The sequence below is a fragment of the Pezoporus wallicus genome, unplaced genomic scaffold (assembly GCF_028554395.1).
Source record: "Pezoporus wallicus isolate ANWC-B61680 ecotype Strahan unplaced genomic scaffold, APGP_CSIRO_Pwel_v1 contig_7073, whole genome shotgun sequence".
NCBI lineage: Eukaryota > Metazoa > Chordata > Aves > Psittaciformes > Psittacidae > Pezoporus > Pezoporus wallicus.
The window spans coordinates 366,655-438,743 of NW_026641326.1; the positions used below are offsets into that span (position 1 = coordinate 366,655).

Genomic DNA, 72,089 nt, shown 5'->3' on the forward strand with positions numbered 1-72,089 from the left:
GGACATAGCATTTTTAGTCACCCGATGAACCTCTTTAGTGGTGCTTTGTGTCATGCTGCTTCTGAACAACAATATCCAGAAGAACATAATTGTTTAAGTAGAACTACATTGTGTCTTGCATATTTTAGGAAATATTATCAAAATATTCCTTGGATTTCAACGTAGTTGGTGCATCTAACAGTGCAAATATTATCAACAAACAATCAGCTGTGCTATTTTTTCCTTGCTTCCATGTTCTCCGAGATCAGGATTAGTCAGACACACACCCCACCACACACACCTTTTGCTCATAATATGGGAGAGGATAAACAAATTTTCCTGTTCTTTCAACTCCGAGTTCTTTTCCCAACTTGGAATATTCCAGTCATTAAGTGATGTAAACCAGATAAAATAGAAAGAAGAAAATGTTCTTTTTTGCACCTGCAAAAAAAGGCTACAGCTGTCAAAAGCTAGTTTATTACTCAAGAAGCTCCAATTCCAGGTGTCTAACTAGTAATTTCTCCAATTTAGTAATTTGACATTCTTCAGTTGAGTTATTCACTGCCAATATTCTGTTATTTTTATGTAAGGGTTCATTAATAAGAAAACATAATGTTGTGCTAGGCATTCAAAACAAATTCAGGCTGTCATCATCCCAGAATACGTGTGTTCAAGTTTAGTTTTAAGAGGAGAAAAATGTTAATTTGAAAATTAAAAAAAAACATGCATCTGTGTTGTAAAAATACACACAGGTTCTCACCACTAAGGAACAACTGACAAAAGGACAAGAACCTGAACAGATTAACTCACAGCTGCTTTAGAAGAAAGCACAACAAAAGCACTCCACAGCCTGAACGTTGCTATGCACAGGACAGAATTGTCTTACAGACAGAAGAAAGAATCGGAGAAGATCATGTTTTGTTGCATGATAAAGTATGATTTGTACCAGTTGCACATAACAGAGATTTGTCCCTTGTAACTATTTATACCAGCCCGGAAATAAACTCTCTTCTCTACACACCATTATTCTCAGATATGACAGAAAGGGCACAGCTCTAAAATCAAAATTCTTTATTAACTCAAATACTTATTCTAAATTCTAACCCTCTACATGATTAGAAATTAGTCTACTAAATTAATGTGACTGCAGTGAAAGGGAACTTTCCAACTCAATTACTTGGTACAAGTCTAGAGCATAGTTTCTGAAGCCAATGACTTTTTTTGGTAGTTCCTATCCCCACTGGCAGGAGCAGGACATCAACCCTCACTGCTCATAGAGGCTGCCAGGAGGGCAGGACTGGGGAGTACTCACCTCCACCTCTGAGCAATGGCACTGTAACTCCTCAAAACGAGCTTTGGAGCTGTTCTCAATGCTATTCTCAATATTTGGCACTAGGAAATCCTGTTCCATGGACCAAAACTTTGCAGTGTAACAGAAGCCCAGCAAGGGAGCTCCACACTGCAGTCTTCGCTGTGGGTTCACACTAGATGTCCTTCATGCTACAAGCTCTGGGGGCTGGCTAAAACACTGCACTCATTTTCAAACTGTTTTCTGTAATAAAAGACATTTGTTTTAATTTCTGCACTGAAGTGTTGAAGGTGATGTTGAAGACACCACCTGGTACTCAGTTACCAGTGCTAAGCTGGTCCTTAGCTCCTGGAAAAGGATTAATTCCCCTGTAGGGCAAGGACTGGAAGCTAAATTAAACAAGCAAGTTAGCTTTTCACCAGTTCTGATTTTACAGCACAGGAACAGGCACATCAAAAAAGGACCAGGCAGGCACACGCCTGGGAGGGAGCAGGATGAAACATCCAGCTAACTTTCTGTAAGGCCCTAAAGAGAGGTGCCAGAAACAGTAACTCAGGAGCTGTGACCATGCTGCAGCTAAGGGTGTACACCCACGAGTTCCCTTACATCTCCCTTTCTGCTGAAAGCCACTGAACTTTACAATTCCTATACACAAGTACCAACCTACCTGGAAATGACAACTCAGATGTGCAGAACAGACAAAAGGGATCAGTAAATATTGCAGCCCTGTATTTGGACTGAGATATTAATTCCAATGAACATTCAAGACAAATTAAATACTTTAAAACCTTAGTGAGTACCTACATTAAGTTATGTCTGCTAAAGCCATCAAGTCTGCAAAACTTGCTTAGAAGAATCATAGCAGGGGAAGCTCTTGACACACTGATGTAATTTTTCATGTTTTGGAAAAAATAGGAAATTCCAGCAATCATTGAATCCAGTTTAAAAGCCTTTCTGAAAGATGTGCATTAGTCAAATATAAACCATTAAGTAAATACATGGAAAAACATAATGCCCTTGAAGAAATAAACAAGTGATATATACCATTTCAGACTAAACAAAATAGCTGTTCTCTCTTAGCCTTGCACTATGTTTGAAATCATTGGAAAGCAATTCTAAAGAAAAGATTGGATTATTGACTAAAATGGAAGAAAGTGTTCTTTCTCCCTACAACTCATGCCTGAATCAATGCAGAGTATCTTAAAGCCTGACCTACCATCTTGCTTTAATCCATTCCTGCTGATAGTGGAAAAATGCTGTACAAAAGCCCACTGTATCTGGTCACCAGGAAATCACTGCTCTATACAAGGATCCCTCATTTGGATCACAAATCAGGCTGCCCCTCCCAGACAGCACTTGATGAGGCAGATGGGGAGATATCTGAGGATCCATGTACTCCCCCCTGACCCTGGCAGTGAGGTGGATCCCCGTTGAAATAAGCTTGGCATGCACCAAGAGCCAATGCTCAAACAACACTGAATGTGGTACATTTCATCCCAACCTGACTCCAAATTCCAGTTGGCTCTCCTGCATTGTTGAGAAATCAGCTAAATGGTGGAGGCAATCAAAATGCCTTTGCTAGCTAGATACTTCACCTCCTGTTTGGGGAGGGAAAACAGCAGAGTAGAACTAGCTGACATCAGGAAAATTGAGAAGCTGTAATTCATATAGAATTGGCCCAGAAATAATCAGATTCCTAACCCCTTTATTTGTTCCTGGACCGGATCCATTCTGACCAGATAAACTCCTCCTCAGTACAATACACAGCTTTGCACATTGATGTAATGAAGTGATGGGTCACACTGGTGTTATCGTATCCAGGATTTATGAGGAGACATCATTGCCTGAGATCAGGAATTGGAGGGGGCAGAGATATTTCAGTTCAGCTCTGCAAACATGTCTGTAAGACATGTTTAAATGGGTGGGATGAAATCAGTCGAATTAAGGTGCTGTGCATGGGTGTATCTCCAGTGATCTCAGAGCAATTCCAGTGCACATCAGTACAGGATCTGACCGGTTAGGAATTAATGCATAAACTGGGTACGTCTATTATCAAAAGCAGGCACACCTCCTACAGGTAATTCAGAATATTTCCCCTCCTTTCCTCAATATAAAATGCTCAGTTCAACTACAAAAGCTGCCTTCCCTGCTGATCACCTCTTGTCTCTGTTCAGCATGTTACCTGCATTCTTCATTCAGCAGCAGCTGTGCAGAGTTGGTCAAACATTCCAAGTTGTTTGTCAAAGTTTGGCTAAGGCTTTTCATCTTCCTGCTTTCCTGTGAGGTGCCCAAACATAAGTCATCTCTGTTGGCTTTTGGAACAGATTAATTCAGAGCACAGCTTCAGAACTGGCAGGTAATCAGTTAGCTGGAGTTTAAAGTGAAGTATTTTTCCCTAACAAGGGCAACCAAAAGGTGGCAAAGGTATTTCTGAATTAGCACATTTTAATATAGGTAATACATTTCCTAGAGCCACATCTCTAATGCCACCTCACGGGCATTCCTTCGCTAGGGGTGATCTGAAAAGCCACTGTAGGTGACAGAAAACTAATCAAAATGGAGGGTATGATTTATCACTTCTCAAATGCATGGGGGAATATTAAATTGTATCCTTAAGATTTCCATCCCTGAAGCACACGGCACCCTGGATCTATGGATACAGGAGAAAACCTCCCACTAACATCACTCCCGCTTATTCTCAACCTGTTAGATGTTACTGTAAGGGGTTGGCACCAAAGAGAAGCTATAGGCATCAAGAGCCAGGCCAGGGGTGCAGGGGCTCTTTGCAGCCCTCCTCAGCCAACTGGTAGAGTAATACAGGAGAAAGGGCTGGTCTGACCACACACAGGTTTTGCCACACAGTGCAGGGGGAAAGAGAGCATACCTGCAACATCTTGGATCCCCGATCTATAGCCAGATAACAGGTAATAGGAGTCTTCCATAAAGATGAATTCCATGGAATTCTTTAACATTAATATCTGTCAAATAATTAGTTCTATACTGTGCTCCTAGGAAATAGGCTATTCATGTCAGCATAAAGAAGTACGAATGCCATTTGCAGATAGGAATGCCCGTTAACCCCCATCCTGAAAATGCTCATCTCTACAAGACAGGAGAGAGGGCAGCATGGGACCTGATCTCACTGCCAGTCAGTGGCAACCTGGGTCCTATTTTTCTTCAAGAGTTCTCACGCCAAATTTATGCCCAATTATGCCCAAGTAGATGCACTGGTGGTTGAGTGAAAATTAGATGGGTATGATCAGGATTGGTTTCCAGAGAAACAAAATGGTGTAGGCACAGTTATTTATCACAACTATTTTGTTTTTCTGGGAGGGGGGAAAAAAAGGAAAGATTTGAGTTATAGCTATTTGATGGGTAACATTGCAGTAGACAGATTAGTCCCTGTAATCCACTGGCACCATCAGCAGAGAAGTAAATCAAACATGTTTTTATTCATCTTGTATATCTATTAATACAATCCATTGCAATGGTTATTCAATATTTATGTTGTCTGCTTGAATTAATGCATATTTCATTATCTTTTCAAAAGTAGGATAGTTGAAATAGTGCAGCATTGCTTTTTATTTGACAGAGCTTTAATCTTTTGCTCATCGTGCTTTTACCTGAACTGTTGTTTGAAAAAAATGAATAAATGAGGTTTTTGCAAGATAAGGATTTCCCATATTAGAATTCAGCTGGTCATGGTATCATGATAGATCTGACACTTCTAATAAATAATAAGAGTGTGAAGATCTGTTTTTTTCACTGCCTGTATTACTTTGAATGAATAGCATCCACCATACTGAACAACATTTAAAAGTGCTCATACTGTAGCCAAAATAGTCAAATTCCACCCTTTCAGAAGATAATCAACTGCAGAGGTAAGGAAAGACTTTCCAGTCTACTTACAAGAGTAAACATTGTTTGTGGCTCATCTCAGCCAGTCATATCTACCATGGTACTCTCAATTTGGTACAAAACATCACAGAGAAAAATAGATCAGATTTCTCTAAATCATTAGAATATGCCTGCTGCTGCACTCCAGCCTTTTGTCGTTTGACTCACACTGAGTTTCCCAACCCAGCATCTTGTTCCATTTGGTAGGGAAGAACCAGCTGAAAGTTAGACTGGAGGAGAAAATCTGCAAACACAGACCTTGAGAGACAATCATCTGCCCCCTTGTAGGTGCCCACAACCTCCAGGGTGTGGGTGAAAAGAGGTTTGCAACTATGGTGACTGAAAAACCTTGCTCCTGAAACAGCCTTGTCATATACTTAAGTCTGGATCCAGGTCTAGGAAGACAAAAGAGACATCAAGAAGACATCAGGAAGGTTCAGGAAGATATCATCATGATCCACAATGCGTGCTTCAGAATCAGTATGGATTTTGCACCACTCTTATTTCATGTAAGAGGTTTCAAATGAAGCACTTAGAATGAACTTAACTGAAAATAGAAACAGAAGACAGCTCTTATTGCTGTTGTGCCATAATCCATGCTACCCCAAACCATCCTCTGAGGCAAGAAACTGAAAAAACCCATCAAGGAAACAGCTCCATAAAACAGAAAAATAAAGTATAAACAGAAAAATAAAACCAGATGCCAACGTGTACCCAAAGGAACTATTAAAAGTAAAATGTCTGTCAGTATAGGATGCTCCATTGCACACATCTGGTGCTCTCAGCAATACAGAACATTTCTTTAATTGCTACACCTGAGACCAAGAAATAAACCTAGGGACTGATCTCAGTGTATATTGAGACAAGTGGAGATGAGTAGCAGCATGAGGATTTCATTTGTCAATAATCAAGCAGTTATACATTACTGCATTAAACAGATATGGTCAGGATACAGCCATGTGTCTATAATTTTATGTCTGTTTTGTAATTCCTTCTGGTGCCAGAATTTGAGAGATAACTGTGATAAGCCTCCCATTTGGTATATATCATCCAATATTTTTTTGCACAATCCAAGATGTCAGTACAACTACGTTCAGTAGAAAAGGCAATGGACTAGAAGTCAAGGGAGCTGGTCTGACTCCAGACTGCCTGCCCTGATTTTGGCTGGGATGGAGTTACTTTTCTTTCTTAGTAGCTGGTACAGTGCTGTGTTTCAGATTTAGTATGAGAATAATGTTGATAACACACCAATGTTTTAGCTGTTGCTAAGTAGTGCTTACCCTAAGCCAAGGACTTTTCAGTTTTCCCATGCTCTGCCAATGAGGATGGGCACAAGAAACCAGGAGGGAGCACAGCCAGGAAAGTATCCCTCTGAACTGGCCAAAGGAGCTGGCCAGGAGCCACTGATCACTGTTTGGGAATGGGTTGGGCATCAGTCAGTGGGTGGTGAGCAATGGCATTGCGCATCTCTTGTCTTTCTTGCATTTTTTCCTCTCTCTTTTTCCTTTTACTGTATTTTACTGACTTTGAATTATTAAACAGTTTCTCTCATCCTGCAGGTTTTGCCTCTTTCCAATTCTATTCCCTATCGCACTGGGAGGTGATAGGAGTGAGTGAGTGGCTGTATAGCCAGCTTTAATTGCTGGCTGGTGTTAAACCATGACAATGCCACTTCTTCTCATGGGGTTGTTGCACATAACTGAACTTTTCTGTTCCTTTTTTATTTAATCAGGATGTAAGTACCAGCTACATGTTTAAACAGCACCTTGCATAATGGATCCTTATTCTCTCCTGGGGCCTTAGAAATGTGCAACTTGTCCACTGAAATTCATAACAGACCTTTCTACACAGCCAATACAGTGAAGCCAATGTACTGATTGAGAGAAAAGGTTTCAAAACCAGGCACAAGGCAACAAAGGAGATAACTACCACTACTCTGAGAAGCTGCTTGATATTTCTAAACTGGAAAATGAATTATTGGTCCTCTTCTATCGCTCAGCATCTCTATTACCTTCACCTCTCAATAAGATCATAGAATCATAGAATAGTTAGGGTTGAAAAGGAACTTAAGATCATCTAGTTCCAACCCCCCTGCCATGGGCAGGGGCACCTCACACTAAACCATATCACCCAAGGCCTCGTCCAACCTGGTCTTGAACACTGCCAGGGATGGAACATTCACAACCTCCCTGGGCAACCTGTTCCAGTGCCTCACCACCCTAACAGGAAAGAATTTCCTCCTCATATCCAATCATCTAAACTTCTCTTGTTTAAGTTTTAACCCGTTACCCCTTATCCTATCACTCCAGTCCATAATGAAGAGTTCCTCCCCAGCATCCCTATAGCCCCCCTTCAGATACTGGAAGGCTGCTATGAGGTCTCCACGCAGCCTTCTCTTCTCCAGGCTGAACAGCCCCAACTTTCTCAGCCTGTCTTCATACAGGAGGTGCTCCAGTCCCCTGATCATCCTCGTGGCCTCCTCTGGACTTGTTCCCACAGTTCCATGTCCTTTTTATGTTGAGGACACCAGAACTGCACACAATGCTCCAGGTGAGGTCTCACAAGAGCAGAGTAGAGGGGCAGGATCACCTCCTTCAACCTGCTGGTCACGCTCCTTTTGATGCAGCCCAGGATACGGTTGGCTTTCTGGGCTGCAAGTGCACACTGAAGCCGGCTCATGTTCATTTTCTTATCAACCAACACCCCCAAGTCCTTCTCCACAGGGCTGCTCTGAATCTCTTCTCTGCCCAACCTGTAGCTGTGCCTGGGATTGTTCCGACCCAGGTGTAGGACCTTGCACTTGGCATGGTTAAACTTCATGAGGTTGGCATCAGTCACCTCACAAGCGTGTCAAGGTCCCTCTGGATGGCATTCCTTCCCTCCAGGGTATCAACCGAACCACACAGCTTGGTGTCATCGGCAAACTTGCTGAGGGCACACTCAATCCCACTGTCCATGTCAGCAACAAAGATGTTGAACAAGACCGGTCCCAACACTGATCCCTGAGGGACACCACTCGTTACTGGTCTCCAGCTGGACATTGAGCCATTGACCACAACTCTTTGTGTGCAGCCATCCAGCCAGTTCTTTATCCACCGAGTGGTCCATCCATCAAATTGATGTCTCTCCAATTTAGACACAAGGATGTCGTGTGGGACAGTGTTGAATGCTTTGCACAAGTCCAGGTAGATGACATCAACTGCTCTACCCCTGTCCATCAGTTCTGTAGCCCCATCATAGAAGGCCATCAAATTGGTCAGACAGGATTTCCCCTTAGTGAAGCCATGCTGGCTGTCACCAAGCACCTTGTTGATTTTCATGTGCCTTCCAGGAGAATCTGCTCCAATATTCTGCCAGGCACAGAGGTGAGACTGACTGGTCTGATGGCAAGAGGTTCCTCAACTTTACCTTTTTTTAAGTGGTGTGAGTCCATACGAAAAGTACTTTAATATTACTGTTAAAATGTTCACATCCTCATTAGAAAAGATATGATTGGCTCTGAACCCAAGCTGAATATTCTGAAACAGATTTTAATAATTTCTCTGAGTAACACCAAGGTTCATCTTCTCATGACTCAATTTGCTATAGCTTGTCCTTTTGTGAACAACAGCACGTCATCTCCCATTGCCAGCTATTATTACCTATACATTTTTCAGCTGTATTTTGTGTTAACCTGGTGACCTACTACTCCATTTACCCCAATTTTGAGTTCTCATCTCTGTCATTACCCAAATCAAGAATGACATCTCTTGAACTATGGTGACTGCCTTAGAGTTCCCTCATCCTCTGCAAAATGAAAAATGTAGTCATTCATTGCCTTACAGCACATTTAAGGTCTGGAAAAGATATTAGGTTCCCAAGTCTCATCTTTCAGGTTGGTACTCAGGTACATGCTCAAAGGTAATCACATTCTTAGGGCATACCAATACTAAGCACATGATTCAGACATCTCCTTAAAAGAGTCACTAGGTTTGAGCAAACCTGAGGCAGTTCAAATAGTCTCTTTTCCACCCAATTTGCCCTGCTTTGACGTGAATTATTAAGAAGAAATACTTGAACTAAAAAGGAGACTGGACATTTATTTAAGTGGCAGATATATTCCCAGCTATGATGGCCCATTGCTCTGATTAATAGCAGTGCAGCCAGAGAAGAGAACTGTGGGAAGTGTTCAGCAATCAAAGCCATCACTCCTGTCTGTTGTGATCTGACTGCAGTTTTTGGCAAGTGTGGGCATCAGTTTCCTGATTTCATTTTTTATAGAGCACAAGCAGAACAGAGGACCAACAGCTCAGTTCCTGAAGACCAGTGGCTCATTTTATCTGCATCTGCTGGATGCCTATCCCTCTGGAGCAATGCTCTGCAGACCTTACCAGGTTTGTGTAAGCAATATCAAAAAATCTTACCTAAAGTTATAAAATCAGGGCCAAGCCCACATCTTGCTGAGCACTCCCTTTTGACATTCACAGAAACTGAAGACATTTTGAATGCTGATTTGGTTTGCAAGGAGTGTAATGCTTTTTTAATACAGCTTCAATTTTCACCCTGAAAAAGACCCAAACATTAATCATCTTAAAACGTGTTCTTCTGCTGACTGAGAATAAACAAATAAATAGATCAGGTTGGACGAGGCCTTGGGTGATATGGTTTAGTGTGAGGTATCCCTGATCATGGCAGGGGGGTTGGAACTAGATGATCTAAAGGTCCTTTCCAACCCTAACTATTCTATGATTTGATTCTATGTTTTGATTCTATAATATCAGAATAGGCTAAAAAAACTAAACAACCCACCCACAACTCCCAAAACCCCAAACAGCTGCTATTCTGGTCCCGAAATATTTTCTTGTGATGCCATTCTTACACAACAATATCGTTTCATGCTGTATTATAGATGCATAGATAAAACATTGAGTATATATATATTATGCAATTAAACCAAAAGTTAATAAAGAATGCATATACATTGATGTTACCAAACAACAACTAAGTGAAATATTTCCTCTTTCCTTCTGAATTGTTTGACTTCCGGACAACATTTCTTTTTCTCCCTAATGAAAGAGTCCCCTATACAAAGTTTTGTGACAAGTTCAATGACACAGTAATTATTTCTTTCCTGTTTAGAAATATCTTGAGTAGCATGCAGTTGAATTTCAGGCTGCAAATGCCTCTTCGTTGTGCAACAGCTTTTTTCCACAGTGTTACGTTAAACTTAAAGGCTTTGTTTTCAATTTCATTTAAAATTGATTTCCTGAAGCTGAAAAACCCTGGAGTTTTCTCTTGGCCTTCCTTTTGTTACCACTTCCCATGTAATGATCCAGTAATGATTCACAATTTTGTGTTTCCAGCTTCAGACTTCTTTATGTAATTGCCTAATTTCTTATGAGAAAGGCAGATAAAGAAATACTTGAAGAGGCTCGTACGTAACTGACAAGGACCACAAAACTGCAGTTATTTTTAATTTATATCTAAACTGTTTTGTTGTACTAGCAGAAAGAATGTGTTTGTATAGTCTTTTAGTGCAGTTTGGGCCAGTCATCACCCAGTATCCAGCACGAACTTGCATAGACCTCAAGTTGTTTTTCTGCTTACTATTACTACAATGTATTGTATTCTTCTGGAGAACCTGCAATGGAGTAATAAATTGCATGACTTTGTGTACTCCCCCCTTTTTGATTTGACTCTAGCCAGTCTTACCAAGAAGGTCTTACAGATTACATGGTTTCTTGGCTTCACTGTGCAAGATGAGCCAGAGTTCACTCTTCTCCAGATTTCAGCCACTTTGGGGTTTCACTTGAGAGATGGGGTTTTAGTTTTTTTGTTTTGGTTGGGGTTTTTTGTTTGTTTGGGGGTTTTTTTGGTTTGTGGTTTGTTTTTTTTTTTATGCAGTCCTGAAAAATATTTGAAGAAAAAAAGCTCTGAAAACATGAACTTGCAATACTTTTTCACCCCACCATCTAGCTCTGAGAGGTAATATGGGTTAGCTGATACACACTTCTCCCCGCACCATACTGCTAACACTATGAATGTTACAGCTGGTGGTGCTTATGCTAAGGCAGTTAATGAGGAAAGCCAATTGTAAAAATCAGAATAAAACCCTGCACTTGTCAACTGGGAAAAGACAAACATTAGAAAAGGTACAGGCAAAAAAAGGTATTCAAAAAAGGAGAATGAAACTATCATAGCTAGAAATATCCACAAATAGTATCATACACTGACCTTGTGCAATGATGCCTTGTTTACATGGTTTGTACTGTATTGTTAGTTACCTCCCAAATGAAGACAGGCTGAGAAAGTTGGGGCTGTTCAGCCTGGAGAAGAGAAGGCTGCGTGGAGACCTCATAGCAGCCTGCCAGTATCTGAAGGGGGCCTATAGGGATGCTGGGGAGGGACTCTTCATTAGGGACTGTAGTGATAGGACAAGGGGTAACGGGTTAAAACTTAAACAGGGGAAGTTTAGATTGGATATAAGGAAGAAGTTCTTTACTGTAAGGGTGGTGAGGCACTGGAATGGGTTGCCCAGGGAGGTTGTGAATGCTCCATCCCTGGCAGTGTTCAAGACCAGGTTGGACAGAGCCTTGGGTGAGATGGTTTAGTGTGAGGTGCCCCTGCCCATGGCAGGGGGGTTGGAACGAGATGATCTTAAGGTCCTTTCCAACCCTAACTATTCTATGATTTCCTGAACAAAGGCTGAAGTAAAGATTTATGAGAATATTGAAAAATAAGGTGAGGAGGTTGAGAGAGGAAAGACCACAAGTACAGAATGAGTTCTGTTGAGTTTAGCTGGGTGGCTACAGACCTCTCGGGTTTGTTCTTTGGCTAAAACTTCAGACCTTGTGAAAGGAATTAAATTTCAAAAAAACCCACCAACATTTTGGTCACAGCAGCTGGGTAAATCTGGATGAGGTATCACACAAGTGGTAAGACTTGGGATTTTAGATTCAGCCCAGTCTTTGCTTTGCAAACAGTGATAACCACACAAAAATGAAGGATGTACTGGAGAGAATGGTCCTACCTATTACCTACACACACCTTTGCAGAGGTGAAGTGATGTGCACCTTTTCCAGCAGAACCCAATGGGTTACATGGCTCTGGGAGCATCCCCTTTGCTTCCTCACAGAAAGAAGAGGTACTGGAGCTATGGTTAAAATCCACCCTAACACCACAGAGATAGGGTTTGTTCTCATACATGTAGTGCCACGCTATTTATTTATTTGATTAAAACTAATTCTCAAGCACTTGACATTCCTCTCTGAGAGTCACTGGTTTGGCAAAAGTTAAGTGAGAGATAAAAACCCAGAAGCTGTTCCCCTCCCAGAAGCTATTCTAATCTGGAAACAAAAGAGGATGCTGAGCAAGTTAAAACATATGAATTAATAGGTGCTAATGTGAATTAGTACATATACAGAGAAGAGCAGAATAAAAGGAGGGGTGATAAGCATGAATCACTCTAAGAAAGGAGTTTACACACACTCCTTAGTTTTCTACTTAATCCTAAATTACCAGTGTTTTGCAAATACAGGCATGCCTACCCATATAATGCAGGGGTCTGCTGAAGATCCCCAAGCCAGACATAAGAGCCAATTAGTATATCTACACAGTGCAATGCTGCACCACAGAGACAAAGCAGTTCAGGTCCCAGAAACAGCATCACCTTATAGGAACATCTTGCTTGGATACAGCAGTGGGCCCAGAGCCACAACACCTAAGCCAGAATTTACATCAGCTACCTTTACATGAAGCAGCACAGTATGGGATGGAGACCAGGTAATGGCTGTATGAAGAGCACAAACACAATACGTCTCAAAACATAGAAAAACATCATCACATTAGGCCACCTTGATGTTTCCAAAGCTGATTTACAAAGCAAAGCTCTTGGAGATCACATTTGTAATATCTGGATGGACTATTTTGTGCTGGCTCACAGCTTGGGATCGTCTCAAATGCTACCCTAGGGAATAGTAACCCCATGGAAGATGTGCTACTGGTCAACAGTTGGACCTTAGATTCACATGTCTTACAAAAAACGTACAGCAGAAGCAAATTCAGAGTGTGTGGTTACAAATGGGCAGTGAGAGAGTATATAACACTGTAGATGTCAACAAAAGTCCAGATCAGACTAACTCCAAACATGCTGCCTCCCAGCCCAACAGCTTCACCATTCACCAGGACCGCACCAGTAACAGTCACCAAATGCAAGTGAGGAGACCACAGACTCAGCAGAGCCAGTACCTGCCTTTCTGTTCAGTAACAGTTTCTACTGCTCTCCTTGGGAATGTGGCAGAAGGAGGCTCAGGTAACATCAGGAGTTTCTGCCATGCTGTCCAGTAGTTCGGTCCCTGTGTATCTCATGAATAGCCTTGGCTTTAGTGGATGGTAGAGTGAAGATACCGGCATGTGCCTCCCCAAAGGAGGGTCCCTGGGGCTGATCATACTGCAGCCTTCAGGAATCCCTAAAGGACACGAAGTCCCTGAGAAAAAGGAACAGAGCTCACAGCCTTTTCCACTTAAAAATAAATCAGTTAAATCAGAGGAAGTGGGGCAGGTGGCTCGTTTCCCAAGCACGGCTGATTGCAGGGCGAGCCCAAGCACTGATTCACCAGCAGACCCAGGCCATTGTCCCAGCCCGCCTGCGCACAGGAAGGAGTTTCTGGTCCCAGCATCCCGCCAGCCACCGCCCCAGCACATTATTGCACCCTGTTATGGAGCAAGGCACCCAAAACCTCGGCAGGACTTACAGATGCAAGCACAAAGCCAAGATTTTTCCCCACCTTGTTTTCCTCTCCTGATGTTTGACCACCTGCCTGCTACACTAGAAAAGCATTGTGTGCTGCTACTTTAAATAGGCTCCAAATACACACAGGAAGCAAAATATAAATAATTGTAACGTGCACTTAGTACTCATGAGAAATCATTGATATTTTCCTCTTCTGTGGTTCTGGTTAAAAGAGCAAGCATCAAATCAGGCAGACAGACCACTTCACATCCCTGGAATGTGCTCATCTAGAAAGCCATGCCAGGGGAGGGGACACTGTGAGCAGGAAAGCAGTGATTTACAAGTAAATCCCTCCTCCCAGTCTGAGAAACATTTTATGACCTTGTAGGTGTTTCTTCAAAAGACCTTTCCCCTTCCATCAGTCTTGCTCTCCCTGTTCTCTGTGGCAGCGGCTAATGAATTGGGATGACAACATGGGTTGATGAGACTGAACCTCCCAGCCTGGCTTGCCTCTCTGTTTGACACTGCGATGAAACTACTGCCCCACTTCTGGCATCCCAATATGAGGCCAAGGAACAATCTGCATTGCCGTAAATCCAGGCTTTCCCAGCAAGATCAAGGAGGGCAGCTGCAGGAGGCCTCTATGGAGGCAGGGGAAGCTGTGACAAATGTGAAAATTAACAGGATTCATGTTTATATTTGGTATGTCTACACATATGGGCACAGGCATCCCACCAGATGTGAACTGCTTGCAGATGGGAAGTCCCCTTTTACTTGCATCACTGAGTCGGAGTTAAGCTGCCACAGCTCCCAGCCTGGGCTGCTTCACATCCAGATGGAGGTGAAAAAGCAAGTGTTTGCACCTGTTCTTGTGGACATATAGCCAGAGATTTTGTTGACCGTGTCAAAAATGAAGCCTCTAACGTGGATTCAATGAAAAATATGACGGGCAAAACTGCCCCCACACGCTTGTAGAACTCAGTAGAATGAGATGTGTTCATCCTGTCAGTTCAGGATGTCACACGTCATTTTCTAGTAGCTGGTCTAAATGTGGGATGAGCACTTCTTGCTCTTGCCTAATAGCATTACCTCCCCTGCCTGGAAAAGGCTCATCCTTGTGTACTGAGCACCATGCACCAAAACATCAGGGGAATGCTCGCTCAGATGCACTATTACTCCTTCTTTGGAGGGAAGCCATCGGTAGCAGTTTAACCGCTTTTTTACCACAGACCAAACAGTTTCCAAATGAGCCCTCCAGTGAAAAAGTGACATTTGTCAAATTGGTTCATAAACTGAGAAGAAAGATTGCAATTCCCCTTAGCTTTCTGGTACTCAATGTAACTATGCCAATTAAAGACACCAGCAGAATAGGGTTCCTTTTCAACTCTTTCTGGCTGACAACTGAGACTAGAATAATTTAAGCAACTACTCAAAGCTTGGAGCTTATGAGTGAAAACTGAGCACACTAGAACAGAAAAAATGTGGGTTTCCCCTTACTGTTTTTTCATAATATTCCCCAGAAAAATTCCTAAACTGATGACAGCACAATCTACTTTTTTAGTTATGGCCTTACATTTACTATCTGCTGTAAATGCAAAAGGGGAGGGAAAGGTTCAGATTTGTTTAATAGCCGTCAAAATTAAATACATCACTGGGCAGCCACATGCAGAAATAGTCCCAGGCTTTCATCAGTTTCTCTCTTGTGGAGGATTAATAATCTCTCATATAGGAGTTACTGTCTTTTTAGCTCTGTATTATTAAGAAAAAAAGAAACATTGAACTTCTGTACTGTGTGCTTTGACAGCTCGGGCAGTGTGCAGAGCTTTTTATCTGGTTTTAAATAGTGGATATTCACCCTACATTCAGGGAAGAAATAATAAATCCTTACCTGGAAATCACCTTCTCTGCAATTACCTGATAAGATGTCAAATGAAGCAAGGCTTCATTACCTCTTTGAAGAAGATTTTCATGTGAAAATAGCTCTCCTCACAGGGGGTTGCCAACTTTGTTATTGATGGCTATTTCCTCACATTCTTTTCTTTTGACTGTTGCACAATTACTACTCCAGTGGAGCAAGTCTTGCCCAAGGGAGAAGAGCTGCTGGATAAAAGGAGGTGGCTGGGACAGCAGTGGTGTGCAGTCAGGCTATCCGTTACCCACCAGGTCTACCCAAGAACAATAACAGGAGAACTCGCAGAGTGCAATCAAGTGCATTCTTCTCCAGGGTGATTAAAGAAATATTCAATTTGATGCAACTGAGGTACAAAAGCTTTCTGTATCCTTCTTCTGCCAAGCATGGAAGAATGCCAGCTTTAAATTATTTACAAGAACTCTCGTATGCCAAAGGCATATCATTTACTTGGAATCCAGGCAGCTTCATGCAATCACTGCTTACGCATAACTACAAAAGTAAGCGGAGGGAGAGAATCTAAATGGAGTCAGCTTATCAGACATCAAGTTTATTCTACTTCTCCCAGAAAAAACACCTATGGATGTTTGCTAGGAATCTCTTTTTCTCTACTAATATGACAGATCTGAAAAGTAATAACAATAATAAAGTCTTAATTCTGACTTTGTAACTGCACCCATTTTAAAATCTGCAAATATGATAAAATCCATATAAAGGCACTTGTAACTAAACAAGACAAGGTAAAAGTAGCAATAGTTAAGAAATTCAAGCAAGTTGTGTGTTTGCTTTCCTTTACTTGCTTCTCTCAGGCTTCTGCTCCCCAAAATCTCTAGCAATGGTATAAATCACATCTCTCTTCAAAGCATTGCTAAACATCCAAGAGGAGAAAATAATATTGCATATCACTTAACATCAGCTGTGCCCTAACATATTCAAAATCAATTATGTTTCACATCATGCAGTCTCAACTTTTAGCAGTTATTTGTGGTGCTAATTTGAGTTGCCCTAGATAATTAGAGGATGTGTATCTCCACCATTATAACAAAAATTACTTTTGTCGGACTTGCACAGAGGTAATAACGGCATTACAATCACAATGATTTTAATAAAGGCCAGATTGTGTCTAGCTCTAATACTCCAAATCTTTAATGACTTTATCCCACAATATCCACAGAAGATAATTAAGCACCTTTATCCCCATTTTCTATCAGTGCGGAACTGAAGTTCAGCAGTGACACAGTTTAGACGCTCCAAGACATAAGCATCCTGCTTACCTCTACTTTTGACACAAATACTGGGATGATAAAAACAGAACAACATGGATGGGGACATAGAAAAGAGCTCAGACTCCTCCTGGAGGCCTGGGCTCCTGACACCATTATATCTGCGAGCTGGCCTCTCTCTTAATGGGCTACAGTGTTTCTAGAGCCAACCTAGCTTTATCAGGGAAGATTCACAGATACAAACCTTAAGTAAGCTGTAAAACATGGCGATGGGGAAAAATAAAGAGACTACTGGAGACTGGCCTGCAGCAAGGGAAGGAAGTTGCCTGAGGAGGGTTATTGTTTCAGAATTGTTTGATGAAATAATAAACAAAATACTGCACTAGTAATTTCTGTAGATCCATGATGCCTTGCAACGCAGAGGAGTACGAGTACTCCCTGCCCAGAAAGGACTTCCTGCATAGTTTCAATCTGAAGAAACATGCACTCATTTATCAATGACAAAAAGTTAGAAGGCAATTTCTTAACCTTAGTGCTTTCTCTTGAGCAGAAATCATCCCATCAACATTTAAGATGTGTAAGGGAGACTCAAATGATTTTAACACTCAGGCTTCTTTAAACTGAATTGAAACTGCTCTGAACCAATATTGCAAAGGACAAAGTTCAAGGCTTTATTCATATAATACAAGGATGTAATGCAATAACCGTCTGTTTGAGACACGTAAGTAACAGATCAGGGACAAAGCTGCAGACAGGATGTCAGCAGTACACACAGGGAATTAGCCATGCAACTCCTTCACATTAATTACAGATACGCACATCCGAATCACCATGCAGCATGAGGAAAATGTACCAAGCAATAACTGTGATTCATACTTTACCATTAACAATGCAGCAAAAGGTTAAAGGGGATGGCGCTCTTCCGGCACCATTAGACAACCACAGTTGCGTGTTCTTCCTATGTCCAATCTGAAATGAAACATCAGCCATGGAACAACATGGTAGGAAGTAATTCTTATAACATCCTGAAAGTGCCTTTTTTTATAAAGTTGCTATATAAAAATAAGTATTCTCATATGAATTGTCAGGCACCAATATAGTATTTTTCTACAGAACTCTAACAAAAAGCAAATATTGTTATACCTTGCAAGATCCTGTTATACCTTGAAAGATACAAAAGCACATTCTGTATCATATCTGTCAGAGACAAAGAGCTATTTATATGATCAGAAAGACCTTGAAAAGTTCAATTTCTAAATCTTGTCTTTGTGCATAGTAGGTTATTGGCATGGGGCATAATCTGCAACTCTACTCTCAGTCAAGTATGTCTTGGAGCTCACCATACATGTTTTGGGTAGACAAGTACATCTTAGTTTTGTGCCAAACATTCTTTTTCTATGTTTTTGTCCAAAAAAATAAACATTGTTTCAGCAACAATAATGCAGAAAAAAGAAAAAATTTTCACTTCCCTTATATATCAAAAAATACATAGAGAGGGAAAATTACTCATCCAGACTGATTGCACACTTAAATATTTTTGTGCAATTGTTGTTGACATCAGCAGGGCTGGTTTGCACACCAAAGGCTGAACTTGAACACTGAAAACCCAAGCAACTGGATTCAGTCAGAGAACAAAGAGCTATTTCCAAGAGTCAACAACTCTTGTAAAGCTCCTTATGTGTATGAGGTCTGCATGATACTGGTTCTCTCAAAGCGAGATGTTCGTGAAGTAACAAAAATAATCATTCAAAGCATCAAAAAGGAGCACACATATTTGAAATTACACACATATGATTGAAATGTCACTGACAACATAGAAATGTAATTGGTTTGGTTGGGTCTGCTGTAAGTGCTGTATTTTCTTTTTTGACTTGCCAGTTTTGTGCAAGACTGTCAGAAAGACAAAAATGCATCTTATTGTGACAGAACGCACCTAAGGCATTACTGCATTATTCTAAGAGCTTCTTGACATTTGGCTTTGTCCTCATGACATCTGTAGCTAATACAAAATTGAAGCCCTTATCAAGGGCTTTAAGGTAAAGTTTACCAGCATTAACTGCAAGGCAGCCTTTCTCAAATGTTTTCCATACACTTTCTGTACTAGATTTGGAAAATGAAGCTCTTCATGTAGTTTCTAACTAATGGAAAAGATCCATCAAAGCTCTTCTGGTAACCAGGTGTACCCTGTTTTTCCAGGAGTAGCGCTCCACTGGCAGAGAACAATGACTGATGTTCTTTACCTCAAATGAACTGGACCCTGTAGGCTAGGAGAAAAGTGAGCCAAGAATCTGCTCTTCAGCTGAGTTGTTTTACAGGTGAAATCTCCAATTATGGCTCATGTTCAGCCATGGAGGCTTGAAGGAGGCCGTGCTTGGAATAAGAACTCTGACTATTTTTTTCTGCAGAAGGATACAGGTCAAATACACGCTTTGTAGGCTTTGCCCAACTTGCAGCACAAGAGGGTCCTTCTCTCATACAGGTCCCATCTCTCTATATCCAAAAGTGCTACAGCTACCTCTTGCCAGTACTGGTGATTCACAGCTAGTGATGATGGAAATGAGGGAAAGCTTTCTGCTCCCTTTTCTTGCCCTCATAACCAAAAACCAGAAAACAGTAAGGGTGTCATTCACTCATGTTTCTATAGCATAGTATTTGATAAATAAATCTCAGTATATAAATTCAGATAAAATACTTTTTAAAAATGACTCTTGGAATTAAACACAAAGCTGATATCTTCAGAATTGAAAGATGCTGGTTTACCTTTTATGCTTTATCAGTTTTTGCTAAGCTGACAACACATCTCCAAGTTACCAAATGAACTATAAAGTTTTTGGTCACTGCTACTATTTCATTAGATTCACCTCAATGCAGCTTTGAGATGTAAAGGCCTTAAATTATGTCACAGAAGTTGATTAACACAAAAGTTGTAAAACTTCTGTGTTAAGAATAGTCATCATTTTAAACTACAGCTCAGCTCCTCAGGGTGGGAACATGTTCAGCTTACTGAGTTTTTGGAATCTGAAGATGCAGAGTGTGCAGTAGAAGCTGATTAGCACCCAATAAGATTTGTCCCTTAACTTCTGTGGTCTTCTGTCTCAGCTTGCTTGAGACAGTCTCTTGAACACTAGTTCTACCCTTAAGTTACTATCTTTCACTCTCTGCTCATGTGGACTGAAGTTCTACAGTATAAAATGCTTTTGATTTAGTCTCTGCTGAGAATTAAGCAGCTTTTTGTAGAGGTAAAACTCGTAACTACAAACCATTCTTTAGGCAGCTTTTCCAGACCTCTGGAGCTCCAGGCTGCCCTGAGTCCTGCAATGCACTAACTCATGCTCAAGAAAAGTGCCCTACAGCATAGATCAACATAAAAGGTGAAGCCTTTCTAAAAGAGAACACACTGCTCTAAGTTTGGTTCCTCTAAATAAAATAGGGAGGTAAAGCACAGGTTTGTGACCATGCTTTGGAAGGCATTTCAGCCAGTTTTCCATCTGTAAATGTGAGCCATCACACAGATTTTAAACAAGCAAGTTTAATGAGCTTGGTGACATTGCTACACATGTAAAATGATGCCTCAAGAGGCAAAAAATTAAATGTAATGGCTGGTCTGGGATTGGCGGACTTGCTGTGAGCCTGTGCTTAAGCAAAAAAAGGGAGATGAGAAGAAAGTGAATGCATGGAAACACACAGCCTCGAAGAGAAGGAGTTATAAAAGGAAAAAGCAAAGTGAAAGGTTCTTTAATCATTGCTTAACACTAAAATAGCCGGACTTTTCACATATGACAGATTTAAACACAACATGGACAGAGAAAATCATTATTGCAGCTCCACAGAGTGAAACCCAGTCCCAAAATACAACTTGCCTAAGAAGTGGGAAACCTCAGTGACTGGACATTCCCTAACCCAATGCCCATCTTGTGCATTTTGATGTTTCCCAGTGTAGGACTTCTGCCTGCGTGATGGCAAGCACAAAGATCCTTGTGTTTGCTTTGGGCCTCTGGCTACTATTGTAATAGACAATAACAAATATTGCTCACATTCCTTCAGCAGTACACAGCAAATCTAAAATGAACTGCAACAATCTGGACTGAAGGCTCAACAATTACCCCATCCCCCTTGAACAGCCATTACAAAGGAAGAAACAGAAGTGAGAGCAGAAGGCAATGACAGAAGGAAGAAGGGAACAGACCATGTCACATGGACCAATCTCCACAGGAAGCCTGCTGTTGCCCCCAGGCTGAAACAGAAGGGAGGTCATAAGAAACAACCAACAAAGAACACAAATCAGACCGCATTGAGAAGCTCATTCCTGGAGAATATGGACAGATGCAGTAAAATTAAGTAGAAAGTAAGTGACACCTTTTTTTCTACACAAGAAAATAGACACATCTTGCTTAAATGAACACATCAGCTGAACTTCTGTTTTTGTTACAATAGGAAATCTAATTGAATGCAATGTGCAAATAATACAAGAGTTTATTGGCAGGGAGGAGAAAAAGCCTCTGCATTCTATGGGTATTTTATCACTGCCTGCTTTTGAATTGCAGACCAGTGACCTCAAGGGTATTTAGAGCAAGACCATTGTAAGAAGCATTCATGTTATCCAATGCCTTAGAAGAACAGGGAAAACTCCTTCTGAAATGTCTCTAAGGAAGCTGCTGCAAGCAGGCACACAGCTGCTTGGAGGCCATCAGAAATGGGAGTAACATGTCCATGCTGAGACATTGAGAGATCATAGCCAGATACCCCAAAGCTGCATTTGCATTCTTCAGCTTCTAAGTGACAGATGTGGAGAAGAAGCTTTTACTTGGAAGTATGGGATGTGCAATTGTACTCTCCTGGAGTAACCATTTATGAAACAAAGATTCTGCTCTTAATAAGGGCAAAATCCAGTTCTTTCTGAAACCAGATTCATAAATCCTATAGACTTTTCTTCAATTTCAGCAAGTAACACAACCCTACAGCATGAAAATCAGAGCTGCATGGATATGGCGCATGAAGGGAGGAGAGCTGTTTTGAGTGTTGCCATTCTCTGAAGGACATGCTGATCTTTCTAGAACTGGAGTTTTTTTGAAGTTGTGCTAATTTAGACTTTTCTCGTTCCTGTTCCCAGCTCCTCTGAAACCTATTTAGCCATGATTTTGGTTAGAGCAATTATAGGTACTAGAATGTTGCTCCTTCTCCTAAGGATGGGAGATCATCCCAGCTTTCTTCCACACAACCCGATTTTGCCCCTCCCCTTCCAACTTCTCACCTTCCCACATCCCTTTTTTGCTTGCATATGTATCCATCCCTTGGCCAATCAACCAAACTCCAAATTTAGTCTGACTTGAACAAACACAACATGTACTAGAGCATCTACAAGGCTTTTGTGCATGTACTATATAAAAATCAAAAAACTATTGCTCCTTCATGCTGTAGTCATGTCAGAGGTTACAATTTCATCTGGATCTGTCCTTGGACCACTCATTTCTATACAACCCTGCTCCCTGTGAAGCAAAGATACGTATCAGGTTTGAGAAGAACATGGGTGCCAGTAAGGCCATTCAAAGCCTTGCAGACATCTCTGACCTTCCCTTGGGAAGACAGCCTCTGCTCACACAAAGCTTGGGGAGATGCAGAGCCATCGCTGTGCAGAAGCCAGCCAGGTTAGCTGTGACAGGGAGCAGCCACCACTGACGGGCAGCTCAGTGGCCTAATGAGGCGGTCGGCTCATTCCTGGGTGTCTGACCGTCACTGCAATTGGAAGTAATTGAAGGTCTTTTCACCAGGCTCAGCAGGGAAAAGCAAGGAGCAAAAGGGCACGGGGCTTGGCCAAGGTCCCATTGGAGTTGGGGCACGCTGGTGGCAGGGTGTGGAGGTTTGCAATGCCAAGGCTACCCCTCCAAGGCATGGTGTGAGCCCTGCCGCTGCCTATCAGCCATAACTACTAAGAGCCATTAAAATAAACCCCAGTAAAAGTGTCGTTGACATCCCAGATTATATAAAGGGCCAGTTTTAGATGGCAGCATTGCTTCTGTGTTGTTATAGACTCCCTTCCACCCTTCTTACTCCATTTCTAATCAGTGGCAGTGGCTCAGGTCTCATAAAAGAAAGCCCCATACTTGTCCTGGTCTCCTCACCACACACAGAGAAGGAATTTGGAGCAGCATTGTTGTTTGGGTACTTCGGGACTCAATGTTCTCCTGAAGTGTTTTTGGTTTCTTTTAAAAGCATTATTATCTAACAGTTTGATTAAAAATAATACCAAAGTGTGAGAAGGGGCACTCATGGCACACCAACCTGAACTACTAATCCAAATTCCAAAATGCTCTAACACAGAGCCCCTGAAATGGAGGACACATAATCACTGTATTTTCTAATGGCATGTGGAGGGATAGTCTTCTTGGACCAAATCTTTTCCTTCTTTTGATATAGCTGAGAATCTTCAAAACATCCTCTTATCCCCATGCTGCCACACGGCTAAAGGTGCAAATCTCATCAGCTCCCAAAAGCCACAGATTAAGAGTGCTCTGAGTTTTTGCAGATACCAGACTGGCAATGCCAGGACAATGCACATCACTGAGGGCATGGGTGAGTCTCTTGAGCATTGTACTGCTTCTCCTGTGAGCAAAGAAGGGCAGAGAGGGCTGATCTGAGCCAGGATGCTCTCACCAGCAAACTGAAGCTGTTGGACAGGGCTATTGCCTTCACAGAAATGATGAAACCACCACTGAAGGCATTTTCCCAGGCTCAAGACATGGAGTAATCTCAAAGATCAGTTTCCTCTGAGCCCATAGCATGTTTTCCTGCTGTGGGTATCCAGCACTCCACAACATCAAAACAAACAAAAAAGAGCTCTTCCTGCCTTCCCTGTAATTGAAAGTTACAGCACAAACCATTGGTGAACAGCACCTTTCTTATATGCTTATGTATTTCACCTGCTGAATATAACAGCCTTTTCACTGGGGACAGTATGACCTCCCTGTTGAGATTTTGGCTCAGAAATCATCACAACAAGAGGAGAAACTAGTCTCTTCTACCAACCCTTCTTCCTTCAGTAACTTTTACTGCAACTGATGTCTTGAGACATTTGTGTCAGTTTGGTCCCTATCTCAGAATTTTCTCTTAAGAGCTCAACGCATTTTGGGGTTGCTCCAGGGTGAAGGGAGAATTTGGACAACCTTGGTGATGGCAATAGAACAGCAGGAAGAGCAAGAATCCCAAAACAAGACAGGTCGACAACAGAGAAAAAGGAGCCTGCAGCTCAGCACCAGAGACTGAAGAGTGAGCAGAGACAGGCTCCACCATGCCCCAGGATTATTAAAAGGATGGAAAAAATCAGCAAAGATAAAACAGCATCTAAATTGGCCCTTGGGAAAATGGTGACAAGAAAAGTTTCTCTGAACACTGGAAAAGACAAAGCAACTATTTTACAATGTATGTACAATGAAGGCAACTGAACCCTGAAGCCAAAAGGACTAGCACAGAAAAGCAGAAACTGTGGTCAGGAGGAAGGATGTGCAACAGAAAAATCTGATTAATCTTGAGGGTACAATGACTCAAATTTAGTCCATGGAGAGTTTGGAATAAAATCATCATCATTCTGTTTTAGAGAAAATATTGGAAATTACAGCATTCTTTATAGGCAGAAAACAAGAAAAAAAAAAACATCAAAACAATATTGAGTTTTTCCAAATTAGGCAACAGCTGAGATTCCCATTTCTTGGTCCCTCAGGGTGCCAGGCACTCTCCTTCCCACTAATCTGAGAGGGACCCAGGTGTCCCCAAGCCTGTTCCCAGGCTGTTGGGAGGGCACAGCAGAGGTTGCCAGACTGCTGGCTTCTTCACAGGGAAACCATGGAGCTGGGTACCCTCAGCCCAAGCAGCAGCTGGGACATGTGCTAAACCTGCAGACACCAGAGCCAGGAGCAGTCTGAATGGTTGGGAGGCTCTGAGCCAGCAGACCCAAAAACCCAAACTCCCTGACAGCTTGCCAAAGCAGCTTGGCAGTTACCAGGCAAAGGGCCAGTGCTTCAGCAAAAGTCAGTAGTAAGCTCTTCTCTGCTTTGGTATCAGCTAATCACTCTTCTCCTGAAGACAATTTTTACTATTCCTGCCACTGAGGTGGTCCTACGCTCTGCTTTCAGAGCGCACACTGGTGCAGCAGACAGCTGTCTAATTTGACAGCAGTGCAGCCAGCACATCTCCTTATGTCATATTTAGTCATACTTGACATTTATTTCCCATCCCCCAACAAAATTAAACACAGATTGAAGCAATTATAGTCCATCTTCCTGCTCTATGTTCATTGCTTGAGACTGCTTTGCCTCCATTATTAGGAGGCAAAGCAATTATTACAGTATTGTATTATATATAGTATGTTTTTCCAGTTCTTGTGCGCCCATGGACTGTTGTAGGGTATAACTGCTTCATGCTCAAAAATATTCTCAGGCAAAATAATCCAGTAGAACTAAACCTTCTGGAAAGCTTTATAGGATGCATGACCCCAGGTGAATCTTTGAGTATGTTTTATTGATTTGTTTTGCCTATATATGAATAAAGACCTGAGGATCTATCCTGCAGCTTTAATTTAGGTTGGTACTGTAGTACAGAAAAGGGGACTTGTGCCCCAGTCAGAATTTGGCCTTCAATCCTAAAGCCAATAACAACAGGCTTAAATATGACCTTTACACGGAGAACTGTATGAAGAATGAACTATGCTAGGACTCAGCCTCTCATCTCCTCTAATAAGACACACACACTCCTACTCACCTTCTGGAGCTCTGTCCCTACCTTGCTCCTGGAAACTCAGAAAAGGCAACAAGAGAGATTTCACTGATTTTTTTCATGAGATAACCCTGCTTTCTTTTTATTTTGTTAAATCATAATGAATTTTCTTTTCCCTAGATTACTCTAATCTTTTCCCTGCAGCGTGTCTGTTTCAGCCAGCCTTCACTCTTCCCCCTAGTACCCAACACCACTCTCTTTGTCAGGGAGTTCAGGTTATCCCCTCTCCATTTCTCTTTGGACCTGACACTAGCTCTGACCCCTGCTCAGCCTTTGCTTTGAAGTGCTTTTTCTGCTCTCTGCTTTCCCACTGGATCGTGTTAACCCTCCTCCTTTCCCCACTCCATCAGTTGGCTTCAATAAGAGCTCACTGGAACCTCCTCTTTTGTCTTACCAGTGTGCTTTCACTTCTCATAAAACCCTACCCACCTTCCACATAAAACAGTTTGGCAAAAAGCAACCACTGCAAAGACTAAACACTGCACAGAGAACACCACTAGCTGTGTGAGACAAGCAAGTCTTGTGTTTGACCCATGCAACTTCACAGTCAAACTAAAAGCAAGAAGCCACATGCTTCCCACATCCCAAGGTGGCTGCATTTAAGTGTCCCTTTTGCCATGTGCTGAGGACAACATTACCAGAGGGCTCTGCATCTTTGCTCCTGTTTGATTGCAATTTTAATAGAAAAAGACCCAGAAATTTGGCATAAGTAGAGATGATAGATTTGATTCAGTTGCCTTGGTGCTACAACTCCCAGCTGATGGATGTTCAGGTCAAAGCAGAAATGGCATCAGCACAAAGAGAATGGTTTGGCTCTCACTTATTAAAGACTCCTGAAAGCTTTCCAGATCTATAAATATTCACATTATTCTCACAGAGGGGCAGAAAGAGAATGATTTGTATCCTTCTAGCTTGTTCTGTTAACACAATCCCATTTTTCAGTGTTTCCCAGTTGGATAAATACCATGATAAACAGAGGAAACCCCTGTGAGAGAAAATATATTTTAAAGTAAATTGCAGTGGTGTGTAGTGTATAAATATTTGCAATGGTATGGGAAAAATATCTCTATTCATTGCACTAACATATGCTGAATACAAAGATGACCAGTGTCCATTGATGCCTTTTAAGACATGAATAGAATTTCCACTATAGGAAAATAATCCCAATGACTTGTGTATGCTACATAAACATGCACACATAAACATACAGGCAACATACTTTCAAGTAGAAAACATTATTGTAATTACAATAGCAAAGCTTGATTTATTTTCTATACCTCTTTTGCCAGGAAGTTAAATATCTCACAGAATCCAAGTCATACTGCCTGAGGATTAAAACCAGAGCAAATTCAAAACTCAGTAAACATTATAACTTCTTAACCACTCCATTAGTGTGAACCGAGGATAACATTTTAATAAGAAGGCACAAACATTTTGCTGAAAAATTACATTGCAGAGATAAACTGTAAGAGCTTGGGAATACCCTGGTTAACGCATCAGGCTGAAGGACTTGCACAGATGTATCTGCCAATCTCCTAAGCATTTTTCATTATTGCTTACTACATTATTATTTTTAAATTATTATGATAGTTACAAATTCCAGCTCAGCTTCTTCACTCACCACTTCAGAATACTGCAGCAAACAAGCATATTTTCACACGTGTATGTGACCTATGTGGCTTCATGGCATATGGGAGCCGAGTGGGGACACTGAGCCATAGCATTCAAACACATCTCCATGGGTAACGCTGGGATTAAGTGATACCCTGCTTAATATTTCGAGATGAGTTAATTCCTCTGTGCCGTGCCGATGCAGCTGTAGAGACAGTAACAACCTTTCCCTGCTCCCACCTTTTAACTACCTTGGGCATTTCAAGTGTTTAAGGCAAGCTCTGCCTCTTAGCCCACAAAAGTCTTTTGCCTAACATAAAGGGTGCTTCTCATAGTTGCTCATTTTCTGGCTTCTATCATTATCATGCAATTAATATCTGATATCTGACACCAGTTATTAAAAACCCACCCCATGAAGCTGTCAAAACACAAACCAGTCAAACAAAGGCACATGCGGAGTGTACAGCCCCTCACTTTACAGCTAGCTACAAACCTGCTAATGTGCAGTGATGGTTTCTCACTTTTGAAAACTTAAGGTAATAATCACAGACACACAGCACCCATTCAGCTGTCTTGCTGTCAAGCAGCCTGAATGAATCAAAACCAGGTTGGGGACAACCTATTTTGATCTCCCCATAGTCCCTATGAAAATTAAAGTAGCCTAGTGTGGTTTTCCACACATTCCTAGTGCTGCTCCTCTGCTCAAAGGCTGCAGGAGCCCAAGGTGGCCCTCAGCAGAACCTCCTCCTCGAGATACCTCAAGGATTTTAGCAAGGTGAATGCCCATGGTTATGGAGCTAGCTAATGGCCACCTCTCATTTTACACTGGCCACTAAGCAGCCTGCAGGCAATCAGCATGGATCCAAAGCTGTTGCATATGTTTACCTTAGCCTGGGAGAAAACAAGGTAGGGGAAGGAAATGCTGGCAAAACCCATGCCTCAATTCTGTACACAAATACCACCCTCTCACTTTGGCTTCTTATTGTGTTACATCCTCGAGGTCTCAGCCTTGTTGCACTGGATGGTGTAGAAAATGAATCAGCATCTCCCTATGCAGCCTGTTGGGCAGAACCAACCCTGGTAAGAACCACAACTAGTAAGTTCAGGGCTCCAGATGGAGGCAGAAAACCTGCAGCCCCCACCAAGACCAAAGGGAGCTGTAATGGCCTGTGTTCTAAGCCCTTCCACCACAGCATGCGAGAAATGGCTTTCAAGAACAACAAAGAATACGTACATTCTGTACCATGTTGAAGAGGGAAAATAGCAACAAGGACAAGAAAAACTTGGGTTGTGAAGGATGTTCCAGCAGAGGTGATTAACAGCGTTGAAGGAAACCCCAACTGCTGTTTCAAATTTCTTTACAATTAGCCACAAAGTTACACTCCCTCCTCTTTCCTTTTGTTTTTTAAGGTTTTTATTTTCTTCCTTTTACCTGTGTTTGATTTAGAATCAAGGTTGGTGATTTGTGTTATGACAGCAAAAATAAAGGATCTGAATACTGTAAGACTGGGGATTTAAAGCGTTGCCTTTGATGGCTCATTAGCTGCATGTGGCTACATGCAACACTGCTCGACTGAGATATATTGCCCAGGATTTAATTCTACAATAATTTCTATAGCATTAAATTGAATGCTTGCCCTTTTCACAATGGTATTTAAATGGTACTTTGTATGCCAAGCTTAAAAAAATAGCAGAGGAAACACAGATGCAGTACTGCTGGAGCGTGTGCTGAACTTTGTTAAAATGTTAAACATTTATGAGAATTATTATACTTTTTTTTTTAAACAAGATAGTGTTAAACCAGTTGTTACTTCATTTGGCTTTCTTTGCTACAAAGAAAGAAAGGAATTGTGTTTTTTTTGTTTTTTTTTTTACACTAACAAACAGCTCTCAGAACTAGCAAACAATATCTCATTTGTTCAGTAGGACTTAAAGATGAGAATGGTCTCAGGCTGGAAAAAAACAGATGTGCACATCTCTGTGCTGACTGAACAAAATACACCAGACAAAGATTCTCCCACAGTAGAGAGAGATCAAACCCCAGAGCTGAGCTGGAGGTCACGAGCCTTGCAGCTCTCCAGGCACAGCCCCAAGGCTGCTCCGGTATGCACCGGGGAAGCAGTCATGAGCACCCAGCTTACAGCCTGGCAGGGAGGTCCAGGGAGGGGAGCGTGCCTCTGATGCATGAAAGCAAGCCAGTCCAAACCAGGCTGCACTCATTTGCTGCTCATCTACTAGCTCTCTTAAGGCAGAGCCCCCTCTGCCTCTATTTGCCTTGTTCCTGCTGTTTCAGGGATGCCTACTGGTAAGACAAGTTCACTTTATTCAGTTTACAGTCAAACATGCAATCCCCAAAGCACAGTTTTGCTTGGACATCTGTCTGTCTGACTCCCCTTCCCTGCAGTGGGTCACACTTCATGCAGTTGGTTGTGCAGGGGTAGCTGCCCAGCACTGTGCCTCCCTGCCTCATCCCTTTGATTTCCTGCCAGCCTTCATCAGCATCCCTGCATCACAAACACATCAAAATTTAAGTATTTGGTACAAGACTTTATAACCAGCAGAGCTACTTGCACCATTTCATTTTACATGTGGCTACAACTGGCGGCTCTGCTGGAACCTGAAGCACAGCAGCATTACTAGAATGCACCTGGATTTGAAATTTAACAGCATTTGGGAAATGCATGTGATTACCTAGAACTGTTTGCATGCAAAAAAAAAACCTCAGGAGTCTATGGCAGTAATGCTACAGACTGCAGCTCAGCTAGAGCTGCTATAGCTGCACTTCAGCTTCAGCTGGAAACCACATTTTTATGCCTCAAACAAGGAACTTTTGAGCAGCCAATGTCAAAAAAAAAATATTCAAGATGTGGAAGAATGTTTGTACTTCTGTGTCCATTTTAGAGCTCATCATCTCTTTTTAGGTCCAAAACAAAACAGCATTAACAGAGGCACCAAATCCCTTCCTGTGCATGAAAATACCCATGTGCACACACACAGATTGCTCTATCAAAGGAAGAGCAAAGGAGCAAATCTATCCAAACACATGGTCTGCATCTGGCTTTGGCTCTTTGTGGGACTGAGCAGTGAGGCAGAGGACAGTTTGTCCAAAGTTCTCTTTCTGGTTGACTTCCAGATACACATACACAAGTTTAATTGGGAATGTTGCACTACCTGTAACCACTGTATAACAAGAGTCATCTCCACTATTCAGTAAATAATGGGGGCTTTTTACAAGTACACTATTTGATCATGTATTAAGGGTCTGAAAAGAAACCTTATTGCACAAGAAGGTTGCAGCTTGCCACAAATTGAAAGAACTGAGGCTGGAGCTTGGTTTGGTTTTCCACGGAGATTCAAGTTCAGCATAACATACACCTAACTTTTGGTGTATCCCAAATGCCGTATCAAAAGGTGTTTCCTCCCTTTCACCCCAACCATGGGATGTTTTGACTCACATTGAGGTACATCCTGTGCTATGTGATGACCCTACAGAGTTTTCCCAAGATCCCAAGTGTATTTTATGCACTTCAATAAGGCTTCAACTTCAAATACAGAGTATAAAGTTGTGCTCCTACACAATTTCATGGCATGTTGAGGAACGAAGTACAACTGTTTGGGGGCAAGTGATTTACTGACACCGGGTTACCCAGAGGTTTAATTTGTCATGCCTCTCACCCACATGCTTTGTCTCCCTCTTTCAATTCTTTCTTTGGAGTCAGCATGCTGCACACCACTGGCAGTGAAAGGGCCTCTCCCTTTGCACAGCAGCAATTAATTTTTCTCAGCTTCTCTCCAGTTAAATATCAATGATTCCTCAGGACCTGCAAAGCCTCTTACAGACCCTGTCAGAAATACAGATGCTTCCTTTATCCTACTGCTCAGTTCAACACAGTCTTTGCATTCAGATTACCCAGACTGATTTGTGCAGCAATCTCATTCCTTCTCCATTGATAAAATATTGTATGTCAGCTTTAATCCAATGATCTGTCAGCCACAGACCCATTCATTTGCTAGGATGATGGCAGCCCCCAACAAGCAGGCTTAAAGTGGTGTCTGATCCATTGAAGCCTTTACTTTTGGAAGCTAGCTTATTCCAGTTCCTGAAAAACAACTCTTGTCCTGTACCTCACACCAGATAACACATCTGAGAGCAGGAGAAAAGACACCCAAGGGATGTGGAGCTGAAGCAATACCTCTAAAGGGTTTTCTTTTCACAGCACACTGATCAACTTCAACGCATTTTGCCCAAACCTGGATCCTTCCAGGGCTGTGCAATTACTTGATTGCAGGAGATGAAATTTATCATAACATCCAGGAGGACAGTCAGCTCTGACATTTCCATATTTACTCTGACTCACTCCTGTAGCCTGGAAACTTGCACTATGATGTCTCCATCCACTGTGAAAATCATCACATATCCCCCTCCTTGGTACAGGTATAAAACTTACACCCACACTCTTGCAAATACTGGCCATCAGACAGGGTGTTTTTAAAGAGCTAAAGTTCCCAAAAGCGAGTCTTTTGCTCAAGGATGCTACTGGATCACAACCTGTGAATGACCAGCAGCTCCAGTTATTGCCCTTCACAGTTATTTCTGATCATGCAGAGCCTCCTGTCTCCCACCACAGCTCCTCTGCATTTCATGTGAGTCACTGAAAGACTGGAAATTCAAAGAAAACAACTGCAGGCAGAAATGACTATTTTATTGTATAAGAGTATGCTAGCAGTTAGGACAAACTATCACATTAGAAGTACGTGTTTGCATGCAGTAATGTGAACCACAAAAGAGATTAATTAACGATGCAAAACTAAAATAGATTAATTAAAGTACACTAAACTAGGCATCACTTCCTCCACAACCTGCTTGATTTTAATCTGACTCGCTCTATAAAAGTGCTTTACTTTGGGTTTATGGTTTGCCCTTTTGTGTCCTCCTCTAAAAGACACTATCACAGTGCAGCCCAAGAAACACTATCTATACCAGCAAGGACTGGGCACTTTATGACAATGTTTATTTAAAAGGAGAGAATAGCTGCATGCTTATTGATTTTGAGATGGGCTTTCAAAACACACAGAGGGGATTAGTGCTCAGCTCATCCTAATGCCTGAAGTCATGTAGCTTCTTCAATTAACCTGCAGAAGTAATTTAGTGATGTGTCCCATGAATCCCAAAAGCAAATAGAGGGCACTTGCAATGGGCTCAGATGAGATTCGGGCAACAGAAACACATGCAGGCAGATGCCAGTGGCCAAACCCAAGAGAAAACAGCTACTGAGCCCTGAATCCTTTGCCAATTTGCCTACATGATGATGCTATCACAGTAACACCTCAAAGTCCCAGCTGAGATGCAGAGCTGACATGTTAAATACCAGAAAGATACAGAAAGAAGACTGTCTGGATGCCAAAGTGCTTGCTGCTGTCTAGAGAGAGGGGACAAACTGAAAGAAACCACCCTGATGGTTGGGGAGATAAAGGACCAAACCTGCCCCGTGGCCTTTAGCCACGGTTTTGCTCTCAACTTCAGCACAAGCTGCAGCAGTGTCTGATGTGAAAAGGAATCTGAACACCAGGGAGAAATATAAGTTGCTCTCTGGAGCTGCAGGCTGTAAATCTAGGGATGTGCCACACTTCTCAGATGTGGAGCATGACTACATTCACACTCTACTATCACTCTGGATGCTCTTTCAGACTGTATCGATTACCTTGGGATGCCCTCTGTTGCCTTGTGTGCCCTCAGGCCAGTGAATGGATAAAGAGGCAGAGAAATTTTTTCCACACTTTTTATTAGAAAGAGACTTTCTCTGCATTCATCTGCACTTTATAACCCATGGCACTCTGCCACAGATTTGTGATAAGCATAGAAGCCGCTCTTCCTTACAGTTTAGCTTCTTTAATGTGAAATAGGGATACAACAGTCCAGTTCCAGATCCAGCCAGAAGATTTTTCTTTCAAAAGCAATTTTAAGGCATTTCCTTGGGGCAGTGGAAATATGAAATACAGCAGTCTCCAACTTTAAAGTAGGCTTTGTTTTATTTTTTTACTGAGTGGTGTGACATATACCAGCCGCCATTATAGACTAGTAAAAGGGAAACTCAATTTTCTGTCACAATGAAGATGACCGATAAAATCTTACACATGGACAACACCCATACAGTTTTATAAAATCTGAGTGGATTCATAAAGCTCTCTTTAAAGGCAATCAGATCCTCATAAAGAACATTCTATAGAGGTATAAATTATCCAGCTTTATCATGGAACGGATATGCTGCACATCAGGATATGCTCTTCAGTGTTGCCTGAACTACCCCTCTTAAAAGGTTAGGGATTGCTCGTCAGTACCATTGGGCTGCTCGGCAATAGCAAGCTGCCTAGCAACACAAAATCTTCACAGCAGAACACAACACACCAAGAAAATGCTAATAGTTAATTAAATTAAAGCAAATATTACTCTGTATTACGCAGAAGCCTGTAAAGCTCAGTTGAAATCATGGTCCTCTCTGAAAAGAGAGAGATTGGATCTCTGCCCTGCAGCCTCAATAGAGAAGACAAAGTTGAAGGTGGGAGAAAAAACACTGCTTAGAAGAAGAGGCAACATGGCTATTGAGTGCAAATGCCATTAGTCCTGTGCATCTTGACATTCTTTTCTTGAATGCAAATGCATGCAAGCCTTAGGAGCAGATTAGCTAGAGAAGCAGACCAGGAAAGAGAATAAGAAGAAAGATGATGAAGCAGAGCAGAGGCATGGGAGGGTCATACCCATGGGAAGAAACAAGCTAAACATGCTTAGCATTTGTTGGCAGTGAGAAATGACAACACCACACAAAGTCCACTAGAAACCGGCCTGGTACCAAATAAAAAGGAAGGTGCTGCAAAATAGGAGAGGGGTGGCTACTGGCTAATACAGGGATCACCACAGCAGTTAGGGCAGGCAGTGGGGCATAGCTGCTTACCCTGGAGCACTCTCAGTGAGAGCAGCAACTTCTGAGCCCTATCGAAAGGTCTGTCCTGATTGTACCTATCAGACCAGCTTTATTGCCAGCATGCTTAGAAGAGCCAAAATGCTTTCAAGAACTGGTAAGAGAGGTTTCTACAATGTATGCCAAGGAGGCAAAAATAATACCATGTTTTGCTTCTGTCTGGAAATGTGGAAACACTGTCCAAATCAGGGAGGAAAGGCCTCTGGGAATATTTGAATTAGAACTCCTGATTAAGGAAAACACTTTATCATGCTTAAAAAGCTTTGCTGCATTAAGGCCCAAATCAAGCAAGGTACAGATGTAAGGTAATTAAAGGAAGAGGATTAAAGGGTCAGATTCTTTTATCATTAAGAAAAAAGGATGCACAGAGTTCACCATTTTGCAGCGTATGCAGAAGACAGAGGTCACAAGTCTGGGTTGCCCAATGATTTCTCTTCCCAGTTTTAATCCTCCCTGCTGTGTGGGGTTATCAGGGCTCTGTTGTGCTTGGTACTTGGAGGTCCACATCAGAGTAAAAGACACATTTGCTTCACAAGCAACTGCAGGATTTACTTAATATTTACTAAATAAATATTACAAGTTTTATGCCATGGTTTTACTGTAGTCATCAGAAAACAAACCTACTGGTTTGGGGTTTTTTACCCACAGGCCACAGCTGGAATTAAAATAAAACTGCAACAAACAGGAAAATTATCTTACATAACAAAAGCAATACCACAATTTAGGTTAGTCCATTTGCAAACTTGCGGTCTTAATAATAGGTAACAAAATGGTTCTCTTCTGGTGGCAGCAATAACTCGACGGAAAAGAAATCTGTACTTCTGCCATTTTTAAGCTACTTTTAGATACATGTTTTTTGAGGATCGGATGTATCAAATAAATGTCTTTCTAAAAGCCTACAAGCGTACATACTGTTCGCCTATAACACCAGTCAGTGCAGTCCTTGCTTGAGGGCAGTGGCAGTTCAGGCTACCTGCTCTGCATCTGCCTGCATCCTCTCGCCTCAGTACTGCACTACAGGCCACAGTGACAAGCAGGAGGACAGCAGTGCCATGGGCAAAGCTTCAACCAGAAGCATGGCTTGTGTAATAGTGCTGTCTGCAGTGAGCACTTTTCTGCATTTCAGAACAAGACTAGCATTAACAGTGCTTAAAGGACTCACAAAGGTTCAGTCTCAGAACAGCAAAAGGCAGAGACAGGCAGCACAGAACAGGTTTTCAGCCAAGCCTTGGCCTGACACAGGCAGCACTTCCCATCCTTCTCTGCTATCTACATGTTACTATACTTCAACTCTGATTGACTGAGATATGATTCTTGCAATAACAGAGTAGAACTGCATCATCGACAGGATGCTGATTCATTTGAAATGGCAAAGGAGGGACTGGAGAATAATATAAGTTCTGAAATTCTTACCTTCCATGCAATCAAGAACTGCTACATCTAAATTCTACTCCTACCTACTCTTTTCCTTAATGTCTTATTTTCTTGTCAGGGAAGATGTAACAGATATGAATTCAGGGATTTATGCCTAAAGTCACTATTGAAACACCCATGTTGACTCATTTTACATCTATCGCTAGGCATTGAATTTTCAGCAATAGGCCCGGTATTGGACAAAACTAAAAATTAACAATGAAAAAATATTCAAAAACATATGCAGGAGGGTAGCACTTGCATCAGAAATAGATTCGTTACAAAAAGGTTTAATCAGAGAAACAGAATAGGATACAATAAACATACAGAAACCACATTTCACAATGATGAAGTAGGCATGTGGCTTGCTGAACCCAGCTCCCTTAAGTACTGCTGCAAGCCACAGATGTGAGGTGGCAGGAAGATGCTGAAGTTGCCCTTATACAGCTTAAGGACTGCCCTGGAACTAATGTGTCATTACTGAGACAGATTACGGTTACAAGTCCAGCTCTGAGTACCAAAGAGATGCCACATCCAGGTCACCCAACCCAATACATTGATACAAAACAGTTTCATCTCCAGGGTGCAACAAGTAGTCAGAAGCAGTGGCAACCACAGGTAAAAGATTCTGGTAAGAGAAAAATGAGGAAAAGCTCCCCTTTTTTATAGGTATTTGTACATCATTAGGAGAAAAGAAGAACAGAATACCAAAGTTTGCTGATAATTTAAAAGCTGAAGATTATAAGTTTGCTTTATCTGTGGCTGTGACACTAAAGAAAAATACTGATGAGTATTCAAAATATGCCTTTTAAATAGAATAAAAAATAAAAATGCAAGCCTGTTACAGAAGTATTTGCAAACAGTATTTGCCAAGAAAAACAGAACAAAATCAAACCCCACACCCAAGATGCAAAACTCCCTAACTGGAAATATCATAGGCCCCCGGGAATCCCCTCCTGGGAAGCTTTGTTGGTCATAGCTATCATGAAGTCCTCACAATTTCCCACTGTACATATGAATGCAAGTAAGTCCAGCGGGTGCACTAACAAAGGACATCACACCAGCCCAAGCGATGCCGTCGCCTTACACAGCGCTGATGATGTGTGTGTGCCATTCCAACCGCCTTCCTTCAGAAGGCTGTTATTGAATGAGAACAAGAATTCTCAGCATGGGCTTTGCAAACCAGCATCGAGGAGCTGCATCTTTACTACTCAGGACAAAGTCTTCTTGGTAAAGCACAGCTGAAAGTTTCAATCAAAGCATGGGAAAAAGCTTCACTGTGCAAGAGGCTGGGATGTACTGAATAGAAAAGGCTGGGGAATAACAAATAACTAAACCAGCATAAACAAAAGGATGACTTCAGCTTCTGCAGACAGCGTTTCACCAGTGAGATAAGGCAAAATGACTGGGCTTTATTTTAACTTATTTGGTCTCTAACCAGAGAACTATAAATCTAAATCCCTAGCCAACATGAAATAAGTCGGTGTTTCCAAGTTTATTGTGCTTCTCACTAAAGAAAATTAAAACACCAGGAGGGACCGAGGCACTTGAGCAAAACTCCTCAAGATAATGAATGCAGTGTTCAGCACAGAAGGTAAGTTGCCAAATAAGGTTATCAAAACCAATGGATAAAGACAATTTTAAAGACACATCTGGACATAGTTATGACAGGAGCCGTTTGCAGCACATACAGCTAAAGTTTTAACGAAATATTCTTAAGAGAAACTTGCTATGCCTAGTCAGTACAGAAAAGGCCACAATGCCGTTTTACAAGTAATACATCACTGAAGCCAAAAGCGCCCCCTTAGGAAACACTTGGGCTAAGGAGGCACGGGAAGAGGATCAGGCAGCGACTTCCTGCTGCAGTTGCAAGCGCATCCCTTGGCATCAGGGAAAATAAAAGAATATTTCCCCGTTTATTAGGGAGGTATTTACTCACCCCAAGGAGTCTGTTTCTCTCAGACAAGGACTTAGCATCAACTGAGCGGGCAGGAGGGAGACAGAGTGAAGGACATATATACATATTCATCCTGACACCAACTCGCACGCCAAGGGAATGGAATTAAGAAGAAAGAGAAAGGAAGATCATATCAGAAAAACAAGTTGAAGGAAATTACTGGCCACCACCACTTATCAATGTGCAACAGCTCTTCCCACCCTCAAGGACTGAAATCCCAAACCATTTGCTCTGGGAGTCAGAAGCAAAGCTATCCCCAGAGCACAAATGCCATGATCCAGGTCTGAATTTCACATGTACCTGTTGAGGAGGGGAGCACAGTCTGCTCAGCCCCTTCAGGAGGGTCACAGCTTTTCCCAAGGGTTTTGTAGTGTTTGTGGGGTGCCTCTGTCAAGTTTTGCAGAACAAACCCATCTCTTTCTCAGATCTTCCCACAAGTACCCACAACTTAAGATTTTGGCCATGGTAGAGATGGTCTTGAATCTATCAGGCAGCTTGAGCTCCCCTTCCACGTTTTTTTCCCCCTTAAATGAGTGCTTGGGAAATCGTTGTTGTCTGAGTACCCTTATAAATCATGTATTACCATTTTTCACAGAGGACTGCAATAAATCAACCCCCTCTTTCAGAGGTAGAGAGCAGAGCAGCACTCCAAACCATACAAAAAGACCATAGATCCAAATATACCTGTGAACTGCAGCAGAAAATTTACATTCACCAGGAACATTTTTCACTTTGGGCAATGAGAAATCCATATGCCCTTTCCATGGGTGTCCTGGGGAACGGGATGTGTGAGTACAGCAGCCAGACTATTCTTTGGGGGAAATTCTAGGGGACATTTCTCATTAAAAAGACATTCCTGTAAATAAAGCAGACTACTGTATATCATCTCCCACCCAAGGCAGACGCTTTAACGCAAGCCTGAGAGGCAGGACTGCTCAGGCTCAGAATGTGAGTTAAGTCCTGGGAAGGGATCTGGAAAATGCCACCGCTGACAGCAAGAGGGGAGTGAGGGGAGGTGGAGGAAGCTGACTTTAAATCACAGAAACAGCAGACTACATGTAGACTACATCATGCTGCGGCAGGAGAAAGTGAGGGACATTGGTGGTCAATCTTCATCATCGTTAAATACTAGTTTAAGTCTCAAATGCATGCGTACCCGAAGCAGAGCTTTTCTCGACTTGTGGTGCCAGCTGCACACACAGAAGTTTGGAGTCAGTAACAGGGTACTCACAGTCCTACTTATTGCACATTTATTCAAGTTAACAATCTTTTCTCTCCACTTCAGGGCACCATTCCTCCCCCACAGACAGACATCCTCCTAGCTGGAAGGTGACCTCAGTAGGCTCAGCTGGAGTTAGCTGGTCTTAAAAAGAGAACATTACCTTATTAAAATCACCAGAAGTTTATCCCTGTGGCTTTCAATAATCAGTCCAGAAGACACTTTAGGCCCTAATGCTACCCTTCTTAATCCTGTTTAGCCACATTCTTCCTTTGCAATTGAAATCCTTCTTCCACACAGGAGCAGCAGAGCCAGAGATGAATCCCCCTACTTTCAGCCACTTAAATACAAGGCATTTAGTGTAAAATAGCAATCTGCGCTCCTGCTTTAGTCAGGCACTGCAGAAAGAAATCTTGCATCCATGGCTTTTAAAAGACAATTAATCCCACTATGGAAACACCTCTTTCCTGCCATTGCTTACAGAAGATGCAGGGAGTTTATCATTGCAGTACTGTAACACGTAATTAAAATAACCCCCAAAATATTTATACGCCTACTAAAATTTAGCATTTACTCAGTTGCTTTGTTAATCCAAGTCCTAAAAAACAAAGATGTAAATCACTTCATCAGCACAACCCCCCAAAGGCCAAGTGACTCCATTTTATTCCAGAAGAACAGTTTGTACAAATCTAATTAGACAAGTCACGAGTTCTACAGCAAAGCCCTGATTCATCTGTGAAACAAATTCAGACCAGTGTCATCAAAAAAGTTGCAAAAGCTTTTGAATAAGGAGAACATAATTACAGCATCAGGGAACAAACTTCTTTGACTTACAAACCAGATTCTTTCATGAACTCCCATAAGGCGACCAGTGGAATCAGCCTGACCTCAAAAATCAAATTTTGCCTTGTAGATGCAAGTTAATAAAACAAAAGAATTCATCAATAGAAGCACTGAGAACAGGCATCCACAAAGCATTAGTGGCAGTATATAAACCATATGGTCACAAGCAAAAATATGATAGACAAGTGACACAAAACTAAGTGACACAAAGAGAAAGCCTGGAGAACCCTGATACTACATTTCAAGCTGAGACTACTCCATGCATGTTAGGAGGTCTGTACAGAAAAAGATGAACACTTGAAAGAAAGTAAAGCACTGCAGTTTTCCAATACTTCCTCTAGCAACCCCATAGATGGGGTTACTCAACACTTTGCATTATTTCATTCACACACAGGAACCAAGAAAATACCATTCTATTAAGTTAGCTTTCTGTCTGCTGCTGCAGCAGAAAGGGAGGAAACTTCAGTCTTCGATGCTCCAGTTGTTCAAAGATTTAATAGCTTCCATTAGCAGCACAGTGACTGCTTAAGTTCAAATGAGCTTAATAAATAAATAAAAATTCGTGTAATATCAAAGGTTTCAGATTGGGAATTCAAATACATGGTTACTGTGCATGTTCCTAAGAGAAGAGTCACATAGCGGAAATCTGGCATGTCTCCAAACTGTTTGCTTCTCAAAGACCACAGGATTACTAGAACAGTCTGTGGTGTGTCCCTACAGCGCTTAAGGCATTCATCAGGAGCAGTGAGTTAGGCTCAGGCTAGGCCAACCCAGGTCCAAAGAAAAGGCGTTACCTTGGGCCATACAAACCCTGTTCTAGGTAAGCGACTGGCCTTTGCCTCCCTGCTTAACTCTGGACTGTCTCAACAACACTGCCTTCAGCATCTGAATCAGCAACCTTTTTTTCCACTGCTTTCTATTTATATTGTCATACTTAAGTCTAAAATTAAACATGCACTATTTACTTTCTGCGGTTCCTCCAGCATTACTTAGCAGTTATTACAAGTAGCAGAGAAAAAGGGATGTGCCTAAGGTGACCTAAGTAGAAAGCTTGGGTATGGCCTTCTGTTTATTCACTTTCACTGGTAACTAACTAAAAATAAAACTGCAGTGAAACAAATTTAAAATGCCTAGTACATGGGTGAGTTTAGCTTATGCACTGCCATCAAGTGCTTTGGGGGTTTGGGTTTTAGGTTTAAAACAACATCAACCATGGATTAGCATTAAAACATTTCCAAAATAACAATATGAGATAAAGTCTAACTGAAAAATATTAGTAATAAACACTAAGCTTTTGCTTAATTGCTCAACACAGCAGCTTCTTGCAGAGCTGTTTGCAGGCACTCCCTACCAACACTAGTCCGTAACCTCGAATATTAAGGTATTAAAACTTAGACTCAGTTCTTCCCCCAGTTTGGATCGCATTTGTGGACTCCCAGTGTCAGCACTGCTTCTTTTCCCACCACATACCATCAGCTCCACCAGGCTGGAAACCCCCTTTCCTCAAGTGGGCATCCACCCTGCTCCAGAGGACAAATCTGGGCATTTGCTTCTGCTTAATTCTATGTGCAAGTGAACATTTCTATTGATTCACAGTTGGTTTTGTTCCCTTTATAGTCAGGAATCAGTTTTTAGATACAGCCTGCGGATGAGTTTGCAGTAAATATGTACTCTTGTAGATACTTGGCTGGTAGGGTTATATTACACCGGAATAGTCCCAGCCTGCTCATGATCTAACCACCCTTTCACAATTAGTGGTAAGGTTTTAATGAAAGAAAAAGAAGGAGACTATGTCCATTCTTCTTAGAGGCACTAAGAATATTAAAGCATTAAAAATAACTACATAACACAACAACTTCTAGCAGCAATAGCTCTCTTGTAAAGGTAGCAGACATACCTGACAGCAAGCAAATCATATTCTCAAAACTGCTAAATGACTGTGCTTTTTGCCCCCATAACTGTATGATTACCAACTTCTATAGATCTTACAGCACCCACCCAGTTAAACTGAAACATAAGCACACATGGCCACTACAGAACAATAACCAGCAGTGGTTGGGTACAATTACAAGGAGTTTCCCAAGAGCACAGTTCACCTCAGGATAGAGTATTCAACCCAGCCCTGCATTGTGCTTCAGCCTTTTGAGACAAAGGAAAACTTCAGCTGAGAAAAGCAGAGTCTCTGCAGTCTTCATAACAAGTTACACAGAGATAATCATGTACTGCAGATAGCCTACAGTGACTTATGGCAACGACCCCCAGTCCATCCCACCTGTGAAGATTTAGAGTTGCACGCACTCAGATGGTTCACAAACACCTGTCCTGAACTATCTGGGTTTCTTTTAAGATCAGTGGAAAAGACTGTTCTTAGCTGATTTTCCTACCCTACCACTGTAATCTGCCTGTGTTTCATGCCTTCAGTGTATTTAGCACTAACAAACCATTCAGATACCCTTCTGTTCAGCAGATAAACCAAGTTTTCTATGTGACTTCAAAGATTACTACCTTGCCTTCCAGAGATGTCACGTCATCTGCATTCCCCAGTGAACAGAGGGAATAATCCACACTTGCAGAAAGCAGCATTGAAAATACCTTTTACTCACTGCAAAAATTCAGTATGTAGCAGCTAACTTAATACCTAGCATAGTAACTGCTTAGAAACAAATCCCCAGCCCAGTCTTTTCCACTGCTAGGAGCTCTCCAAATAAATGGAAGTCCTCTTCCTCGCAGAGCTGGAACAGGAGGCAAGGTTCAATAAACCTCAGTCAGGGACTTCATACAAGATAATAGGCATAAAACAACATAGCTTTGCCTGATAACACCTTGCCACAAGGTCATACAGCAGAAAAAATGGAATAGATTCTAATCACAGTAGAGGAGATAGATTTATTTCTGTGAGATCTTGTGAAATGTGGTCATGAACAAAGCATATCAGCTTGGCCAAGTTGTTAGATTGAGCATTCACTACAAAATAATTGAGGTTTTACTTCAAAACTGCTCCTTTGAAGCAAATATAGCAAAAAAGTTCACACATTTGAGTGAGAACCAGATGAACAAGGAATAAAATATTTGTGTTGAAAGCTTTGGGTACAATATTGCAACAGAAATAAAAATATTTAGATTTTATATTGCAAACATCCAAAATTCTGGGGACAAAAGGGAGAGAGAAGCTAATTTCCAAAGGACACCACAACTGATGACTGAAGTGTCCATTGCAAAGTCATAAAACCCCAGCATGCGCTTGGCCAGAAGTGCCCAGCCATGCTCGTTTTTATTTGTCAAATATAGTCTGGAATTAACTACGGTTCTCAAGTTTCTGCCAAGGTTTATACAAAACCTGAACCTCAAATGTAATGAAAGAAGGTTGAAAGAAGAGATCTGACAACGACCTTTCAGGTTTTAGTCAAGTAGGGCTTTAATTATGGAGGAAAGTGGACCTGGACATCTCTCATCACTTTAATATGGTGTCTTCGAGTGTGACTACATTGTTTAATTCCTTTGAACCAAATTGAAATGTTTATTTTGTAACATCACTCAGAAGACTTAAACAGAATTGATGTTTTGTCGCACAAAGAAAGGAACAGATTAATCAGAAACCAAATCTAATCCAAAACAACTCAAGATCAATCCCCTCTTGAAATTTTGGCTTTTAAACAAAGAAATGGAGATCTTCCTTTAACAGGTCTTCTCTCTTATTAAGTGCCTTTTCCCCTTTTGTCCCGATAGACCTTTTCCATGTTCCACTATTTAAAACTTGCCCTTGTTAAGCATTTTGAAGTTAGCATCTTAGAGATACTTGGAACAAATACAGTAGAACACTTCTATTTGACCTAGAGTCACTGGTTTAATGCTGCATATACCAATCTGCCTTACTCAAGACAGCCTCTTCAAATTATACAGAAAGACCCAAGGACTATGAACACTAGGAGAAAGCCTTCCAAAGCCCTCACTCTCTGAATACAGGAGAAATTACGTGTGAATGGAAGATTGGCAGGGGAGAAAACAGAGCTTTTAGCTTTCCTTTACCCATACTTGAACACTGTAACCTGCAAAACAACTAGAACTAAGTTTCACTACATGCAGTGCTTAGAAAAGAGCTTGGGTGAGCAGCAGAGCTCTTCCTCTTGGTTAAATGTTTCATACTGTGGTGGTGGTACCTTGAGCCAGCTCACAGTGCCTTCTCTTGGTGTCTTGACTCAGACTTGAGTGGTTCTCTAATTAATCTAATTGAGGCTTTCTTCTCCTGAATTATATGCCTTCCTGAAGACTTTTCCATGCACCTCTAGTGTCCGCTCTCCTAAGTATCCCTCCTATTCTTCACTCGCCTGGCTTCATCACTGGCACCTCTTCAGTCCTATATATGTTCTTCCCATCTCCCATTGAATTAATCACTCCCCTTATGTCTGAGAAGAGCTGTGCTTTCATTATTTCATTTTTAGTTGTTTCTTTCCTATAAAATTAGTACCTTATTCTTCTCCAATCCATTCTCCTCCTCCCCCATTGGCAGGAAAATAAAAATGAAGGCAAATCCCCAATGAAACTCATTTTCATCACTGTTGCACTTCTATAATGATTGCAGCTTTCACTCCATTGCTCTAATGAGAGAGGCAAGAATTCTTTAACCAGCAGATGGGCTAGGTGATCCTCAGGTTTCCTCACTTTATTAGCAGGATTCTGTAAAGGAAGAATGGAGTCCTTCTTGCTCATCTAATATTGCCCAGGACATTGAAATCAGTTTCTTTACCCCTGTAGCAATTGCCCCCATAGGTTTTGGATAAGCCATCCTTGCAAGGTTGGATAGTACTGAGCATCCCTGAGCTGTGCAATCAAACATCCTCTCTGCTGCTGGAAGAATGACCATGATTCTCTGTGCATGGCCCAGACCACAGCCTGGATGCAGAAGAAACAGCAATGTCACAGAACGCTTTCTTGCTTCACAGAGCTGAGCTCCTTCACACCTCAGAGTTGTCCTGCCGGCTGGTCCCCTACTTTCACATTGGACCTGTGATAATGAAAAATAAGGTATGTGTGTGGGAAGCCTGTTTTCACCATCTGGCAGGCTCAAATGATAATGTTTCCATGGTTATTTCTCACCACAGTTTCTGTATGAAATATCTTGTGCTTTCTCTCATTGACACCTCAGGTGGACACTCCAGCCAGCAATGTTCCCTCCAACATTCAATTATCAAAGTCATTTACACAAAGCCTCACCTGGGTTTTCTTTGTAAGAAAAATCATATGCTTGATTAAGTCAACAAATCCAAGGGATGCTGCAGCTCCTCATTCATCTAAGGTTCAGAACCAATACTGGTTATAAACCAGTAAGTGAAATTGGAGATATGTTCATGTCATTACACTGCTGGTGTCATCACCAACAGTGTAGAAGGCTCTGGACTAAGCTCTGGACCAAGCCTTCAAATGAGACAAACTGCTGTCATGATGCTCAAAACAACTAGATCCTCCATTTCATTGTCATCCAGTGCTAACTTTTCCAAAATATCAGCATTTTGCTTATTAAAAACATTGAACATAAGCAACCACTGCATGAAGAGCTTGTTCAGCTGTTGGAGAACCATTTTAGGACATGGGTGATTTCAGAGGAGTAGATTAGGAGTATGGGTACTTTATGTTTAATGGGGAGGTGCATCTGCCCTAAGGGTTTCTTCACCTCAAACTCCAGGCAAAAACTACTGTGCCCTCTAGCTGAACACTTCAACATAGGGCTGCTGCTTTGAAGATGAGCAGGAGAGCACACCAGAGAATCCACAGTGGATTCTTCTCAAATGTAAATCAGAGCAATTTAGAACATAGTTTACATTTTTATTCGGTCATTTCTAACTATGACCATATTTCTTGTCATATGTTTTACTTTAAGCAAATTGCATTTGTAACCTGGTCAGGTCAGTGCTTTTGTGGAGCAATGCAGACTGACCTCAAGCCCCATTCTGGGGGGATATGCAAAGTTGTGTGATTGATGATACTTCAGTACAGTTTATTGTCTGAAGAGACCTATCTGGAGCATGTGCTTCAACTATACAACATATAAATAGCTGTATCTGACAAGGTACAAGGGTCTTTTGTAGACCCTTTGTTCCTTAATTAACATTACAGAATATCAACATGATATTCTTTAAAACCACATGTCTTTACAACCCTAGTGTCAGGGAAGAAAGTGACTCAGAGACAATAACTTCACAGAAAAGTCAAAGTATTTGTTCTAAGCCAAAAGAAAATAAACATCCAAGATGGGATTAAAACTCCAGAGGATACTGCTCTCTCATGGGTGATATGCATATGTATATGATTTATTGGAAACATTTCATAAAATATTATAGAACACCTTGTTACTTTGAGATGTTATAATCATGTGCTTTTCAGTTTATGACAAATAGTTTTAGTTTCCACTGCACAAAACCTGTAAACATGTAAGTTGTTATAACCAGGAAAAGACATGGTTGGTTCCTTCTTTAAAGGAATAGACCCTATGTTCAACACTATCCCCAGCCTGATCTCCAGTGTAACCGTCAGACCCTGGCACTACACTGCACTGATCAGTACTTTATTTTTTATGCACCCATATGATGCTCTTGAAGCACTTTTTTTTTCAAGCAGTTCAAGAGATTACTTTTAATGGAGATGTTAATCACAGGCAGCATTTCACACTGATTGATGAAATAGCGAGATCATTTTGTGTTCTTCACTGAAGTATCTGAAAGCCTCTAAAAGCACATCTTGCATCATGAAATGCACTTGGAACAGCTACTTTATCTGTACAAATCACCAGGAAAATGTTAATGCATCTACTCTCTGAGGAAGAAAGGAAAACAGGCTCAAATGTTTGCTCCGCTCTAAATAATTAAGCGTATCCAGCAGAATTGGGAGACTGGCATTGCAGATGTTTCTCAGTGTAGTTAGTGCAGCCAATGGGCTGCAGATTTCCCCGCTCTCATGGTTCTCCAGCTGCTTTCAGCAGCTTCGCATTCCATTAATGGGGGACAGTCAATTCTGTCAACTGCACTGCCTTGAAACATGATGCAAAGGAAAAAAACCAACTTCTTACTGAATGTATTTCGCTGTGTGAATAACAGAAATTCTGCAGTGAGCAGTGGCAAGCCTTTCTCTGCTGAAAGCTCCTGCAAACCCACGCAGCAAAGCCAAAGCCTGACATCAGTCGTATCTCTCACTGGAGCTGAACCGGAGTATAAAATAGGACAGAATTTGATTAGATACACACACATTTCCTTTTTACATGGACAAGTCTTGCTTAAATTTGTATCAGCACAACCCAGCAACTGCACCAACAGAAGTATATGTCTCTTCTGGCATATGTACAGAGATTTATACATAAAGCTACACATAACTAAACAGGCTTATCACCAGAGGCACAAAAACAACACATGCAAGATCTACAGTGTATGTAACATTACATCCCAATTTGTTTTCTGAGCAGAGACATATTTTAAAAACATATGCAAGGCACATTTAGGAGCACTTCAACTCCCTGTGCATTAAGGATCACACCACTTTGTCAACCGCAGTATAGCATGCACACAGGCTACTAAGATTTTACCATTAAACTACTTGTACCGCATCTAATGACTCCACCTAAAAGCTGTTGTTAGAGGCTACAAAAAAATCTCCATAGTACTCACAAGCCAGGAAGTACCTTTGGTTATTCTGCTGTGGCAACATTAGAACTCTTGACTACTGTGCACCAAGCTCTCCTGGGATGAATCCTGCCTAGGAAAAGCAAGCCCTTGTCACCAGTTCTGTTGGCTTTACTTCATTACTCGGAAAAACAGGTTTGCTAGCAGCAGGCAGTCCTTATCGGTGTGGACTGTCAAGGATAAAAAGCCCTTTGCTTCTTGCAACATAGCTGGATATAGAAGTGTAAACCAACTTCAGGGACCCAGTAAGAGCTTGTAGGAGGACCCAGAGTCTCTCAGAGCTTGCTAGAGTGACAGCAGATGCTTGCTGTTCCCCAGTGGCTGGCTATTCTGCATCTACTTCTACAGCAAAACACTGGAAAGAAGAGGACTGGACCAGACCCCAGTTCCAGATCCCTCAGTGCAGCCAAGATGAATTCTACAACTTATTTTACACTGAAGAACTCCTCTAATTCGTCTCAATAATACAAAGAAGCACAGATAGTTTGTAAGAAGTGAGGTATTCTAAATCTCATGCTTAAGTACAAAAGGATCAGAACAAATATCAACACATTATGGTATGTAAACATTTAGTACCTAGATCATATGCTGTTAAGTACAATCCTGGATAGAGTTACATAAATTGTATTTATCAAATTAACATGACACAAGTCAAATGAGCCAGTACAATTTCACTGCCATTTGTCAATCTTAACGTAGTGGAGTAGATTTAACTGTTGTATTATCAGATTTGAGTCAGGAAGAACCCCAGCCTGGTTAGGAAGACTATCATCTTTTTGCTCTGACTGAAAAAGCATTATTTGAGATATCTGCCCTACACTGAAGAGCATTCATCTAAAACCAATGTTAGAAAGATAGAGGGAAGTGTGCTATGGGAAAGTCACAATGAGATGCATTTGCCTCACAGCTCAGCCAGGGCCCTTCTAAGAAGGTAAAGAGACTACCAGAATAAGTGTCCTGAATTATTTTGCCCTGAAGTCCACCAAGCTTTCTCCCCCACTATATATAGGTGAATAAGAAAGCAGTAGCGTTTAGAGTCAGGGTTATACATTGTACAGTTTACTTCCTGCTTTCATGCAACTTTAGCTGGTAACTCAAGGAGATAGGACCCAGGATCTTGGAAAGGAGTCTGGCTTAGGGGGCTACTTCCTTACTTCATCTACCCTTTGTAAGACTTCCAGCCAACTTAGTTATGACCCTCACTGCAATTCTCAGGAGGGAAGAGACAAACCAAACATAGGGGGAATGAACTGACAGCAATTTTATAGTCAAGGCCACTCCAAAAAAAAAACCCCACAAAAATAAAAGAAGTAGCAATAAAAGAAACAGGCTGGGGTCAATGTGCCCTTGTTGCAAGTAACCCATGCTCCACCGTGCCCTGTAATATTGTTTAGACTCCCAGATGTGACTGTAACCAGAAACAGCCATGAACCATCCTCCCTGAAGTCATGACAAACCTCTTGATGCTCCGGATTTATTGGTGGGCGAGACCAAAGATGGCAAAATAAAATTAATACCAAAATCCACCTCCCTAAATAATTTGTTTTTCCACAAGTATGTGAAGAACATAAAAAAGGAAGCTCTTCAAGAAAATGAATCCTTGTCTCCTTATGCTGAGGGCCAAAACACAATACAAGTTTTTGCTGGGAGACGTACCATCGCTTGCCCATAACTTGGTTTGATTTAAATTATACTCATTAAAGTAGCATGGTGGTTTAACTCTAAGAATCATGTTTTTGTTTTGGGATGTTTTCTTCCATGGACTAACACACATTTCTGCATCTTGAGAAGTAAGTATAAAATTATTGCGATGTTGGGAAATACATCTAGAAAATATTTCTCAGAATGCCTTACTAATAATATAGGAGCTGAAATGTCAACTATTTACAACAGCTCAGAAAAAAAAAAACAAAACCTTTGGCATTTGATCCGTAGAAACCACAACACAGAAAAGGCACTTGATAAGCATTATTAATTACTAAACAGCAATTAGAGCCTAGCCCTGGCCAAGACTACCTACTCTGCTCCAAGGGGAACAGTTGAAGATAACAGACTTCAAGGCAAAAAGTAACTGAAAGAGTCAGAATTGACAACTCTGCTTTTCTCAATCATCAGCTCTTTTTCACTAAGAGGTGCCGTGACAGAAGGCAATCATTTCTGGCATCAGCTATGAATGAACTAGCTCGTTATCAGCATTTTTACAACTTCCTGTGCTCAGGAACAAGGTGTCCCAAAAAAGAACTGCTGTGCTTGTTCTCTCTTGTCAAAAGTGCCACACAGGCTTGTCCAGCACAGTAAAAAGAGATGTTAGCAGCTTTATTTTGGACAGAAACAGTTCAGGTGGCAGTAGGGGTGAGAAGAACAACAGCAGAGGTGAAGACAGCCCCCAGTCCAAGAAAGGGGAAGGGAGCTCCCTTCTCACCTTCTGAATGCACTCTCAGCAGAGCCAGAGGTGCCTGACGTGCCAGTCCCACAGCAACCGAACCCTGAGGGCTTCAACACCAGTGGGAAATAAAGGTAACAGCAGATGTTCACACTATTTCTCATAGGCAGCATTATTTCCTGGCATCCACTACATTAACCCTGTGTAAACCAAAATATCCACGTGGAATGTCAACCTGGTCATGGGAACAGGGCATAGGAGTAGGAAACCACAGGAGATACTGCTTAGTGCTCAAGCACATCTCTAAGAATGACTCAGTCTACCCTGCTCAAGTTTTACTGTAAGCAAGACAACAGAAATATCCAGCTCTTCAGACCTGTGGATATTACACAGGAGAGAAGCCTTCATACACAAAATGCCTGCTATGCTAGGAACTTCAGCAGACTTCCTACCGGAGGCAGGTATTTCACAGCCTTGAAAGCAATGAGCCTACCTCACCTACATCCTAAACCAGCTTCATTCTCATCTTGGTATACATCTCCCATGAAGTTCACAAAAGAAGGATTCCCTCAGCTGTAATCAATGCAAGTGCACAGTTAATAAGCTTCTTTTTACAGTCCTCACTATTGGTTCCAGCTGTTAAGTTGCCTTTATAAGGTGTCCCTCTTAATATCAGAAGGAGAGCACAGAAACAGAAGAGAGATCTTGAAGGGTATCGTGCTGCAGGAGTCCTGCATTAAAGCACATTATCTAAAGCCAGACATGGCTTGTAGAGATGAACTGGTCTCAAAATGCTCTCAACTAATCACTTTTACTGAGGCTATTCTGCAGCTGGAGGGACAGATGAGCAGATGGCTGAATTGCAGCACAGCTGACCTGCAGTGAAGCAAAACATTGGAGCTTTCCAGCTCCAGTGTGATCTTCTGCAGATGGAGAAAAACATCCCTTGTTCCAGTGCGCTTTCATAGTGAGATGACACTGATTTCCAAGGAACAAACCAGCCATTTCTGCCTAAACTCAGGAACCCCTTAAAAATCAAAATCCATGTTTCCATCATAAAAAAAAAAAGCCCTCTCTCAGGCTCAGCAACAGCACATAAACAAAAACTCACAGAAGCTAGCTCAGAAACAGAGGGAAGGGAGCAGAAATTACATTTGCAGAGCAGGAAGCAGACACTTTCTGGCAATGGTTCTGCTCAGTCACCAGAGTGCCTTGAGGAGGATTACACAAGGAATAAACTCAGCTTAAAGTATGTAAACTGATAAAACAGCCTTGCTTTGATGCGGGCTCTGCAAGAAGCATTTCAGCTGAATCAGTAACCTGGTGCTGTTCTTTCACTGCAGTGACACTGCAACATCTGCAGAAATGTTTTCACATTTCAGCTGTAGTGTTTATCCAAGAAAGTGCAAAGTTTGTGATGCTTATATTCTGGAGATGCAATCTGTGCTGGGGCATTGCTGTAACCTCACAGGCCTTATCATGGGATGGAGGACAGAGGATTTAGCCTTCTGTAATGAACAGCTTGCCAGATTTATGTGTGTATTGTATTTCTCCAGTAAGAATGCCTGACTTTTTATGGAAACCACAGATTGATCCACGTGGAGAAGTATTCAGGATATGACAGCCCCTATTGCGGATTAGATCGGAAAGGGAAGCAGCAGCTGAGCTTAATATATGGAGAAAGAGTCAAGTTTAGTTTATGGCCTTTTCAGAGCATCCAAAAAAACAACCATCCACTTTGAAGAGTCCTAGTGCGTCACAGGTAGTTTTCCCACACCAAAGCTTTTGTACTTGGCAAAATGAAAACACCAGAGAACATATGGTGGATGAGTGACAGAACAGAGGACAAGCTGAATTTTTGAGTGCTCTGGGTTTTGAGCTGACCTAGATCCTGTTGAAGTTCATGTCGCGTCCAGCACATTTTTCCCAAATGTAAGTCCTTTGCTGTGACCCCTTTGCAGTACATCAGTAGTTATTCCAGAGGCAAACAAAAATGTTTGATTTTATAATAGGTTTCATTAAAAACCAAACCAAAGAGTTTTACTTAAAGGAAAAGGTATCTCAAAACCTCTATCACAGTCAGTATTTGGATTTATTCATTCTCAAATGGGCTGTTGCCGATTGCCACAATGTCAATCCAGACAGAAAATACCTTACTTATTTTCCTGGGAGCCTTCTCTGTTTTTCTTTCTCTGCTCATATCAGCACAGCCAGGCCCTGCTGCCATACTCTCAGGTGATGTCAGTTCCAAGGATTGCTTATTCAGCCAAATCCCTTTGAAACACTGTCACATTCTCCATAGCACCATGGCAAAAGCTTGTATTTTTTCTAAGCCTTAAGGGATGCGAGTATTTGGATGGCTCCCAAAACTAAATCAGGCTGCTGGATGAGATGTAGCCAACATCTTCAGGTGCTCTGAGCCTACAACAGTGGCCATTATACTCTCAATATTTAAAGTATTTTTGTGATGGCTTCTGTGCCAACAGAGCTTGTGTGATTCTTAGAAGAGCAGCAGCAGCTCTCCCTTAAAAGAAACTGCTTTGAGGACTAAGGGCAGTAGCTGCAAAAGCAGACTTCTCTTTGTGCAAGCTCTTATTTCCCTGTATCAAAACAAAGCCACAACAGGGTGCACAGCATTCCCATTTTGACTTTTGCAGAGATTCTCCACACTACGTATGCTCAAAAAAAGTCATTTGAAAGAAAAAGATTGAAGCATGATACTGTGACATTGTGTAGTGCTCTATTTGGGGACCAGTGCGTGAAAGAAGTTTTAGCTACAACATATTTCAATTGTTTCCATTTAAAGTTGTCTATAACTTTCTGCTGGGGAAAAAAAATATGAAGAGAATTTCAGAAGTGCTTATTTTTTGTGCTAATACGCAGAGCCAAAGTTCAGCTCTTCCTTTTTTTTCCCCTCCTCCTTACTCCGTTACCATCAGTGCTCCAGACAGATTGAGTGACAGTGCTGCAGGAATGAGATGGAGAGGCTAACGACAGTATAAGCAAGAAGTTTTCCCATCTCTGAGTCCTAGAGTTCTTTGAAAGCCTTTATTCTTTTGATGACAGCATCCCAGCTCCCCACTTCATTCATTACCTTTGTTCTCAAACACCTTGCTTTTAATTTTGATCTGAGCATGTAATGGGAAAAGGAGCATCTTGAATTTCTGTTTTTAATTTCTTTTTTGATCATGTTCTTCACTATTCTCTTTTGTCTTCTTTCCTGAGCAGTATTTCCTTCGTCCTTTCTGAAAACCTGATTTCCCGTTATTTCTCGTTTCTGTATTTTTGTGATTTGATTTATTCTCTCTGCGGTTTTGATCTTTACATTTTGTAAGCCAACAGTTATAAATTCTACTTTCACCAACCAATCCCTTACTGATGTTGACACACTTCAAGAACACATGGTCTCTTCCCTTCTTTGTGCTGGTAGGAAACTGCTGTCAATGCTGGCCCATTTATTTACTCTAAAATGTGGCCTTTCTGATCCCAGATGAATTATTTAGGATGGCTTTTCATGGCAGGAGGTGGCACCTTTTCCCTGTTCCATTTTGACCTCTTTGCCTTGCATGTGTCTTTGCTCCAGCTTGTGGAAACAAGTCACAGCGTCATGTGAGCTGTTGAAACAAGAGGCACAACTCAGCACTCTGATGCTGCTCAGTAAGTGCAGAGTCATGGTCTCTCTCCAAGGACTTTTGCCAATTTTTATTACGCAGGAGTAGGGTAAGTCAACATACGTGACCTCAGCAAGCTACCACAAAGTACATGGTCAAACTGGAACAGGGCTGTTGAATCCTGAGAGGGACTTTATTCCGGCTCTCAGCGAAGCGAGGGTCATCTCCCTTGGGGTGGGATGTAACTCAAGTACTGCCAAGACAACCATGGGAATTACATCAGTTGGGTGGGAATACAGCTCTTATAACTGATGATGACAAAAGCACTATGTAAAGACTCTGAACATCAGTTCTGTGGTGCCCTTTTGGCTTTAGATCATACGGTTACTGATCCATGTTCTGTGTGATTTCTCCAGTGGTTTCCCAGTGCATTTGTTGCTGCTGTTAAATACCACTACTTTGAACGTCAGCTAGACAGCCTGTTTTCTGACATTGCTCATATATCAGTTTGCCTCTCCACTTCAGCTGGGGGCAGGAGCCCACTAAACTGATGGTTCTATTCGAACCAGCAGAAAGTTTATCCCAGCTGTGAAGGCTTTGCAGCCTGCACAGAGTTAACATGGGGAACACAAAGTGCTTATGTCCCATCCACATACAAAATACTCTTCCCTCCTTTGATGTACTGCCTTTCTACACGACCTGCCAGCTCCTCTCCCCCAAGGATCCACAACAGGTAGCTTCCCAAAAAGCAGGTCACCATATACGTGTGTGTATATATATACATATATATATATTATGGAGTCCCACATCAGCTGCATCAGTTCCTTACAGTTCTTTGTGTTGCATTGCAGGTCAGCTCTAGAACTCACATCTGAGAAATAGGGAACCTAAACCATGACCACACGCCCTCAAATACCCACTCCCCCTCCTGCACCAGCAATGCTACAAGGAGCTGTAATGCAATGTCTCCAAGGAAGCAGGTTCTGAGCTGTACTTCTGTTACACAAGAAGTACAGGTACTAAAAACCCAGGGCAGCTTATACTAGAACACACTGTCAATTAAAATGGCTCCCTCTATAGCTCTGGCAAGGCTTTCATGCAGTCATTCCCACACGCACAATCTGAATGCATCAGCCTTGCAGGAGACAGGAAAACAAGTTTAACTCACCTCCATGCAGCCAACATGGGCAGGGGGAAGAGGTGGCATCCTGCCTTGTACAGCTGCCTCCTGACAGCTGCAGGAGTTTCTTCTACTATTGTTGTAAGTAGCAGAAGAAATACATATCCTTTGTTGAAGGAGTTCTTCAGCAACCTGCTCCTATTTTAAGTAGCACAGACCTCACGAAGACTCTGCGAATTTGGAATCTCAAGGGAATTTGCTTCTTGCACATTACTGGCACAGCTGATACAGCTTTCCAAGTCCTGCAACAACCCCTCCTTCCAACATAATCTGTTTTGCCAAATATTTAGCCATCTCAAGGCCCTGCTTGAATCTCTGTGAATGTTTATCATGCTGCTACGTCACTCCTCCATGATGCTGCCCAAGTGCTTGTGTAATGTCTGACTCCTGAAGAAGCATGGCTGTTTGTAAGAGCTTTGAATGATGCACATAGTGATGAGACACACTGGATTCAGCACACTGTGTCCAAAGCTTTACTATTAAAAATAGCCTAGACTGCATCACTGCATTTGTTCTGATCTGGAGAATTCATGTACTCTCTCTGGTGCCATTAGTAAATATTTGACTCTTGAATATAATGAATGTAAGAATAATTTAATGTTTAAACTGCCTGGAGTTCTTGCTGGTTTTAACTCTGCTGTCTCAGGCTAGCTGCTTCTTTATAACAGACTACTAACAGAAGAGGTGGAGGGGAAGAGAATGGGGACTTCTGGTCATCTGGTATCTCCCCATGCTCAGCACTGACTTGTTCCCATGATGACTTAGAGCCACAAAATGCTGCAGTAATGTTTCAAACCAGCACATCTTCTCCAACCCCCAGGGATCCTCAGGGAGCCCCAGCTGGGGACAACCCAGCTCTTGCTTCTTTCATCATAAGGCTTTTTCTTTTGGCTTGTCATATTTCCAAAAATTTCTCATTGGCAGACTTCCTTTCCTCAGGTTATGCCATGAGACAACTAATTTTCTTTTATAAAGGATTTAGATAGTTTTTTACAGCTCTCCTAAGGACCTTCCACTCATACTTAAAAAAAAACAACAGAACAATAAAACTCCTTTTCATTGAACCTTCCCATGCAGAACACACTCACTGCAGATCTTGTTCTCCCCTTCCTTTTGCTCCATTTTAACTTACCCTCCCAAAACATCCTTTACTACCTTCTTCTCCCAAAAGCCTTCCTTTCTCCTGGTCCCTTCTTGTCTTCCTGCATATCTTGGTGGGTGGTGGCACTGTGATGCTTTCAGAAAACCCTGTGCTCTTGCCATTGCTAGAGTTTTCACTATTTAATCAGACTCATCATCTAAAGTTGATGGGAATCCTGCTGCAAAATTCAGAATTACATTATTGTTACTAGGTTATATCAGTAGCTGCATGAAAAGAATTGGTCCAAAATATCTATTTTGTATTCATGAGCTATATTAGCTTACTTTAGTGTTTACATAAGACTTAATCTCACTTACAGTCAACTAATACCTAGAAGATGTCCCTTAAATTCCTGCAGTTATTTTCTCCATGTCCCACATCATCCTCTAAGAAACTGTTGCACTTGAATGTCCACAATTTCTTTCTTCTTAGATTCTTAGATTCCACCTATTCCAACTTCCTATTTGTTATCTAGCATCCTTCAGGAGATCAAGGGGAAAAAAACTCACACAAGCCAAAAAACCCAGCTGCCTTCACAAGTGTTGTGCCAGAGTTCAGAAATTCCAGGACCATTAGAGGTATTACACAGTACTAAGATAATGGCCCTGTTTGAAAGCTGAACTCTTGCAGCCCCAAAACAGAGATTGTGTCCATTTTCTCCTCGCTAGGTGTCATTCACAATAAACCACTGTATGTATCGCATTGGGGGTACTAGGGGAACCTCAGCCACAAGCACACAACAGGTAGAGGTGCTGGTGGTGCAAAGCCAGGGAAGCCAAGGAGCAGACATGAAGCTGAAGACAAGTAGGGCTTTAGCTGTAACACTGCAGTATCTTCATGCTGCAAGAAGAAAAGAGCAAACACACACCTTCCTCCTCTTCAGAAACACCGTGCCACGTTTGTGTGGTATTTGTTTGTTTTCCCAGACCATATGGAATTCCTCTCCTTATTTATGTATTTCAGATGAATCTGTTAGCAATAGCTATTCAATAGCTACAGGCTTAAGACAGCAGCCACATAATCTCATTTCCAGGTTTGTAGGAAACCAGCACAGATGTAGAAAGAGCAGATTTCAGTATTTATGAAGTGCTGCCTTTACATAAGGAATGAGAACCTGGTTATCATCATAACTGCTCATCAAATCCAAAACACAGTTACAGGTGGAAAACAATCCAGAACAGTAAGGCTTTAAAAGTCTAGCATTTACAGGGTCAGGCCTAGGTCCTTGCACACTAATCTTAAACACACCAGTGTGTGTGCAGAAGTGCTGCGAGACCCAAGATTACGCCTGGACAGCACAGCAAGTGCAAGTCCTAGGGACATGCTGGAAATACACAGGTCACTGACAACACACACCACATTGGTTTGGTGAACTACCACTCTGTGAGTCATCACAGCATACACCACAAGAAACCTTATCCCTGTATCCCTCAAAGAGCTTCACACAGCTGCTGCAAAACAGAGCTATCACAGCACCCTCATTATTAGCCCTAAGAATTCTTCAGGGAGAATTGAGTGTTTATCTCTTCGGTAGTATGAAAACACACATTTAGACCAAGTTACAATAGACTTGAATTCATTGACAGTATTTTGGACAGAGAGAAGAAAAAGGTGCATGTCATGGACTAGCTAATGGAAAACCGACAACATGGGCTGTTTATTTCATAACTCTCTTGATGCATCTTCCATTTTTTTCTGATGCCTTCATCATTTCCTCTAGTATTGGTATCCCACATTCAAATGATGCTCAACCTTTGACTGACCTGGGAGAGCTACTGCTGTATCCTCATTGTCCTTATTCCCTTTCTAAACCTAAGCTTTCCTTTCCAGCAGCCCTCCTACAGTCTATGAAAAATTCTTCAGAGAAGGCAAACTGCAATTTGTGCAGGAGGTGAGGTGACCTGTGAAACATGTCCTCAAGAACAACTTTAGGCTCCCTGAGACTGGTAGAGTTGCTCTTACAATGTTCAAACTGACAACAGCAGGAGATGACTGCAAAGCATCAGCCCTTCTTCTAGCTCAGGGCCCTGGCATAGGGGAGATGAAAAGTGGTGAAAAGCTGCGATTTTAAAGAATATTCTCTAATTAACCTTGATTTCTACACATCAAAGCATAGCCAGCTCTTTGCATTACAGGCTGCAAGGTATCTATTACAGCTCAGAGCAAGGAGATAAAACCCACAGTGACTGAGGCGGGTGTGCCGATCCAGGGTAGCACCCAGATTTTCTGCTCCACCATTAAATCTGATCTGTAGAGGTTTCTTTATGCTTTGGGATTCCTGGAGAACTTTTGTGATGCAGTATCTCATCTCTCACATGCTATAAATTTTTTATCACTGATATGAATGAGGAGCACCAGTGCAAATAAAATCCTAGTATCCACACCTCCTGTTCCTCCACCCACTTCCTCTATAGCTTTGCCAATAGGACCAGTTTTATATGCCCTCCAGAAACCCTCATCATCCTGTCCTGTCTAATGGCCAAAGAACACTCAGGGAACTTTCTGCAGCCTAGAAAGCAAAATGTTATGGTACAGGTATAGAAGGGAAAAGAAACAGGTCCAAGGGGTTCATTAGCAGAGCTGCAACACTACGTTTAGCATTCTCAGAAGCCTCCTAGCCCTGGTGTTGCTGCTACTTTGGTGATCCAGATCTGCCTTCACAAGACAAAAAGGAAGATAAAGTCCAAGAGCCGTTTCTCTTAGTAGGAAAAAGGCAGGCATGGAAGTAGTACAAGACCTTGAGATGTGACACAGCAGAGCGCAATCCAAGTGGGAAACATACTCTAGTCCAGCTGAGGGATTCTGTAAAAGCATGTCTTTGTGCATGCAGACACAGAGGCAAAAGCCACATTTGCAGACATTTTAATTTTGCAAATATGCCGTTTTGTAGCCAACGTTTTCAATAGAGATTTTCAGAAAAGCCCAGCTCCCACAAGTACTTATCTAGCAGCTAATTTGTGCCTGTGAAAACTTCATGTTTCTCCTTTGTGCCCACAAAGCACCATTTTGCAAGAGAGTCCCCTACAGGACCAATTACCTTCTCTATGGCAGTAACACAGCTCTTACAAAAAGCCAGGGCTGTTTTGTCTCCTCACTCTAGGTTCCTTCCACAGAGCTATTTCTTTAATACTAGTCTCAGAGCAATGCTTCCAGAACTTGTGCTTCTATAAAAACCTTCCTGCAAACCAGCTGACTCTTTATATCCCTCTCCCTAAATCTAAAAAAAAACCCCACTACTTTATGATATCTGGGGCTTATAATAGATGGGATGCATGCCAGGGTGAACAATAGGAGGAAATGAAAGATGAAATTATTAGCCAGGAGTTAAACAGGACATGAAATTGCTGTGAAGTGTTCTGGATATATAAGAAGGCCCTTATTTTTGGAAAAAGCAGGAAGATTCTCAAGACTTGAGTCTGGGTGGGGAAAAACTCTTACAGATAAAGACAACTGCTATCCTCTTCTAATCCTTGCTGTTCCACCCCCAACATATTTTAAGGATCATTTCTATTCTTGCACACCCACTACATTGTTCCGCTTCCCTCCCCTGCCCCACTGGCTATGATTCAACACAGTCTATAATAAAACCACTAGTTAGCAGCAGGACAGGCAAAATCATACTCAGTAAAACAAAAGAAGGCATAGTTGTTGGAACACAATCCAAAGCTGGCAGCCACAAACTGACCTGATTTAATCCCAAACTGGGTTTCACACAATTCAGACTAGTTCAGCAATGGGATACAAAGTAAGAGCTGTAAAGCCAGAAGGCTTCACTCACTGTCCTGCAGAGAAAATGATGCTGGCAGTGCTGAATATGTCCTGTCCTCCTCCTCCACATGTCATCTTCCTCAGACTGGGAGAAATACATACAAACCCTTTCTTTCTTCTTCCATTTAAAAACTACTCATCAGTCTGTAGAACACATGTGGTCATTAGGCACTCATAAGAACCTCCTGTGGCCCCTTTTTCTATCAGCACCTGATGGGTTTGGAAGAGGAATCAACTCAAGTAGCTTGGCTTCAGCTGAGGAACCCAGTTGACGTGAACTGCAGATACACACAATTTTAGAACAAAGACAGGAAACACAGGAGTTTGTCTATAAGGTTACTTACCCAGGGGGAAGGAAAACTGTCCCAAAAGTCAAGCTGGTATTTAGCTCTCACAGATGTTGGTGTGACCATCCACAATGGAGCTGTGTTTAGAAGGACCTGGAGCCATGTTTATAGCAGCAAAATGTTTTCTGAGGCACAGTGAGTTGATATGGCAGGGTGAGAGACCCCTAACTCCACAGCAGAAATACCTGGGATCTCCTCTGGTTCATGGTTTTCCCTGGGATGCTTCCCCTTTCCTTCTTCAGCTGCATCTCTGGGAACACGTCTATCCTGAGCCCCAGACTGGGCAGACATCAAGTCCTGAAAAAAGAAAAGTATTAAGACACAAAATCCAGCAGAATTCCATACAATCAGGTTCCCTGTGTTGTGTTGTGGCCTGTGGCACTTTCCACTGTCCCACCAAGCCCACTGATGACCCAGCGCCACAAGTCTCACCTCAGTGCTTGTCTTCCAGAGTAGCATGAACAAAACCCATCAGGGAGGAGAGAGAAGAAACACAGAACTGGGTGACTTGAGTTCTTTTCAGTCAGGTTGGAGTTCATCAAAAAAATGAACACAAGTTTAGGTGAAAAACTTGGATTTCCCTTAGTTGAAATATCAGGTCAGCATGAACTATTTCTAAATGAGCCAGGAGAGCAACTATTTTGCTTCTTATGCCATTTTTCATACTGTGTTATTGCTTTTGCTTGGGCACTGCAGGGTTTTTTGCACACTGAATTTTTAAGGATGCTTTTCCCCCTTCCTTATTCATGACGTTACCTAACCAGAACACCAGTTGTACCAAAGTTTCACTAGAACAAGTGGTGGTCAGAGTGACCTTCATTTCACACACAACATTCATTTCCCTTACAACCAGCTATAAAAATAATAAAATATAGCTATTACTATTAATCCTCTCAGCATTACTGCTGAATGATGAAGGTATTAAAATTTGAGGTTATTGTTCTTTTGCTGAAAGGCAGAATTCCAAGAAAATTGATATTATTCACTATTTGAAAGATAAAATTTATCCCAAACAGAAATCTTCACCAGTGCTGAGAGGTGGGAACTGAGGATAGCAAGGCGTGCTCCATTACTGAATAATAGGTGTACAACCACTATATTAAAGGTGAATCTGTCATGCTGAGACACAGCACCAGCTCTGCTCCTTCTATGAGCTTATGAATCATAATCACTTTTCAGCTACCACCTTCTCATTCTTCTGGGGAGATTTTATATTTCTCTGGCAATGTGTACTTCAGGTACTATAGAGATGGATCTGTTAACTATTCAGTACCTTCCCATTTTCTGCTGGGCACTGTCGGTAGCAAGCAGAACCTCTGGGTATTGTCTGGCTTTTGGTGCCTTTGTAAAGCTAGCTCTGCGCCCAGCTCCCCTTCACAGACAGAGGATGAATCTGTTTTACAAAATTTCCAGGTAGTGTATCCTCAATGGGCTTCTGACCTAATGATATGCAAATCTTTCTCCCCTGGAGAGGATTTAGAGAAAAAAAGCTGAAAAATATTCCAGGCAGGAATGTTACATGGAAAAGATATATTGGACTAGTTTAAGAGAATATATTAAGGATGAATTTGAAATAGAGCATTATTTTGCATTAGGTAAATAGACCATCTCTGATGATTATTTAATTTACCTGTTCGTGCTGGCAAGTGTATAGTCTTGCATTCCTGAGCATTGCTCCTGGTTGTATCACAGATGCAGCTTTAGCTCAGTGTCTGTGAAGAGTAAGTCCTGATTCATGAATGGTCAATAAATAAACACAAGAGAAAAACTGGATAAACTCTCAATGACTGGGCCAATGCTTGGTACAGTAGCTATCAGGACACTGCCACTTCCAATCTGCTTGAAAATACATACAGTGTTCAGTTCAGGCAACACAAGGGAGAATACCAGCTAAAACAGAGTAAAACTCTACCCCAGCAATGTTTCTTTTTCCAGATTTTGCATGTCCTTCATGTACTCAGTAAAATCACAAATGGTGTCTGAGTTCCCCAGGTTTCTTCCTGTTGTCTGGGATTCTCTCTGCCTTTCTCCTGGCATAAATCTCCTGAATGCCATTGCAGGAAGGGTGTGAGAGCACTCCGTCAGCCCAGCATCGTCACCTATCATGTTTGGTAGATTAAGATGCAAGATACATGTGGTCTGAAATTTGATGCTGTCTGCAGGAGCAGGAAGACTTAACCGTATGCAGTATCTATGCACAATAAAACCTGAAAATCCATACCAGTCACATTTCCTCCCGTCAACCTCAGCCACATCCCAGATTTATAAGCCACTTCGAAGTGATTTCATTCCTAGGAATGCATCCTGACGAACACTGCCTTCACATGCAGCATGCTGCTTTTGATTTAATCTTGATTAATTATTTTTGTCCAGCCATTCAAAGCCTACTCGTCAGGGGCACTGATTTATGATGCAGGGCATGAAACAGGCAGGTTCTATTAGAAAGATTTGCAGTTACAAGACTGAAGCATTATTTATTGGGGTTTCACTAGTAATTGCTAACCTTTCCCCCAGCATCTGTGAGTGGGCAACCAGATTCTATCATGCATTTTCTGTGATGCTTCCTTGTCTGTCTCAACAGCCTTGAGAGAATAATGATAGCTACAGGTATCTAACTACAGACATTTAGATAAGACCTAAACACTCTGAACAGTAAATGGAGGGGATATAAGACAGGTAATGTTTCCAGCACTGAGCACACCTAATACCTGGATCTCTAGGGAGAAAGAGGCAGGGCTTATTGACTTCTAATTTAATCAGTTAAATGCCCAGAAATAGAAGTGTTGAACACTGACTTTTGTACCTCACAAATCAGCTGAGAGCTTTCCACGTACACTTGAGCTTTTGTGCCAAGTTAAAAAATGCTGCTCCCGAAGTTTCACAACCAGTATTTTTGTTGGAGTTAAAAAATATACATATATATGAACAAATATTGCCTCTCCTCCTCCCCTGCAGAGCCAATGATGCTTGTTTGCCTGCAGCAAGAGGGAAAGCAGGGGCAGTCCTGGGATGTGATGCTCACTCCATGCACCCCTACCTGGACCAGGCTTTGCTTCTCTGCTTTCCCTTTGTCCTCTTTCCTTCAAAAACCAGCTTCTGGCATATGAGGTTTTTCTCTCTGATTCTGCTGGGGTGTAAATGCTCCAAGATAAAAGGCTCTGGTTATTTATCAGGTGAAATTATTAAACAACGGGCAGGACTGTGTGTACAACTGAGAAACAGAAGAGGGCCTGAAGGGAGCTGGGCTCTGGAGGTCAAGGAACTCTCCGAAACTCAAAACAGTTCAGGAGAGCTCCTAACAGACATCACACAGATGAGGTTTAAGTCTTTTTTCTGTGCTGTGATGCTGCTCTTCACTGTGAGCCAGGATGTTGGAGACGCTGACCTTGGCTTATTGCTTCCACTGAAATGTGGAATTTCTAATCCAAATTAAAAAGTATTTAGATATTCAGTCTAACTTGCATAAACTTGGTCAGGAAATGGCCCATTTCTGGCTTAAAGTACCAATGACCAAATTTAGATTGTGAAACCACGCTGCTATTTCAGCAGCTTACACTATACAGCAGCAGCTGCCCTGGTTTGATGGCTCTGGATGGAGTCACGCACCTAGGAGCCCTTCATTTCCCTCTCTAGTACAGAGCCCTTTGCATCATGTTCAAACAGGAAGCTCTGGTCAGCGAGAATTAGTGGTTTTTCCTCTGCACCTTGCCCTGAGATCCCATCATTTTTCACAGCCTAAAAAGGACTGGCCTCTTTCAGTATGTGCCCAGGAGCCCAGTGAGTAACACATAGGAAATGAGGGGAAGGATGCTGGCAATTCTGTGGCATCTTTTGTAATAGATAGGGTCTTAACCCCAGTATCCTGGATAAACTCCAGTTCTGGTAATTGCATTCTGCATAGTTAAAATCCCCCTGCAGTTTCAAATGAATCCATTATTCTTCACTTCCTTTTCTAAATTGCTGTGCAGCTTTGCTTTGTGCTGCTGAAGAGTTGCTTTGTTTCACCTGAGGGATGATGGCATTTCATGGCTGTATGAAATAGGCCTGAGTGCACAGTTTGTACAAGTCAGTGAAACACTTTGGGATTATTCATAATTAAGTATCCGCTCGCTGTAAATGAATGGGTTTATAGTGCCGGGTAAAGCAGTACAACACAAAGCACTGCTTCTCTCTGTACTTGAAAGCTGGTAATAGAAAACTTATACAGGCAGTAAAAGACAGAAGTCTTCTAAAATTCCCCTTCTCCAGCTAAGCATGCAAGCTTTAAGTGACTGTCTCAGTCTTTACTTTCCCATACTGTTATTGATTAATTGCTCTAGTTCAATTTCCTTGTTCTAAATGGAAACATTACAATCCTAACTCCAATCTCTGGCCCCAGTACAAACTGATTTTGAATCTCTAAATTGTGTCAGTGGGAGGAGGTGACGGAGGGGTAGAAGGAAAGCTTTTTATTTTTATTATTAATCTTCATGTGTTTCAGGACTGCCTAATCTCACCCAGATGGAGAGAAACCACAAGGTATTTCTGCTGTAGTCAAACCCAGGAGATGCCTCCGCATCATAAACTTGCTCTGGTATGATCTTGTCCCAGCAGTGTGTCCTGGTAGGAAACATGAGGATATTCCACAAACATCAAAACATACCACTCTTTCTGGAGCTGAGCCAGTGACCTTTTACAGCTCCAGCTGGTTGACTTCTAACTTTGTTCTCCTTCAAGATTTGTGCTTGTCCTTATTGTAGTCATTGCCTGCGGCTTTGCAAGAATGTTACAGGCATCTTCTGAATTTCCAGCTTGTCCTGGAAGGAGATGGTACCATCAAGCAGCATGGTGTCCCACGGGAGAGATACGCTTTCGAGGAGGCTTAGCAAGAAAGAAAATAGCCAGGACTCCCACCCCCTGGAAACAGTACTCCTTAGCTAATACTATTCCTTTTGCCCAAGCTTACTGCGTACAAAGCAGAAGGTCAATATAATGACATAAGTAGATTCCTCATGCCCATTCCTACTCTGCATGTTAGGTCACAGTCTGCTTCTCAATTGCTCCAGTGCTGTTTTGATGGAAGGCTAAGAATGAAATCAATAGAAAAGATTATAGAAAATTATGTATGATGTGGCATCTTGGAAAAACAAAATGTGCTTAATCTGAAACAAAGAAATGCCGGCTTAGGAGCCACATGTGCATCTCATTTAGAAAAACAATCTATACTGTTATTAAAGTAGCCACAAAGACAGTATTAGCTACAAATCAGGTATGTGTACTGGGAAGCAAGCTTTGCGTACTGTGCAGGAGATGGGGAGCTTACACTGTTAAGATCAAATAAGAAGCTGGAAGATCTGAGGGGTAGGCAGGGGTCAGCTCAGGACCCAACTGAGCCTCAGTGGTATTTTATGCATAAACAATATTTTGTACATAAACCACGGTATTTTAAGAAGAGTCCTTTAGCAAATAAAATGTCAGAGAGTAAATACCAAGTCTTTCCTTGAAGATTTGGAGGGGAAGGAAACCCAGAATGACTAACAAACCACAGCTGACAGTGTGTGCACCTCCAAATGACAAGGAGCACACTTTATGCTACTGCTCCCATGGAGGAATCCAGCATCATTATGCAGCAGCTTTGTGGGAGGAAAGAGGACCCCAAACCCCAGCTATGGCAGACTGACTCCTCTCCCTGCCCAACCCATTGCCTTTTTTCTGCAGGCCCTGCAGCAGCTGGGGCTGTTGCAAGGATCCCCTCTTATTCCTTCATTCCCAACACCATGTTCCAGGATGGCTCCTCTGGAAGAGAGAATAAATGATTTGCTCCCCACATGCTCCTTTGACATGTCATCCAAGCTTGCTCCCCTTCCCCTTTCAGGAAGAAGGTGATATTGCATCTTTAGTTTCAACATTAACAGTCTTTTAAAATGGCTATTAGAACTGGCTGGAGTGAATTGCAGAGCTTCTCCCCCAAGCCCAAATACTGAGTTTGAAATAGGACATTTTCACAAGCAGCGAAAGGGGTTTTGAAAGTTTTCCAGATTTTTTTTTTTTTAACAAAACCGGGAAATGAGCAGTGTATTTTTTTACATGTTCCTCCCTGCCCTTTTTTTTTTTTTGCAGTGAGAAAAGGAAACAGAAACATAAATGAGAAATTATTCTAAAATGGATTATTTCGATTCAAAACCCCGTCAGAGCTTCGATACAAGAATGCCCCATTGCCAACAGTGCAGTGGGGAAAGGACTACGGAGGACAAATGAGAGGAATAGTGCCTCTGCCTCCCAGCAGAGCTGATGCTGTTAGTTAACTACCGTGAGAGCGGTATTTACATAACCACCCTCGGTGGGAACTGCACACCCAGCGCGGCTCCAGCGTCCCAGCTGAACCCCGGGCAGCGGCGGGCATTTGCGCAGTGATTTAACTCACAGGCGAAAGATCCTTCACAGGGCTGACCACAAGCTGCCTGCGCGGCTGGATTAGCCGGCTCGCTCCTCCTGGGACAGCTTGAGGGAAGCTCCTCTGCCTCTCCCGGGAATGCTGCCCCTCCAAGCTGAGCTCAGAGCACCCTCTGCTGTAACCCAGAGCTGGACCCAGTGCACACCAGGATGTGACCGTGCTCCGTGGATGGACACATGGACGGCTCACATGGGTGCTTGGATGTCCCTGTGATGGAGACCCACGTCTGGTGGCTCTGCTGGAGAGGGACTGGCTGCTTGCATGCTTTCAAGAAACTCACTGCCGTATCTTGGGCTTCAAAATGGAGCTGTGTGGATGGGGCTTTGAGCAGCCTGGTCCGGTGAAAGGTGTCCCTGTCTGTGGCAGGGGGGGTTGGAACTGGATGAGCTTTAAGGTCCTTTCCAACCCAACCCATTCTGTGATTTTATGATTCTTTTGAGTTTTCTTCACTTTTCTTGGTGCCTAACCATGGCAACAGTGAAAATGTGTGTGCTATTTAAAACATAAATGGTTCTTAATTTAACTCCTGGACATTGGTTCTTGCTATGCCTGTAGGCACTGGATGGAATAGTACCTATAAACTCTATTCCTCATGAAGATACGTAAACCGTGTAACCAAATGAAAGCTAAAATCTTTCTGATAAACCAAACAGACTGAGCTCTGTAAATCTCACCCCATAAGGCACATTTTCCTGCCCATGTATCTTTACTCTGGCTCTTTCCAGTTTCGCAACATCCTTTCTGAGATGTGAAAGGCAAAACTGTATTTGCTGTTCCAGTCTCAACATGACAATGAAGTAGACAGAGATTAAACCATTCTCACTCAGTTTTACTATGTCCCTGGTCTCAGCACAGGTATAGGTCAGCAACACTCATAATGCTTTATTTAATTCCATTTCCTTTAAGAAGAGAATACAATTTCCATGCAGAATATCACTAAAATATCTGTTGCTTTTAAGACCTGCACCTTTTATTCAGTTTCAGTGAAATAACAATCCCAGATCCTGGAAGTGAAATTGTTTTGAACCCAAATGAATTAACATGACCTTGTTTAGCAAGCATGTCTAAAAGACGTCTGGTATGCAACATTCACCCCTCATTTTCTTTAGAGAAAATCCTGTGTACACATATGCCCCAGGAAAGAGCACAGTGGTATTTTGTACTACATGAGACAATGCTTATGCACTTGAAACTTTCGCCGGTGACAAGTAGGAGCTCTTCCTCCTTAAATAAAGTACTTGCCTTGCAGTCACAGCAGCTGTTCACATGATACGCATTAATATGTTGCTGAAAAGAGGTCACCTTTGCCTTCAAATGGAGGTTCTTCAGGAGTCTCTGTTCTGCCATCATCTCATTTCCTGGGAAACAAATGAAGATACAGCAATGTTAAGAGACGTATTTACAACCACCATTGATTCTGTTTCAAACTGTTAGTTCCTCAACACCCTAGCCATAAAAAAGCTGTAAAAGCAACTGCTTGTGAGAAGCCCTTGCACTGTCCCATGAGCACTCATAGCTATTTATTTATGATCAAGACCATGGAGGAAGAGCAGAGAAAATTTCACTTACACAGATTCCTTGGAGCAGTTTTTCTCTCCGTAAGAAATGAACATTAATTTATTGTGTAAATACAATTTAGGGTCACTCTTTAAAGCAGAGGCGATTACTCAAGGATTGAAGTATAAGTTATTATGTGCACTGAACAGATAAAATGATGTGTTCTCAGAATCAGATACAATCCATACTTTAATGCCCAAGTCAGGCACAGGGATCTCAGCAAATGCAATTTAAAAAGTAATTGAAATATCAATATATATCGTCACATTATTTTACTTGCCGTCAGACCATTATCTTAGCACACGTCAACTGAGCTGGACAAGACATCCTACGTGAGTGCATTGTACAATCCATCCTGACAAAACAGGTTCAGACTGCACATGCACAGCTCATGCCATGGCCAGAATGTCTCTTAAGCAGTCACTCCAGTAGTGACTGGAATTAATACAGAAAATGCACCCCCAAAACCCAAATATAAGGAACTTTAAGTGGAGTTACAGAAATAAAATAGGCAGTGAATGGAGGATGCATTATTTAGGATGTTTCCAGATTCCAGAATTCTCCCCAAAACCATGATGCTTCCATGGGGGTGTCTTGCAGGCAGCAAACTGAGATCACAGCAGCACCAACGATGTGCTTCACATTGGAATATAGATGGTTGGGAACATTGCCCAGGCAGGTTTGGGGTTCCTTTTTGTCTACAGAGGAAACTGTTTGGTGTCTTTTGTTAAAACTTGTCTACAATCAGACTGAAGAACAAAGCCTTGAAGAAAAACTTTACTTGCTGAAAGATATCTGTAGCTGACTCATACCTCGAGATACACACACTTACCCGCTGCCCTGACACAAACCACTTGTGCTTTGACACAAACCAATACGCTTTGATGATAAAGCACAGTAAACAGCTGAGCAAGTAGCAAAGAAAAGCCATATGTAACCCTGAGATTGCTTCTGTTGCTTCATGGTGCATTACTCCAGGGTTTGCTTCCAAAGTAGGCATGAGGAGCAGTGTTGAGCTCTCGTGCCTTGGTCAGCCATCATCCTCAGATGAAATGGCCTGTACAGACGATTGTGTGCTCTTCTTGCTGCTCCCATGGCCATCGGGGTGTTGCACAGGGAGACAGACATCCAGACACCTTTTTGTGACAGATTTGGACACCGAAGTGCCCTTGGAGTTACCTGGACTTTTACCATAACCTGATCTGAGCATCCAGCAATTCAGCATGGGAAGCATGAGACCTTGGACTGGTTCTTCTCAGCACCACTGCTGTACAACTATTAAGTGACAGTAAACAAGCTGAATTTCTAATGTGAGTACCTTTCTTTTTGAAGCATGTTTGTTGATGAAGACTCCATGACAGGAGAAAGATAAGATTAATTTATAAGTATTTATCATCGGTCATTCTTTCTATTCTCAAGAAAGAGAATACCCTGTTTACCAAGCAAATAGTCTCATTACACTCTGCACAAAGCAATTATGTGATGCTCATCATCTTTCAACTTTCATGGGCTTTTAATTGCTGTGGGAGAAGCAGTTGTTGTTAAACAGCTATTTTTATATGATCCAGGTATTATAACTGTTCAGCCAGTAAAATGCACAGTATATTTGTGCTATTACTCTTAAACTTTTTAACTTCCTGGATTATAGACATGGCCCTTACAAACTGTCCACTTAGCAATTCAAGTAAAATGGGTGTGCTAATATGTTTATGTATATATACTGCATACAAAAACCCTACATACATAGACAGTTCCCTTGTGCATCCTTTTCTCTCTTAGCTAAACCAGGGAAGATTCCAAAGGTGTGCTGCAGCTGAAAACTATAATTCTTCCCAAGTGAATTGCTCCAGGCTCTAAAAATTCAGGAGTTTGTTAAAAATGTCGTGATATCTAAAAATAATAACTATAACTTTAAATGTGGCAGAGTCTTAACTTGCCTTCTGAATTTTGGCCCTCCAGCTTTATATGTTCAGCTTTCTCTTTAGAATTGCTTGGTGGACTAAATGTTTATTTCTTTCCTTTCCTTTAATGAAAGCTGAGATAACCTTGAATGACCCCACCAATATTACGAGGAATCCTTCAGATCTTAAATTAGTGACTAACGAACGAGGAAGAGTCACTGGCAACTTACAAATAGGATGCACTAGAGTGGAGGTTATTCATCCAAACCCTGTGAGACATCTGTTGTTGTGAGGTTCTTAACAAAGAGCTAAGGAGGCCAGGCCATTCTGAACCACAAATACCCATTTGAAACATCCTGCTGATGGAGCTGCGTGAGCAGTGTTAGTTCTCTAGCCCCACAGGAACAACATACAGCTTTCTTCTAATACAGCTGAAGGTAAACGATCCTGAGTTTCCCCAAATAGAGCCACTAGTGATGCAATCTGGCTAATCAGAAATTGAACATATGGAATTAACATGCAAAAATAGGAGAAAAGAAAGAAGAACTGAGCCAAAATAACCCAAAGACTTCACTCAGCTGAGAGCATTTATCAGGTCCTTAAGGAAAAATCACTGCTCCCAGCAGGCAAACTTCACCTTGTCCTACCTGGACAAATGACATTCACCATCACAGTACATCAGAGAGGATGAGCTGGCAGAGAATGTGATGAATTGCTGCAATTAAAGGAAGAAAAAAAGCACCAAATTAGCTGTCAAAAAGCAGGATTGGAAGACTGCACCTGGGATGAGCTTATGCACAAAGTGCAGCTCCAAGATAGAGCTTCGCTGGCTATTTGGGATGTTCTAGGCAGAAAACTCACAGACGATCCCTAAACATCCTCTGGGTACTTCTGTCACACCTGGGATATTAATCTAGCCCACAACATTCCCTATCCTCCTATTGCAGCCTTGTAGGGCAGTACTTCCCTTTGCTTTTCAGCTTATTGTGTAATGCTGCTGTCTAAATGGCACCTACAGCAAGACGAGTGATTTGATACCGCCGAGTGTTTTGTAAAGCTCTGTGGGATGCACTGGGAAGCCAGTTGCAGCACACAAGTGAGTGTTTAATATTGCTGTACCACTGCCTGCAAATGGTGGTTGCTAGGAGGCAAATATCATACTGAGAAATCTGAAAGGAAGCAGCAATTTCAGTTCCAGTGTGGGGCTCATTGAAATCTTTCCATTGACCTTAAATAGGAGGTGATCCATCCTTTAGCAAAGGAAGTGGAATTTTTTTAAGAAGTAAAAAAGGGATGTCACACAAATGGCTCCAGGTAATAAGGATGGACAACAACAGGCCATTGGGAAGGAAGAATGACTGGGGAAAATGAAAAGTAACATCAAAAGGCTTTGGTGAATAAAACCCCAGCAGATATAAAGAATCTGATTGGGAAAAGCTAACAATGAAAACTTGTATAAAACGTATTATTCCTAGGCTCCCTCCATGCCAGGGTTAAATTTGGCAGAGCCACTGGGGTTTTTCCACTCCTTGAATTATGAGGTCATTTTCACCTAACCAATTCCTTCCACCTGTAAAGTTGAATAAAACTGTTGCTGCCCTTCACCCTTCCTTTTCACCTGCTGTGGCACCTTGCAGTGATTTTAGATATTGATCTGGGCTATAGGAGGTTTAAAGTTCACTGGGCAGGGCTGCATGAATCTGGTGGGAACCCATCCCAGCCCCAACCTGGACCCCTCTCCACTGTGCACACAAAAACACCCTGGGAGCCCTGAAACACCAGAGCTGTTTTGTAGGAGCACAAATGAGAATAAAGGAACTTTCAAAGTGGAATAAACCCTCTCAGACGTGGATGAAACACAGTCAAATAAACCCAATCTCTCCCTGCCTACTGTACCGTTGTAGGACAAGTCCTTTTGTTCAGCAACCCCTCACAGCTCCCTATTAACGAAGCCCCACGTGGGCTCTCTCTCCTTATCCCAACTGAGCTTTGGCAGGTTTTTGACTCCTTTCTGGCAACTCCAGTGCTGCTCATGCTACATAGTGGTTGGGAGCTGGGAGCATCGCCCAGCAAGGCACCTTTCTCATTCTGGAGAAGGACAGAGCTCCAGCTCTCTGTTGGGGTGTCCTCAAGCAAGAGCAGCAGACAGGACACTGCAGCCAAACACCTTTAATTAGGAGTGATGTCTTCTGTCATCTGCTGCCATCCCAACTAACCCAGGTCTCAGGAGGGGTTAGCCTACCAGCCACATCCATGCTGGCACCTCCATTTTCTCTTTCATTTATCTG

At 42.0% G+C, this 72,089-nt stretch overlaps 1 long non-coding RNA gene across 2 annotated transcripts; it reads right to left on the minus strand.

Annotated features, from left to right (window-relative positions):
- Positions 1 to 15,796: 15,796 nt before the first annotated feature.
- On the minus strand, positions 15,797 to 53,484 carry LOC130606503 (uncharacterized). Of its 2 annotated transcripts, none has more exons than XR_008973987.1 (3): positions 53,327 to 53,484; positions 17,909 to 17,996; positions 15,797 to 15,992 (listed from the first exon to the last, which is right to left on the minus strand). It is a non-coding gene; the product is annotated as an uncharacterized LOC130606503 (long non-coding RNA). The 2 variants fall into 2 exon arrangements; XR_008973988.1 differs by lacking the exon at positions 53,327 to 53,484 and adding an exon at positions 47,466 to 47,668.
- Positions 53,485 to 72,089: the final 18,605 nt, after the last annotated feature.